At 36.4% G+C, this 72089-nt stretch overlaps 2 protein-coding genes across 2 annotated transcripts; both read left to right on the forward strand.

Annotated features, from left to right (window-relative positions):
• The first annotated feature begins 9313 nt into the window (after positions 1-9313).
• LOC121264102 ((3S,6E)-nerolidol synthase 1-like) lies at positions 9314-12384 on the forward strand. Its single transcript, XM_041167157.1, has 7 exons — positions 9314-9552; positions 9645-9930; positions 10055-10430; positions 10529-10747; positions 10919-11057; positions 11153-11401; positions 12094-12384. The coding sequence occupies exons 1-7, from the start codon at positions 9403-9405 to the stop codon at positions 12382-12384; spliced, it is 1710 nt and encodes a 569-aa protein (XP_041023091.1). The 5' UTR covers positions 9314-9402.
• Positions 12385-32270: 19886 nt separating this feature from the next.
• On the forward strand, positions 32271-33002 carry LOC121265753. Its single transcript, XM_041169428.1, has 2 exons — positions 32271-32509; positions 32663-33002. Exons 1-2 carry the CDS (start codon positions 32271-32273, stop codon positions 33000-33002), a joined length of 579 nt encoding a protein of 192 aa, XP_041025362.1.
• The last annotated feature ends 39087 nt before the right edge of the window (positions 33003-72089 follow it).

Below are 72089 nucleotides of genomic sequence, written 5' to 3' on the forward strand. Positions count from 1 at the left end.
TTATAAATAAATACATATTTTTTAAAATAATCTCATCTTATTTCAATTCATATATATTAATACTATTCACACATAATTAAAAAAATTTCAATTCAATTCATCTCAATTATAGCTCAACTAAAAAAAAAAAAAAAAAAAAAACAAGATAATAATCTAAGCATTTATAATGATGTATACAAAAATTTAAATATAAATTGATTGACAAGCTTTCATGCTTTTAATCTCAATTATTTGTGTAAAACTCTTCTTAAATAACATAAATGTAAAATCACGGACATGGTAGTATTTTGTGCAGTCACAAATTTAATAGAAAATATTCCTGTCACCCTTAATTTTTTCTATTTAACTCAATAAAGTAAAGAACTCCATATTATATCTTTCAAATTCTCCAATATCTTTGTCGTGGATTTAAATTGAATAGGTTTGAATTGAACAATTTGTTAGGGGCATGACCAAAATTAATACTAGTTTAGAATATTTAGACTGTATTTAAATGTTGAGTTGAATTCAATTTTTTATGAATAGTAACAAGTTGAGTAGTGGAAGGAGTTATGCGAGGCTCATCTAAACTGAGTTTAAAATGTGTTTGGATGTTAAGATGAGTTTGATACTTTTTATTAGAAGTTGAAAAAGGTTGTGGATCCTATATATAAAGATGTGTTAAGTTGAAAAATATTATAGATTTCATATATAAGGAAGTTTTGAGTTGAAATGAATTTAATAATTTAAAAATTAAATGTTTAGATGTTAGACTTAGTTTAAAATCAGACTGAACTCAACTTAATCTTACAACTAAACACAACCTTAGTAACAGATCATATGTTTACCAAATATTAATTATAACAACATTACTATTCATTAATCAGTACTGTTACTAATTAATACTATCAAATTAGAAAGTTCGGAAATATAAAATACTTTTGAAACTACTTTTCAACTGTTGCTATATTTCAACTACCACAAACTTCAACAAAACACTTTTATTTAGATTTTCCTAACGACTTTCTCAAACTTCAATAAAAATGTGAAATATGTTTTTGAACATTCTCAGAAGAATGTCGTCGTGATTCACCAGATCAGAAGCTATTACGTTCAATGAGAGATCACGATTATAACTTGTCAAATAAAATGAAAGAAATAAAGAGGACTTTAGTATAATAATTGGCCATCGGTCATTTTTGTCGGCCAAAACAGTAAAATTTTTTATCTCGTTTGTTTTTAGAGATAAAATAAGATGAGTTAAAATTAAAATTAAAAAAATAAAATAAAATATTATTAAAATATATTTTTTTAATATTATTTTTATTTTGAGATTTAAAAAAATTAAATTATTTATTTTATTTTATATGAGAATTTAAAAAAATTATAATTATAAGATGAGAACCAGAAATACACTGAATTTCAAAGCAACTTTTTGTTGTTTTTATGGAGACTATTAACATCTCCTCAATGGAACGATGGAACATTAATTCAATACTGTTCATGATGAAACATTCCAATTAGGAGACGTAAGGAATACAACGAGGGTCATGCACGCACGCACCGCACGCATGATTTGAAGCATAGACACGACGTTAGTTAGAAACAAATTAAGTTCGTACTAGCTATAACGAATAAGCTGTGGGTGGTATGCAAAAGTAAACCCAACGAGTGGAAGGATTCCTAAGAGTTTTATTCAAATTCAATATCCCACATATTTATATAGTTAATGCTAGTTCAAATATATTTCTTAATTAATAAGTTATAATGAGATATAAATACATCTAAATTTCATAATAACTAGAAATCTATTTAAGCACTGAGAGGATTATGGGCTTTCTATCTATAACATAATTGTGCCTCTAACTATGAGAGATACTTGAAAGTAAAGTTGTTAGAGTAATCTTTCTCTTATAAAATATTTTATTCAACATAATTTTAGAAATATTCATTTATCCATAATAAAATACTTACAAAAAGACCTTAAGCACAAGCATAAGTAAACAACATTAGAAATAGAAATAAAGGTCATGTTTACCGCCGTGGTAGGGTTGTGCATATCTACGGATAATCAAGCAGAACGTAAATCATTGTTTTGTCACCAAAGTGATGCACTCAAAACAAAAGCCATGTTTACCACTGCGACAAAGTTATTCAATCTACAAATATCGATCTAAGTACAAAATAAACTACTAAATTAACAAAGCGATTGCACTCATAAATCAGAGGGCACAAAGCGATTGTACTCTTTTAAATGAGTGGCTCCAAGCACAAGAAAAGGAAAATCCAACATTCTTTTAATTGGAACATTTTGTAGCATTAAAACCACTTAGAAATCGTTTATTCTATACCTATTATATAAAGCCACATGATGGTTGAATTTCATGTTAGCCTTACTAGCAACATGATGGTTCTAAAGACTTGAGTTGCTGGAACCTATTTCAAAGGCGTACGAAACACAATGTTAACAATGGCGCCGTCTGGGGGATTCTTGTAAATCTTACGTATACTTTGTATGCCTACAACAACCCATTCCAGGCAACTCAGAAGCCCATCAATAGTGCTGATGAATGTGGAAATTCAACGACGAGAGAACCAAACCCCTGGGATTGGAGGGAACGCCTCGAAAGAAAGGTGGGAGCACACCTAGGAATGGGATGCCTCCGAATGGCGGGGTGAGCGCGGTGTGCGATGATTTCACCTTACCACCACCTACCACCTGTGCACTAGCCAAAGGCGAAGTCTGAGAAGAGTAGAGGCTCAAAAAGGTGGAACCAAACAAGCCATTCGAATTCATTCCCCTAAAATTGGACTAACAAGAAGCCATGACAAGGATTGGCAGCGAAATGACATAGGAGGCACTGAGCGCCATGCAACAACTCCTCGTCGAGCACTAGGACATATTTGCTTGGAGCCACAAGGACATGCTCAGAATAGCCCTCGAGATCATACAACACAATCTTAGCATAGACCCAAAGGCCAAAGGAGTGAGGCAGAAACGCTGATTGTCAGTGCAGAAAAGAATGTTGCCATAGTTGAGGAAGTGGACTGTTTGTTAGCCGTTGGATTCATCTGAAAAGCCGACTACCCGAAATGGTTGTCCAACGTGGTGCTCGTAAAAAAACGAATGCCAAATTGAGAATGTGCGTCAACTTCATCAAACTCAACAAAGTCTGCCTGAAAGACAACTTCCCACTTCTTTGCATCGATCTGATCGTCGACTCCGCGATAGGACACTGTATGCTCAGCTTCATGGATGCCTACTCAAGGTATAACTCAATTCACATGAACCCCTAGGACGTGGAGAAGACTTCCTTCATCACCGACTGAGGCTTGTATTATTACACGACAATATCTTTTGGGCTAAAGAACGTGGGCGCCACATACCTGCAGCTGGTCAAGTGCATGTTCAAAAATCAAGTAGGAAGAAACATGGAGCGGTAACTGCGGTAACTTTAAATTAAATTAATAGTCACTTCTTTAATCATTAAGTAAAAATAAATAAATTAAAAAAATTAAAATATTCGAGCGGTAACTTTAAGCGATAACATTGAGAGGGTTAAGTAGCATTTAAAAAAAAATAAAAAAACATTTGGTGCATGTGCTATCCACGTATGCTGATGCTAATGCTTATGACATCAATAGGCTTAGTGAACCACAAGAGAATATAGCGGGGTACACCACAACCTTGGTGGCGCAACCCTCAGAATCAATTGCCCCCTCAGTAGGAGGAGGCACCACTAATTCCACCGTCCGAGTAACCCTATAAGCCTCCTTTAACAACTCTAGTTTAGCGAAAGTCACCTCCGAACGCCATGAGAAACTGGCAAATTCCTTCGGAAGGATGCCACCCTAACCATCGGTGACACGAGCAGTGTTGGAAGGACCAGTCAATCCAAAAGGACGAGAAGATTTCTTGAGAGCCATTGGTAATCAAAGGTAAAGAGGAAGAGCTAGAGGGAATGATGCAAATAGTGGTGTTTGCAAGCTGAAAAAGAACACAGAATACCTAATAGAAGAAGAAATGAGCAAAGTAACCTATCGCTGAGAGAGGAAAGGGCTTTATATAGGCAAGATTGATGGTTGATATCCTGAGACAATAGGAACTCACGCGCCCCACTGGGTACTAGAGTCCCACGATCGCTGCGATTCTAACGGAGCATATCCAATGATGCAACATGAGAAATAATAACCGCCTGATGTAAAGTAATGACAAAGGGATTGAAGGGGTGTCATTTAATGCAAAGCTGAACTGTCAAAATACAACCATGCACGCTGGAGGCGAACCGTTGCAAGATATAGAATAAAGACAAAAAGGTCACTCGGACATAACTGGGGAGCAAGAGTGCAACGGTGACCACCAATAAGTCCCCCCCGGAAAGAATAGGTTGCATAGTCTCAAGTGCAAAAGCTAATTAATCAGGGGAGCAAATGCAAAATTCCCCTCGGACACAATCTGTTCCCCGCCCCCCCCCCCCCCCCCCAAAAAAAAAAAAAACTCCTAGTATAAACATGCGGCTGATGGGAATTGGTGTGGTAACTGTAAGGAAGTTTTTCCACCTCACAAGTCCACTGGACCTTGTCCCAATACCTGGCCCTAAGGCCTAAGCTTACCCATGAAGCGAGGCGCCTACAAGGAAAAATAAATAGGTGGCTGATGGGACGTACGAGCTTGACATATTTAGGCGAGACTCTAATCTTGGGGACTTGAACGGGGTAGAACAGAAAAGATGGGGAACCATTAATCCTCTAACATGGGAACATCAACGGTCCACCGAAGACCTAAAAAATCAGGGAACCACGCTATATTAATGGCACTACTACCCGGGCTACATGCCACATTAATGAGGCCGTCACAGAGCCACGCCGCTTTAAAGGACTCTAACAAAAGGAATAATACGAAGGACTTGGACACCATGGGGGCAGACACAATTTGTCCCCCCTTGACTCCTAGTATAAATAGCAACTCTCAAGTATGAGAAACACTTTCTGATTCCTAAACTCTCTTATTTATTTACAAATTTCTAAGATACTTTACTGACTTTGGAATCAGAGACTCCTCAGGCCTAATGCCACCCTCTCATAGTTGCCTTCTTCTATATTTTCGCAGCCCAATTCTGAAGATCTGAGTTGCTGGAACCCGACCCAAAAGCGTACGAAGCACTACGTTAACAATTTTGATATTTTATTTAAACTAGTTTGACTATTAAGAAGTACAGTAATTAAAATGCTATTAATGTTTTATAACTCATAAAAAATATCAAACAAAACTTTTTAGATGAAATTATTTTGATCAGCACTCTATTGATCAATCATATGGTTATTTAATTATGATGAAACCATTCCTTCGGACGTAACATACTGTTGAACGAATATCATACCGTCCGAATAGTATATCATGTGAACATAAATTTTTAGAATACAATTATGCTCAACGTCAGAACAAGTCGTTTGAGGAAGTCGTTGATTTTTCCTTTCAAACGGATTTGTAATTCTTTGTGTTTATACTTTTATATATATAAAGAGATTAAACATAAATTTAAGGACTAGCAAGTTTTAATAATAATATGATACATATTCAAATGGTATTATTAAGCATGCTTTCATCATGTATTAATAACCTATGTTGTTCTAATTTTCTTTCGTAAAAAAGTTTTCGTCTTAAAAAACATAAATACTCTGAAGTTATATACTCACGACCATAGTACTATTATATTTTTAGTATATGTGTTTGATTAATGTATGAAAAACTTTATGTTTTTAGTACTATTATATTTTCTTAATTATAAGAAATAAAAAATCATTGATCAAACATAATTTGAAAATTAAATACTATTTCAATTAAATACTGTTCCAAATCCATTGGATTCAACTTAGATCGTTCTAAAACTAATTAGAATTGGTTTGAATTGAACGATTAAAATAATGCATGAAAATGGGTCAAGTTCTTCATCAACTAATTAAATTGAATTGGTTTGAATTCAACAAGTTGTTAGGGCCATGACATAATAGGGCTTGTTTGGGAAGTGAGATGATCTCATCATATCTCAAAACATCTTATAATTTCTTTCTCAAACATCAATCAAATTATAAACACAAACACTTTCATTTCAAATTTTCAACTTTTTCATCTCATCATTACTTAATCAATACAATTTTTTCAAACTTCCAAACAAAACACAAAAAATAATACTACTTTTTCAAATTTTAAAATAAAAATAATATTAAAAAATTATATTATAACATGAATATTTTAAGTTTATAATATTTAAAATTTTCTCTATCATTTTCCAAAACCTAATAAAATATCTTAATTTAAACTAATTCATTATTATTCACAAAATTCTTATATCATCTCACTTTCTCAAACGAATGAATCCTAGTACCTAGGGCTGGGCAAAATTCTGGAATTTCCGACTTCGCTCAACATCTGCTCCGATTCCGACTCCGACGGAGTCGGAGTGGTCGGATTTTGGAGTCGGAGTTCGGAGTAGCTCCGAACTCCGTCTCGGAGTCGGAGTCGGAAATTTTTGTGTTCACTCAAATTTTTATTATCAATTTTTTTTTTATTTATTGATTGCAACTTTCTATCTTCATTTCAGGCATGACCAATGGAATAAAAAGCATTTGAGTGAAATCCGTGTTTAATTTTTATGTAGTTATATTTCAAGGCTGAGTTATATTGTTATTACGTTATAAATGAGACTGTTATAACTTATGGCTACATCATACATGTTATTTACTTTTTAAACTATTTATGTAGTTATATTTCTGTAGTTATATCCCGAGCAAAGACGTGGGATAAGTACTCTTTATTCTATAATTTCTATTAGTACTTATCCATCCTCTCTCAAACGTTTATAATTTATTATCCAACTAAAATTAATCGAATTATACAAATCCGTACCATCATTCTTCTCTATATATACATACATCATCTAAGCTTACCTTAGCATATGGAGGATACTTGTGGTCTAAAAGTACAACTAGTGATGTGAACAGATTTGAAGGGATAAATTAAGCCCATCAAAAGCCTTGAAAAAGCAAGTGTTGCATCAACAACAAGCCTCCATACTCTAGTGTTGAGGGAAAAATTAGTTGATTGGCATATTCTTGTAAAAATCTGTGTAAAATTGTGTTGTAACAAGTGTTGAAGTAGTGTAATATGAAAAAGATTGAAGTGTGCTCAACATAGCTCAACTGGCGCTCGATCAGCGCTCAAGCGAAACCCATGCAGAGAGGTTCGCTCGATATGTGCTCGACTCAACGCTCGAGCGGAACCCATACAGAGTGGTTCGCTAGATGTGTGCTCGACTCAGCGCTCGAGCGGAACTCATACAGAGTGATTCGCTCGATGTGCGCTCGATGTGGCGCTCGAGCAAAATCCATCCAGAGAGGTTCGCTCGATGTACGCTCGACGTGGAGCTCGAGCAGAACCAAAAAAAAAAAAAATGTTGCTCACTATTTGAAACGAAATTGAACAACAAAATTTAAATAAAAAAAAAGAACAGAAAACAACAACTAGAAATTTATTTCCAAACGGAGTTCAAAAATTTAATTCGAAGGTCAGAGCTCCGACCACAGTTCGGAGTTCCGATCGGATGTCGAAGCTCCGACCACCGTACGGAGTTCCTATTAAAGATCGGAGCTCCTACATTCTATTGGAACTCCGAACTGTGGTTGGAGCTCCGACCTCCGATCAGAGTCGGAGTCGGAGTTACAATTTGACTCCGACTTTTGTTGGAGTCGGAGGTCGGAGCCCACCCCTGCTAGTACGTATTGGGCTTTTTCCTCTTTTGATTTATTCCGTACATGATTTTTTTACATCCTTGAACACTTTAATGAAAAAAAAAATTTATAACATCATTAAAAAATATTTCCTTAATCACTAAATAAAAATATAAAAATAATTGAATTGAGAACCACGTACTGATCAATGGCATTCATCGGAACGCGTGGCATTATTCTAATAATAAATAGAGGAGAATTAGCTATATTTTTGTTACATGTTAATTTTATCGATCGAGATTTTTAACGTTTATTACGTATAGCTAGACGTACTGATCATTGGAACGATGCAACATTAATATAGGTCCACTTAATTCATTGGTTCAAGTAGTGAATAAAAACATTACAATTCCTGCCACTCAATTAGGAGGAGGGCCGTTAGGAATAAAACGTGGGTCACGTGCGCGCACTCATCCCTCTCCACCTTGCTGTTGTACGTATGATCTAATTTCAAAGTCGTTATACACATGGTTTCCGGGTCAGGAATTATTGATGGATCAGAAATCAGAGGCCACAAAGCAATTGTACTATTCTTTTAAATTAGTGGCTGTAAGCACAAGGAAAGGAACATTTTCATACCATTAAAACCACATGATTGTTGAATTTCATGCATATATGTCATCCTCAGTACTGACTCCAAATTAGTCTTTTATGAGTCAAATAAAGCTAGGAATCATTACAAGAAAAACAGATTTTTGTGATTAATTAATTGTAATTAAAAGACTATTCACAACCAATTTCGTCGCAAATAAGCAGTTTTCTTGTAGTGAATTAATGATCGATTAAAAAACTATCCACGTATGGTTATGCAATAGTATGCATTATTCTCTGTGAAAAATGCATTGGACTAATTTTATATGTAATATTCGAACATTATACATATGGTCGGCCAGGAATTATTGACCATGCATCTCATGCGTAAAACTCCAAAACTCAATCATTCCAATCAGAATGCTCCAAAGATATCTATATATATATATATATATACACTATCACATTTGCAAAATAAAGGTATATTATTGATTAAGTTGTGGATAAGAAAAAAGGAACAAAAAAACACATTTGAAGTACTAGATCGATCAACTCGTCTATAGGCCATCACCAAAAAATTAAATGCTATATATTACATCAATCAATCTTAGTACTCATATGTTTATTTATTGTGTTAATCATGTGACTTGAGTTATAAAACTAACTCGGATTGTATATATAAACTTGTATAAATTTAAATAAGTTCATCTCAGCTGAAGAGTACGGAAGGGGAAAGGTGCATGAATGGGGACAGAATACACATGACCAACATTCAAAATCATCAAAAAATTTTAGGGTAGTACTTAAGGAAGAAATACCTGACGGAACCAAGACTGGATGGTCCCTCCAGCTTGCGTTTGCATGTTGTACGTATCTTCCAACGTTTTACACATGGTTTCAGACCAGGAACCCTGAACGAAAATTCTTAGGTCATTACGTTAAAATATATGCTGTTTACATTTTGATGATGACATCATCATTTATGGCGCGCGTGCTATAAATTGGATCAAACATTAGTTCCAGCTTGCACCAACTGCCAACTTGGTAAATTCAAGAAACAATATCTTTGATTGATCGCTTGCTGATATTACTCATTAATTCTCCATGGCATTGTCGACTAGCAACACGAAACCCTTTAGCCTGACCTCTTTATCCAGTTACAACAGGCAGTACTGGAGCATTGCCCAAGATCCCGCATTGGCTTCTTCCTTCTTGCAAAATGCAGAAAACTATAGAAATAAAGATGATAACACAGTAATTAGTACTTCTGTTTCACATTTTTTTGTTTATAATTTAGAACCTTATGTTTATTCCAAGTTCTAAACTTGATTCTCTTTCGTTTGCAGAGTTGTTTTGGTGTCCAACATGCAAACAAATATTTGGAAGTATGCAGGAACGTACTGAGGAATGTCGTAGCAGAAGAAGAGGAAAATCCCTTTGAAGGTTTAAGTATGATTGATACACTACAACGCCTGAACATTGATTACCACTTCCAGGAAGAGATTGAAGCAATTTTACGGAGGCAATATGTAAGATACATTACTCATGGCGAGTACGGTCATCGTGATGAGCTTCACGTGGTTGCACTGCGCTTTCGACTATTGAGACAGCAAGGTTACTATGTGTCTCCCGGTAAGTATTCGTGCTTTATTGCATCGGATCGAGCTCTGATCACAGTTTTATGGGTTTCTTCTGTATATATAAGAATGGAAGACATCATGTGGTACTGATCATGCATATATTTTTTTTGGACCAGATGTATTTAACAAATTCAAGGACGAGGGGGGGAAGTTTAACAAAGAACTGAGTGAAGACATTGGAGGACTGATGGCTTTATATGAAGCTTCACAGCTGAAAATAGAAGGCGAAGACGTACTTGATGAAGCTGGAAACATTTGTGAGCAGCTTCTGAATGCATGGGAGAAAGATCGTGATAACATCAATCATGCCAGAGTTGTTGGAAATACGTTGGGACATCCTTATCACAAAAGCTTGGCAAGTTTCATGGCTAAAGAGTTTTTTGATAATTCCCAAGGCTCAAGTGGATGGTTGAATGATTTTCTTCAACTAGCAAAAATGGATTTCAATATCACCCAATCTATACACCAAAAGGAAATTGCTCAAATTTCGAAGTAGGTTTTATATGTGTGTGTGTGTGTGTGTTCAGTTATTATACCATTACATCTGTTAATGTCATAGCCTCCCTCTAATGTTAATCTTTGCATCTTAGATGGTGGGGGGATCTTGGTTTGGCTAATGAGCTAAAGTTTGCAAGGAACCAACCATTAAAATGGTACATTTGTTCCATGGTCTGTCTCGTAGATCCAGACTTGTCGGACGAAAGGGTTGAGCTCACAAAACCCATTTCTCTTATCTACATCATAGACGACATTTTTGATGTCCATGGGACGCTTGAGGAGCTCACTCTTTTTACAGAAGCCATCAACAAGTATGCATCTGTTTCACAGAAGAGTTATTTGTGTGACACATTAGTTTCTTTTATCAATTAACAACTTAAATGACAATCACTTGAAAATGAAGAAGAACATTACTTTTTACAGAACTAATGTTCCCTTTCCTTATAACCATTATTCATTGCATAATAAATTGTTGCACACAGATGGGATTTTGGTGCCCTCGATCAGTTACCCGAATACATGAAGATATGTTTCAAGGCTCTCTATGACATCACCGAGGAAATTAGCCAAAAGATATATCAAAAGCATGGCTCGAACCCACTAGACTCTCTAAGAAAAACGGTAAATGTCCATGAATCATGACAGTACTTGCTAATTCCAACATATTCCTTCTCTACACTCACATATTCCTTCTGATCTATATATAATCTTTGCAGTGGGCGAGTTTGTGCAATGCTTTTCTAGTTGAGGCACAATGGTTTGCTTTAGGGCAATCACCAAAGTCAAAAGACTATTTGGAGAACGCAATTATAAGCTCAGGAGTGCACGTGGTACTAGTTCACACTTTCTTTCTTTTGGGTCAACGAATAACTGAGGAAACTGAAGATCTTGTTGAGAACATGCCAGGCATTATATCTTCTCCAGCCACGATTCTTCGGCTTTGGGATGACCTGGGAAGTGCCATGGTACATATATTTACTACATGGATTTTACCCTTTTGAATACTCACGTTTTGGTTTAAAATAAACCGACCTATCATTCGCATCATATAGAAAATCCTTGATCATTTTCATCAAGATATATAGCAATGGAGGACATTATTATGATCTACCTAATCATCCAAAAATAAACCAGCTAGCTAGGTGAGGTTTTTGGGTAATGAACATCTTTTAGACTGATTGCAACAAACGGATGAGGTATGTTTATATATATACACACACACACACATATATATTTATGTATACATACATACATACATACATATATGTATATATATGTACCCATAAATCGGCTATTAGATATTTAGAATGATGGAATGTGCAGGAGGTGGGGTACTATTGTCGGTAACCTTTTTACCGGCCGGCAAGTGGTGTAGGGACTCCAATATTCATTGCTGCAGGTTTTAGAGGAGAGAAAGAGAGAGGGCTCCGGATGGGTGGGATCCATCGGTTCCGATTCCTTTATCTCTTTCTCTCTCAAAGGTCAATGCGTAAAATTGGTGGCTAGTGGTTGTGATATATATCCATGCCCATAGTTTTTAAGCAATAGAAATCAAGCTTTATTATCGAGATTAATGAAGGAAAAATATAAATGGTGAAAAAGAAATAAGGAATATACAACTCGCATGTGCATAATTATATGGTTCATGCAATTGTAGGATGAGAGTCAAGATGGCCGTGATGGATCATACATAGAGTACTACATGAAGGAACACCAAGATTGTTCATTCAAAGAGGCACGGGAGAAGGTTGTGAATATGATTTCAGATGCATGGAAACGCCTAAACAAAGAGTGCCTCTCTCCAAATCCATTTCCGGCAACATTCACTAAGGCATCTCTTAATATTGCAAGAATGGTTCCGTTGCTGTATAATTATGATGAAAATCATGGCCTTCCAAGCCTGGAGGAGCATGTGAAATCGGTGCTTTATGAAAGTGTGTCTATGTAGGGCTGCCTTTCAAAAATCCGAGCTCGATCTTGCACGCAATGTATAAAGCTATATATATATATATATATATATATATATATGTTTTGGACTCTAATGCAAGCTTGTGTGGACCGTATATGAAAATTAATAGTGCGCTTGATAGTCAAAAAGATTTTCTCTAATTGATCGACAACTTCGAATACTTTCTGGGGCTCAAAAGCCAACCTAGTAAGGAAAACTTATCTTTGATGCACTTATAACGTCTCTCCATCGGAATAAGCCAACAAAAGCACTTGGTTCATGCATGTGCTATCCACTCTATCCAATGGAGATCATCACGATTATCAATTTTTCAAAAAAAATGAAAGAAATAAAGAGGACTTTAGCATAATTGGCCGTCGGTAATTTTTGTCGGCCAAAACAGTAAATTCACGTACACTTATAAATGGGGAGTAGATCAGCACCGGAAAAACACTCAATTTCAAAGCATGTTTTCGATCGTTGTTTTTAGGGAGATTATTAATGTCTCCTCAATGGAACGATGGAACATTAATTCTATACAGTTCATGATGAAACAATATTCCAATTAGCAGACATAAGGAATAAAACGTGACATGATTTGAAGCATAGACATGACGTTAATTAGAAACAAATTAAGTTCGTACTAGCTATAAAGGATAAGCTGTGGACCTGTGGTTGGTATGCAAAACCAACGAGTGGAAGGGTTCCTAAGCGTTTTATTAAAATTCAATATCCCACATATTCTTATAATTAATGGAAAATGATAATCTCACCGTTGGTTCTTACTATTGAAATTTTTTATTTTATTTTTTAATTTTTCTTTTTACTTAATGATTAAGAAAATATTTTTTAATAATACTGTAACTTTTTTTAAATATATAAAAGTGTGAAAAAAGAAATGCAAAAAAATAACAAAAAAATAAAACACCAATTATGCGTAACGATAGCCCCAGTGGTAGCTAGGAGTGATGGACGTAGCACCATCCATAGTTAATACTAGTTCAAAAATATTTCTTAATTAATGAGTTATAGTGAGACACAAATGTATCTAGATTTTATGATAATCAGAAGTCTATTTAAGCACTGAGAGGATTATAGGTTCTCACCTACAATATAATTGTTCCTCTAGCTATCGGGAGACACTTTGAGGTAAAGTTGTTAGAGTGATCTTCTCTTATAGTCAGGTCAGATTCTTCATAAAATTGTAATAGAGGGATCATGTCCGTTTTCTAACTGTTATTATTTAATATCATGGATAAAAAAATAAAAAAATTTCGATATTATTATTTCATGTTAAAATATTTAACATGTGATATCAGAGCGACAGATTGTAGACATTCTATGATCTCGATAAATTACAATACAAATTTTGATGTTTTAATTTTATATAACCTCGCATGCTTTCCCAATTTATATTATTTGTTTCAAAGAAACATATTATAGTTCAAAAGAAAACTGAGAGAGAGTTTATGCTATCAGAGAACTTCATGTCATTGTTTCGGTTTTATGTGTTGATTCATGTGTGATAGTTTGGTATAAGCGAGAAGAGTAGGAGATCAAGAACCAATGCAACATCCCAAAATTACGCTTGGGATTTGATTGGGATTTGACGGAACATGCAACACAATGTTACTTGCCCCTGTTCATGACAAATAAAAATGCAATGCACCTAACATGTAACTAACAATATGCAATATTCACAACGGATGATATATTAGTATTATAGTATATATTATATATTAGTTTTAATATATTACTATTATTTATTTACTATATAGTATTACTTATACTCTATATTAGTTTTTTTTTTTTTTTTTTTTTTTTTTTTTTTTTTTTTATAACAATCAACATCTTCATCGAGATAAACACGATTACAAACATTTATCAAACCATAAGGCTTGAGAAAGAAAATATGAAATACAATCTCACCACATTTCAAGATCATCAACTCTTCAAGCATTTCGAGCAAGCTCATGAGCTGCTCTATTACCCTCTCTATACACATGTTTAAAAATAACACTCTCAAAACAACTACATAATCTTTTAACTTCAGCAAACAGATTACCAAGCATTGAGTTCTGCATATCATCTATCTGCAACGATTGGACCAGCAGTAGACAGTCAGATTCTACTTCAATTTGTGTAATACCCATGGTGGAACTCAGCTGCAATCCTTTGAACACCGCTAACAGTTTGATAAATTTTGGTTCTGCAACCTCGGATTCATGTTTAGAAGCTGTCATCACCACATTCCCTGATGCATCCCTTAAAATAACACCTATACCTGCCTTTTGTAAGTTGGGAAACATTGCACCATTAGTATTTAACTTTAAAACTCCTTGAGGAGGAGGCTTCCAGCTAAACTGATTCTGCATCTGCATCCTGAAACTGACCGCAATCTCTTTAAAACTATGCAATAAACCCAATGAATGATTAGTAACATGGTGCGGGCTCAATCTAATATTTTCAAACTCCAGCTTATTTCTTCGATTCCAGAACCCCCAAGCTAGACAGAAAAATGTCGCCAAACTAGTAGAATCTATTCCCTCCACAAATTGTTGCACCAGATTAGTCACATTAAGAGGCATAAGATTTATGAAAGAAGGAAAAAACTGCAACCATAAATCCCAAAGCTAAGTACAACTGAAAACTGCATGGATGAAGTCCTCAACTGGATGCTGACAGAAACTACAAGGAGCTTCTGTAATCACCCTTTTTTTGACCAGCTATCCTTAGAAGGTAAACTGTCTTTACACATTCGCCAAGCAAAGACTTTGATCTTGTTTGGGGCTTTCATCCTTCACAAAGCTTTCCATAGTCTCTGTTGCAGCCCCCTCGAAGATGACTCTGCTATATTGGAACCCATTTGTGCCATAATAAACTTGTAACAACTTTTCACTAGAAACTGTCCACTCCTTTCCTAACCCCAAACCAATTTATCAGTTGTGCCCTCAGGGAAAATCAAAATTTTGTTTATATCAGTCAACACCATTGGATTGAAGAGAGTTCTAATTCTTGGAAGATCCCATCCCCTTGTTTCCTTATCAATAATAGCAGCCACAATAGTCTCTCTATCTTGCACTTGTAACCTAACTTCTTGAGCCAAAGTCGTATGCCCTGGGAGCCATTGATCTATCCATAACAGGGCAGTCTTTCCATTTCCAATCCGCCATCTACATCCCTCCCACAACCATTTCTTTGCTTCCCAAATATCTCGCTAACTATAAGATGGGCAATTACCCAAGCTAGACTCCAAAAAATCTGTCTTAGAAAAATATCTAGCCTTCATAATTTTGTATAACACTGACTCCTTATTATGAATTAACCTCCAACCTTGTTTTGAAAGAAGAGCAATGTTAAAAATTCTAAGCTTCTTAAATCTCATACCTCCTCTACACTTCCCTTCACACATATTGTTCCAACTGATCCAGTGAATTCTTCTTTCCTTTTGTTTTTGCCCCCACCAAAATCTAGCCATTAAACCTTCCAACTCTGCACAGAAACATGTAGGTAGAAGGAAACAACTCATGGAATAGGTTGGAATAGATAAGGCAACAACTTTTAGTAAAATCTCCTTACCCCCTTGAGACAACAGTTTTTCCTTCCAACTTTACAAATTCTGCCAAACCTGTTGTTTAATAGATTGAAAGGCCCTTGTTTTTTATCTACCCACAATTGGAGGCAAACCAAGATATTTCTCATACTGCTATATTTCACCATTACCCCATAGCAACCGAATCTCTTCCCTTTTCTCCCTACCCACATTACTGGAAAAAACTATGGATGTTTTTTCCTTATTAATTTTCTGCCCCAACACACTCTCATAAACTGATAGGACAGCTTGAACTCTCATATTCTCCTCTACTTCAGCCTTACAAAAGATAACACTATCATCGGCGAAAAGAAAATGATTAATGTTGGGAGCACCCTTACAAATTTTAATCCCAGAAATGTCCCTCCTTATACCCACTGCACTCAACAATGAAGTGAGCCCTTCGGTACAGAGAAGAAAAAGATAAGGGGACAAAGGATCCCCTTGTCTCAACTCTCTACTAGGGAGAATTGGTCCCTTTGGCTCCCTATTAACCAAAATAGAGAAAGTGACCGTTTGAACACAAAGCATCACCAAAGAAACAAATTCCACCTGAAATCCCATCAATTCCATCACATTTTTAATAAAACTCCACTCAACTCTATCGTAGGCCTTACTCATATCCAGTTTCAATGACATAAACCCTTGTTTTCCCTTTTTTTGTGCTTTAAAAAATGAACTAACTCACAAGCAATAAGCACATTATTAGTAATTAAACGAATGGGCACAAAAACACTTTGACTTTCCCCAACAATACTACGCAAAACAGATTTCAACCTATTGGAGATAACTTTTGAGATCAGTCTATAGACCATATTACAAAGACTAATGGGCCTATAATCAGAAACCACAACAGGATTTTTCTTCTTTGGGATGAGTGTGATAAAAGTATGATTAAGGGATCGAGGAAAAACACCTGAATTCAGAGCTTGTAAAACAGCTTCAAGGACAGAATCACCCACCACATGCCAATATTTTTGAAAAAACGCTGGGGATATTCCATCTGGACCAGGGGCTTTTGATGGGTTCATTTCAGACAAGGCACTTAGAACTTCAGCTTCAGTATACCTTTGACTCAGCCCTCGTTCATAGCTGGAGTAACTCTATCAGCAAGAGACTCTAGAAAAGCAAAATCTCATCTTGGATTTGAACTTGTGAAAATATTCTCAAAATATTGTAAGAGAACCCTATCTCTCTGCTCACCATACTGCCAAACCCTTTCCCCACCCTGAATTTTTGCCAATCTATTTTTCCTCCTCCTCTGAGATGCCTTCATGTGAAAATAGTTGGGATTTTTGTCACCATCTTTTAACCACAAAGCCTTTGACCTTTGACCTTTTCCTCCACATCACCTCATCCCTTTCCATCCATTTCTGCACCTCCTCTCTAACCCTCTCATGGTCTTCCTTTTGTTCACCTACTGGATCCGAAGCATGCAACAATTCCATGTTTTGTCTTGCCAAACGTAACTGCTATTGAACATTGCCAAAGCAATTTTTATTCCAACTATGCAACTGACTACCACACTTCCTAATCTTGTCCATTAGCTCGACCATACAACTCCCCTCACTCCCTCCCCACCAAGTGGACTTGATAATATCTTCACAAGCCTACTCTCCTATCCACATCTCTTCAAATCTGAACTGTCTTCTACCCTTTATAACACCCCCTTCCTCTTCAGTATTGACCCAAATAGGATTATGATCGGAATAAGCTTCCACTCCATGTGTAACCGAAACATTGGAATACTTATTCCCCGAAGAAACATTCGACAATGCCCTGTCCAATCTCTCACTAACATAATGAGACCCACCCCTCCTATTACTCCATGTATATTTTTTCCCCCTGAACCCCATATCCCTTAATGCACAATCATTCACTACATTCTGAAAAGTAGAAATTTGCCAATTCGGCCGTGGCCGCCCCCCTTCCCATTTTTCATGATGATGCAGGAGTTCATTAAAATCACCAATTACTAACCAAGTTTCACCATTTTGCCTACCAACAGTTCGTAACAAGTCCCAAGTTTTATAACGTTGAGCAACTTCAAGAAATCCATAAATTCCAATGAAAAACCAGGACTTGATTCCAGAATCATTATCAATCAGTGCATCAATGTGACATTGAGAATAAGTAACAATTGACAATTTAACATCCCGACCCCACAACAAAGCAAGCCCTCCCTTCCGACCTCGACAATCCACCACCAAGCAATTTGCAAACCCTAATTTAAACTTAGATACCTCAAATTCATGAGCCTTCAGATGAGTTTCCTGTAAGAATAGGACTTTGGGAGCTTCCCTCTTCACCAGATTGCAGAGGATTTGAATGCCTCATGGATCCCAAGCCCACGGACATTCCAGCTTTCCACCGCCAATATAGTTTTTGCCCTCTGAGTTGCCTCCGTTGCATTTCCATCCGCTGGCGTCGCACGCTTAACAGACCTACCATCTCCTTCATCCTCTCTGGTTAAGACCTTTCTTTTAATAGAAAGAGAAGGCCGTTGAGATGCAGCAATCGTATTAATATCACTCGAAGAAAGGGTAGGGTAGAAAGAAACCACAGTCGTTTCCATTTTCTACTAGTAAACCCATCTGGTCCTTCCTTAGTCCCAGAACCCATCTTAACCTTATTACCGACCTGAACTGGCCCATCCAAAAGAAGCCCATCCTCATCTGAGGCCTTAGGGAATCCAATATTCGAAAACTGTATTCCCGCTTGATTCACTTCTCCCCCAATTATGGGAAGCTCCTCCGCAACGGTCCTTGATATCTCGCTTCTTGCAGCAACGTTCCTAGATTTCGCGAATCCTTCCATAGGCGTCACCAAAACACATTCCGTGGAAGTTGCGAAACTGTCAGGCTCAGTAATCTCTATCCCCTTATATTTTGCCGAAACACCAGGAGCCGTTACACCAACATTTCCAGCCACCTCCAGTCCTCCTTCACGGCCCTCTCATGGAATATCCCTTTGGCTTCCTCATTGACTATCTCGCCTTTCCTATGAACGACCCTCTCGAAAAATAACACCATAATTGAAAGCCCTGAACCACGCTCCATAAGGAAAGGAGTCCACCTTTTCATCCTGCCCTGCATGTTGTCGCAACCCACAGTCCTTATCCCCATGTCCCAAGCAACCACACAAGTAATAGAAATTGGGTAGTCATAAGGGAAACGGACCCAGCAAGATTCACCATTTCCCATTGAGAACTCAACACCCCTAAGCAAAGGTTTCAGCACATCAAGTGTGATCCTTACTCGTAGAAAGTCCCCCCACACCACCTCCCCTATTTCCAGCCTTCTCTATTTTCTTACCAATACGGCTCCCTACACATGCATTACGAGCCCTCAATGGGAGATCATGGATTAGTACCCAGAAAGTAGCTTCCTGAATCTTAATCTGGTACACCTGCTTACTCCCATCCACTTCCTGTACCAACACTAATTGCTTATCAAAGGACCAAGGGCTCTCTCTCAATACCCTCTCCTTATCACGCAAATCCTTAAACTCTGCAAGAAACAGGTTTGCATTGAGATCACGAAAACACACTCCCCGAACTGGACACCATGCTCTCTTCATGGTCACCTTAAACACTTCACGATTGAAATGTTTTTCCGAAAAAAGAGTTAGGATCAAACCCTTTCCTTGGCATAGAGAAAGGTCTTCCAACTCACTAGATTCCTCCACCACTTCTTCCTCCTCTTGTTCAGTCAAAGATAACCTTTGATATAAACCCCCTAAATTATTCGCCATGCTGCCACCAACAACAAGAAAACTTCCAAGAAAATGCCAAAAAAAAAAAAAAAAAAAAAAAGGAACCAAAATACAAGGACTGCACCAGACAGAGAAAACCCTCTACTCGGACCTCACGGCTCAGAGAGGAAACACCAATGAGAGATAGCGATTTGCAATAAGATTGTGATTTGAAACCTTATTATTATGAGATTAACTCTATATTAGTTATATTAGTATTAATATGTCTACAATATAATATTAGTCACATACTATACATAGTATAGTATATAATACAATATCTAGTAATATAGTATATAGTATAGTATATATTAGTATAGAATATATTACTATATTATATTTGAAATGAGTTAAAAAAATGCATTATGCAGCTTATGGGGCACTAACGTTAGAATGCCTTTATACCACGTTTGAACTGCCAATTGAACAAAAAATTGTTCAAACAAAGGAATTTAGCATTCGAACGCTGCATAAATGTGCTCAAATGTATCTACACTATAAGAGGAGCCTAGTTCTCGATCAATCGAACGAATTTGCGGAAGTGTTTAAAACTAAAAAAACCGATCAAATGCATGTCGTATCACCGCTACTGTTGACCATTAGTACAACTATTCAAAAGGTACATTTTTTCCTCCATTTAAATGTATTTTTTTGGTTATTTTCATTTAGTTTTGAAACTATAGATTTAGTATTCTAGGGCTAGGAAACACAAGGTCGGGATGCTTCTATACACATTTCGGCCTTGTATGTGTATTATTTATGGAAGAAAGGAAATGAATCAGTGGATTCCTTTCGTTTCAATCACCACTGAGTCAACTCAACCATTGCTGAACTTGATCCAGATTCCGTTTGAACATGGTTTAAGCTCAAGGGTTAGAATCTCAAATGGTTAGGATTGTGATACCCCGTATTTTGGTGTATTTTTAATTAAAGAATTATTTTAATTAATTTAAATATCGGTTCTCTTGTTTTAAATTTATTGAATTTCTCGTTGGATTTATTTTATAATTTTAAAGTTGTGAAATTTATTTTGATGTGCTTTCTTAATATTAATTATTGTTTGCATTTAAATTGTTCTTTGCTTTAATGAATAATTTTATTGTTGGATTTTAATTATTTTATTTTATTAGTCTTGAGTTGTAGTGATTTTATTTATTTTTATTGTGCCTTTTTCTTTTATTAGACTCTTCTATTTTTGGACTGGGCCTGTTTGAGTGTGTTTTTTTTTTCTTTCTTTTGGCCCCAACCCATTCGGTCCCTAGCCCACTAAATCCTCCCAAATGGCATTGTTTGGTCCAACCCTTAGGGCTTCCTCTTCTCTTTTTTTCTTCTCCTTCTTTCTCCTACTCGCCGTTTCTTCTCCATTTCCTTTCCGTTTCAGTTTTCACCCCCTTTCCCTTTCCTTCTCTTTCTTTCTTTTCCTTCTTCCTTCTTTCCCTCCTCTTTCTTCTTCCAGCCCTGCACCTCCCAGGCTCTCTCCCTCAGATCACGTTCTCTCTCTCTCTCCTTCTCTCTTTTCTCTCTCTCTCTCTCTCTCTCTCTCTCTCTCAGATTTGTGCTCTCTCTTAGTGCGCCATCGTCAAGACAGCCCCCCTCTCTCGCCCAGCTCTGCAGCAACCTCTTTCCCTCACGGTGAGCCTCTGTCTCACCTCTTTCTCTTCTGGTTTCCATTTCTTTTTTGTTGTGTTTTATGTTTTCCTAGAAACAAGTTGAAACTTTGCACTCTTTGAAAATATTAACGTATAGTTTTAAACATTATGGTCTTGATATTCTTGGTAATTATGAAAATGCCATTAGGCCTTTGGTCTTTGATTTTTTTGTAAAACACCACAAACTTTTTTTAAGCGTTTTTACTTGTTGCCCCTTTAGTATGATATTTTCAGATATACTATTACGTGGATTTAGTTTAATGGGTTTACATTTTAATGGGCTTGGTTTAATTGGTTGTGTTTTAATGAATGGACTTGCTCTTTATTATACATAAAAAATGATTATATTGTTAATTTTAACTATTTAGTTTTTAATTGAACTCGTTTTTTAAGTTGGCCTTATTTTATGGGATTTTAAGTAGCCATAGTATTCTATTAATCTATAATACGTTGTCAATACTTTAGTATTTTAAAAACATTGGTATTCATTTATCATAATATTTATTCAATTATTCTCTTTAATACGGATTCGTTTAAGTGGATATTGATGAATTTAGAAAGTGATGATATTTAGAACTAAGATAAATTTTAAGTTTTTGAGGAATTAAAATAAGTACTTCAAGTGTAATATGAGATTTATTTAAGTTATATGAATTTTTATAGGTGATGATTGACAATTGTTTAATACTGTTGTAGAGAATTTTTGAATAAGCTAAGAAACCTAGGTAAGCGGGGTTCCTATGCTAGACTTTGCATAAAAACCAAATGGACTGAGGTCAATTTTGAAAGTGTGCATGTTGTGTTATAAAAAGAAATGTTAAGGGATCTCAGTTATTTGTTCTGCATTACTCATGAGATTCTGTATAAGAATAAAATATTTTCTGGCATGATTGGTGCAGACATGAACTTATTTTTGGCATTCTATTATTGAACTCAGAAAAATATGAGGGAATATGAAAATTGATAATTTTTGCATGTGACGTAAATATATTCTGAACCTGTTTGGAAAATATAAAATGATTCGAACTAGTTCAATACTCTGTTTTGAAATGATTTGACATCTGAAAAACCTTTGGCATGACGTTCTGATTCTGTTCTGACTCTGATTATGATTCTGATTCTAACTTTGATTATGATTATGATTCTGTTTTGCTCTGATTTGTGGCCTTGTCATGCAATACAATAGTGACTTCTAACCCTATCACGGGATACAATAGTGACCTTTGGTCTATCACAGAATACAATAGTGACCTCTGGCACTATCACGGGTTATAACAGTGACCTATGACCCTGTCACAAGATATAATAGTGGTTTCTGTTCTGAGTGTAATCGCTTTGATATTCATGGTGATTTATATTCTACTTGGCTTTCTGCAGAGTGCACAACCATACCATGAGAGTTAAACATGGAATTTTGTCTGATATGATATTTCAGTTATGTTCTGCCAATGAAATTTTGAATAAGAATGTTTTTCAAAAGTTTTGCTCTTATATTTTGGTAACATGTTTCGATTTTGCATTTTTTTTTATTTTGCAATCTGAGAGAAAATATTTTGTTCAGCATTTCAAAATCTGATAAATGCTCATGTTTACATACTAGTATATGTTCTCTACTTACTGAGTTATTGATAACTCATCTCATTATCTCCAATATTTTCAGATGATTTTGGATATTTCAGTTGAGAATCAAGACAATGAAGCATTGGGTGAGATGACTTAAGAATAGTGGATTAGGAATAAAAAGTTTTGATGAGTTTTGGCGATTTTTGTTAAGAAGTTTCATTGTGTTCTCATGATGTGGCATTTTGAATGATTGATTATATCGAGGAAATTAGTTTGAATCAAATTTTTTTTCTAATATTGGGAATTTAGAGTGTATAATTATATTGTTGAAATGTGAGTTTAAATGACATGTAGAGAAGTTATTTTTTTTAGATTACTGTATCGAGGATTTGATATATGAGTTTGTTGTTAATTAAATTTGAAGTGTTTACGTTTGATTTGAAACTTTTAGAAGTAAATTAGCAGTGTTAGAGTTGATTATCAGGTAACATGAGTTAACTCTCTGGACCCTCGAGATCGGGACGTTATAAGGATATTGTTTGACCATCTATTAAGATGGCGTTCGAACATAAAAATGACATTCGAAGGCATTCGATCACACTCGAACGTATTACTGACAAGTTTTAATTTAATGGTTGGGAAACCGTTTGAATACTTTTGTTTCCATTCGAACGCTTTTAACATTGTGCGAACGATTAATTTAAATTGCATTGTGGCGTTCAACGCCTTGTAATTCGATCGAACGCTTAGGAGTAAAATACTTTTAAATAATTTTAGTCATTATATAATTTTGTCAGTGTTTTATATTTGATATTTTATAACTAATTTTCTTATTTAAATTTCAGGTTAAAAATGTCTTCTATGGGAAGGAAGCGTAGCAAATCAAGGAAAACTTCCTCTAGTACTAGTGGTGATACATTACAGGCCGAACGGTGTTATTGGAGCTTTGGGTGAAGATTTTTGACTTTCAAGATCTTTTATGGGAGGGCGTTCCTTGGGTTTGTCTTCGTGGAGTGCTGTTTGACACCGATTCTAGACCATTGGGATGAAGTGTCCCACCTCTTGTCATACATTGACATCGTCACTGAGTTTTATATTGTGCTCGATGGCTCCGATCGAGATGTTGATTATGCATATACTATAACTATACGGGGAGCAACATTTATATTTTCAAAAAACAAACTTGTTGATTTCATTGGCATCCAACGTTTGCAGACTGCATATCCGAATGTGGTGCCTAAGGATTCTACAGCTGATGGAGAGACCGTTGAGCACGAGGGCTCTAATAGAGATGAGATCGATAGCCTCGTAGATCATGAGGTTAGACACTTTGTTGTTGGTCCAGATGCTTCTCTCTATGACAAGATGAATAGCATCAAACCAACCGATTTATTTTCTTTCTTCGAGATCATGAACTTGATTGTCGCCAACAATATTAATCATCAGCAGCACAAGACAGAGGTTGGCATTAATCGGAAGAAGTTTTATGGTACGCGTCGCTCGTATGGTGCCTATCAACCTAGTGGACTATATATTCAGTAGGATTCGATCAGAGGCTTCCTACATTACAATAGATATTTGATCTTCATCACACAATTTCTGCTACACGCTAGGGTCTTGCCAAATATTGTCAAGCGTGTCCGGGAGCCGATTGGACTGATCAACTCCTCCACCCTATCAAGGGGCACGATGCACTCGAGACTTCATCATCGTGCTCCTAGGGATGAGCCTGTCAATACTCAAGCTGGAGATGCACACCCGACAGATCATGGAGTATCGGTTATTGAAACATCCACACAATCTGAGGCATCACACATTGTTACTGATCAGATTGCTGATATAGTGCATGCAAAGATCCACACACAGACTTCAAAGATGGTCACTGCAGTGCGTACGGAAATCCGAACTGCCTTCTCCAACTTATGTACAGAGATTGATCTCATGTCTGAGACTCAGGTCATGATCTGTACTTGACTGACACAGCTAGAGACACACCTAGCTTCAGTCGAAGATGTGTGTAAAGAGTTAGGATCTTAGTATTTTGTATTTTTAATTTATATTTTCTTTTATTTTTAGTATGGACAATATTTGATGTTTGGTAAATTTAATTAATTATGAAATAAATCTTTTTTTATAAATTAATTGTTGATTTCTATTATATATTCTTTAATTAAAATTAATGTTAGCGTTTGTACCATTCGAATGAAAAATAACCGCTCGAGTGTTGTTATCCACGTTCGAACATTGATGATATACATGTTTGAGAAGAAAATCAATTTCTCACACTTAACCCGTTAGTTTCTTTACCATGTTCGAACTATTATTTATTAGGAATGAAATTTATCATCCAACAACATGTTTCAATCTTTTTTTGGAATGAACTCTGAATTTCAATTCTATATCTCATTTTTTGAAACGATTTTTATTTCATCTCAAAAACTAAATTTTGTTGTAATGAGTACAAAAATTGACCAGAGAACGGAGAAGCTATTACGTCCAATGGAGATTACAATTATCAATTTTGAAAGAAAATGAAGGAGATAAAGAGGACTTTAGTATAATTGGCCGTCGGTCATTTTTGTCGGCCAAAAGTACACTACATTCACGTGACTTAGAAATGGGGAGTAGAGTACCGGAAATACACTCAATTTCAAAGCTGCTTTTTTATTTTTTTGTTTTTATCGAGATTAGGAGACATGAGGAATAAAACGTGGGTCATACATGCATGCCCGCACCGGTGCATGATTTGAAGCATTGACACGACGTTAATTAGAAACAAATTAAGTTCTTCCTAGCTACCATGAATGAGCGGTATTATTCTCACTTGCAGGTGACTGTTCATGTTCATTATGTTCCCTAATACAAGTTATACTTTTTTTTAAAAATATTTTTTAAAAAATAAAAAAAATATATAAATACACTAATAATTCCTTCCTTAACCGTTAAAGAGAAACGAAATTTAAAAAAAAATTAAATGTATGAGAAGTTAAAATGAGGAGACAAATTGAGGAGGTGTAGTAGTGTTCTTCTAATTATAAATACAGATACTATAATGAGCGGTGCTACTATGCCGCCTGGGCATGCCCACTTTGTGATGCCTAGTGTAATTTTGTAACACCCCGTCCTTGTGGTGGAAATTTTTAGAAAATGAGATGGGAATTACATATCTTTTTAAAACTTTTTATTTCCATATCCAGGGTGCAAGACTATGTAATAATATAAAATGTGCTTTGAGAATAAAAGAGGTTTATAACGGAAAACATCAAACTTAAAATAAAAAGATCTCTCATACATTTAAAACTCTCATGTCTAGACTTATGTACTCTTCCGCTTAGGCCATGTCCGTCCTGACACGTTCTGCTTATTTAGTTCTTAAGGGTGAGGGCATACATAAAAACTAAAATGAGTCAAATAATCAGTAAGTATTATTTCATACAGTAAAAATATATTAATATAGGTTTTCATTCACACATTCATAACTTTATACATACCTTACATACATAAGATATACATTCATTTTGAAAACATCACTAGGCAGGATTTTTCTTAAAAATGGGTTTTCTATTCATAAAACAATTCTCCCACCACGTGCCTTCATTTTTTAAAGAACTCAATGCATGCATACATTCTTTCTTATCACTTTCCTTTGGCCGATGCATACTGTTACGCCCTGTGTGTTAGGGTTAGCAGTCTTCCTTTGGATCTGGATTCTGCCGCTGGCCACAAGTTGGAAATTTCTTTCAGTCAAGGGGTGGGACTGGGTGCACTACCAGTACTATTTACCCGGCATTGCAATTGGCCCAGTCCTTTGGTACCATCATCCATTCAATCATGACCATTACATATTTTCATACATTAAAACATTCATTCATTTCAGTCATTTCCTTTTCATTCATTCCTTTCAGTCATTTCTGTTCAATCTTTTTAGTCAACAGTTCATTTATGGAAAAACTTCATTTAAAAGCATGAGCTTATTAAACATTATCTTTTAAGACATCATTTAAAATATCAGTTCATGGCATCCTTCAAGCACCAGTTCATAGGGACATTTAAAATACTTTCTTCGCATCATTTAAAGCTTCGCTTAAAGCATAAGACATAAGATTCACTTCTCATTTCATTACAATACATACAATAAATACTACGTATAGTCATCCATTCAAATGCATACACTTAATACTTGGGTTGCATAAAAAGGGGCTACCAAGAAGGGCCATTACATACATATACCGTTGAATACTTATACTTAGCATACTTTCGTAAAACTTTGTTCATGTCATTTCGTAAAGCATCATATAAGGAAAACCATTTCGTTTTCATTTCATATCATTTCAGAAAACTCTAGAAGAGTATGAACATAATACTTACATGAACTCCATGTTATTCTCATATCATGCAATCCATTCAAGTGCGTGTCAAATGGCAACCTGCATGCATACACGTAATCTTAGCGTCATTCTCTATCTAGTGCATAAGCAACTAAACTTAAAAAACATAAACTACACTTCACTTAGACTTTTCCTCACTGAGACACACTCTCCTTCTATCTCTGTCTTCTATACTTTCCTTTAACACGTTTCCTCTTTATGTGACATTCTTAAGGTCACCTTTTTCAAACTCAACGTTCTACTTCGAGGTCTTATCTTTTGAAGTGAACCTCCATGATGCACCTTAGGGTTAAGATACTAAGACCTTCATCTTATTCTTCTTATTAATCTCATCCCGATGCATGACTCAGACCGACTAAGTCACTCATCCCAATCCTAGACGATACATACGTCACTTCCTACATTCGAGCTTACGCTTCCTCATCGTCATCATCATCCTCATCCATGCATATCACTCTACTCTAAGCTAACTTTGAGACTCAACATCGTATACCTATGCTTAAGACAGATTACCCATTACATATGGTAAATCCATCCGGCGCACATGTCTCACCAGATTACACATGTACCCTACCTTCTCATCACTAAAGATCAACATATAATATATTGATCACCTACTTGTATAAACAAGCATTATAGTCCGATACCAAGCTTTTCTTACTCAGTTGGCCAAACTCTTCCTACTTGCCGTCCCATTACAAGTTCATCCCAACACTTGGCACAACAAGACTCCATTCACAACTACACCATACGTCACGTCATATAGCTCGAGACTACTCCTAAGCTACACCATGACCTTGTCACGTCACCTGGCATCCCGTTACATCACTTCTACGCCAACTCCTAACGCATCATGAGTACAGTTGCTCATATACTCCTGTCACATTGTGACATCCTGTCACGTTCTCGCTACATCATTCTTACACTAAATCATCACTCATCACAAGCATGACTTCTCACTTAGCCATGTCACTTCGTGACATTCCTCCATCATGCTCTCACTACGTCACTGTTACTCCACTTGGTCACTCCACACTTACTCCCAGTCATAACTCAACTACACGGTGACACGTGTAATCTCGGACTACAGGCTACATCACAACTACTTTGGGACACTGTTTCATAGTTCCTGACACTCCACACTTCTCAACTACGCAACCATCCAACCCTTTGTGACACGTCATCCAGTGTATCATGACTTCACCACACAGAAAGCTCGCCACATGTACTCCCATCACATCATACTATGCCACACAAAGTACACTCCATGTCTACTCCCTTCAATCCATGCTATGCCACATATCACCAGTACACATCCCTTTAACATGTGATATCAGAGCGACATGTTGTAGATATTCTATGATCTCGATAAATTATAATACAAATTTTGATGTTTTAATTTTACATCGTAAACTCATGTGTTTTTCCCAATTTATATTATTTTGTTTCAAAGAAAAATATTACAGTTCAAAAGAAAACAAAGAGACCAGATATCTTGTAATTGGTCTTGACTTAGTAGAGCTGAAGAGAGAGTTTATGCTATACAAGAGAACTTCATGTCATTGTTTCGGTTTTATGTGTTGATTCATGTGTGTATAGTTTGCTATAAGAGATAGGAGTACAGAGATCTAGAACCAATGTGACGTCTCAAAATTCCATTTGGGATTTGATAGAAGATGCAATACAAGGTTACCTAGCCCCGTTCATGACATGCAACACAAGGTTACCTGCCTCTGTTCATGTAGATAAAGATGTAATGCACCTAGCATGTAGCTAACAATATGCAATATTCGCAACGGATGGTTTTTTTCATTGAGCATTACTATATAACATAAGTAATGTATCCCAAAAACATAAATATACTTTATGACATTCACAATATAACTAGTATTGTCCAACATGTTTGTAACATAATTAGTATTATAGTATTTGACCAACATGTTTGTAACCTAATTAGTATTGGAGACAGAGCTCGCTAAGTACATGCAAAACTATGGTAATTATAAGGCTAATCCATTGAGTAGTTTATGCAACTCGGTCAAGGATGTCATAATACTATCGTGGAAATGGATCATCGAAGTGATGTGCTCTGCATAGTGTCATAGCTATCTAGTTGACTGCCTTCAATCGATCATCTATCGCATCTCCTGATTCTGGCACATGCTCTACCATTCTGAGGGAAATGGTTATTAGGACTACTCCGGAGAAATTTGGACAAATTTCACCAAGTTAATAGGAAACTTAAGATATAGATTACGAATTCAAGCTTAGTAGTAAATGCATGAATGCATAATCATAATTATAAATAAGTATGACGTGACTTGACATATAATATAGCATGAACTGACATGACTTAAATAGAGCATGGACTGAACTTGAAACTCAACATTACGTATGATAGATAAACATTACGTGACAAAATATAATATATAACAGATAAATACTATGTGATAGAATATATCGTGCAATAGATAAATATTTCCTGATAGAATATCAAGTGTAACAGATAAATATGTAGTGACATGAGATATATGATAACATAGGTACATAAACAATAGTTCACTTACCAATCACACATACATAGTAATCTTATATTAAGCATGAAACACGAGAAATAGTAAGTATGGATTCTAAATGTTAGAAAGTTTAGCACTAATAACTTAGAAACTTGAAAAATGTTATCTTAAAACATTTTATCCTATACATGTGGAAAAATGACTATTTTACCCCTAACTTAAGAATTTCGTATCCTAACTCCAAAAATTACCCAAATTTATATTCCTTTTGTAAATTGTATCCTAAACTCAAATATCTAATTAGAAAAATTTAAAACCAATCACAACTATGAAAACCCCATAAGGCCGAAACACTCTAAAGGCCATATCTCTTGATTTTGTTGCAATTTTATCCAACTACAAAATTTATGCTCAAACCAAAATATTGCATCAAAGATCCTTATAAACTAAGCTTAAAAATATGCTTAAAACATAAAAAAAAAAAATCTACTTCACAAAACATAAAAGTTTTTAAGCAAAAGATTCAAGCTTTTAAGAAAAACAAAACCAAAAACGCTCTGCTAGGGCTTGTCTTGTGGTCACTAAGTATGGTTGCCGTCGGGGGATTCCACGACCCCTTGATGTCGGTGGGGAGGGCTAGGACTTTTTCAGAGCTGGTTTCGAAGTCTCCTCAGGCCATCCCTGATGTAATTGTTTCGTTGCAGTCGAAAATGTTAGACGAAGAAGTTTAAGCACAGTTTTTGAAGGAGGAACTGGAAAAATCTGCTGAGCCATTTAGGTTTTCCATTGTTCTAAAGTTTATTAGACAAAGACCATTGATGGATAGAATTTATGTGTTTATTCATTAGCGTTGGGGCTTTTCTAACCAGCCAATGGTGTCTGCGATGATGAGGCCTCAAAATGTTTTCGTTCGATTCTCGACTGAGTAGGATTTCCTTAAGGCTGTCTCTAGAGAGAGCTATGATGTGGATGGTGTTGCTTATCATTTATTCCAATGGACGACGGAGTTTACTCAGGAATCGGAGCCGACTTTACTCCCGGTATGGTTAATGTTTTCTGGTCTGCCACCAAATTATTATCACGAGGCCTTTCTTAAGAGTATAACAACGTAGATTGGAATGTATTTGAGAAGAGATAATGCAACAAGATGTGCTACGAGGACTAATGGTGCTAGGGTTTGTGTCTTGATGAATATTGCTCAGGAGCCAATTAAGTCCTTTTGGATTGGCACGCCTAAGAATCCGAAGAGTATTTGTCAGGGGGTTGTTTATGAGACCTTGCCTGCCTTTTGTTTACACTGTAAGGTGCAAGGGCATAATCTAATTACTTGCAAAGCATCACAGCAGGTGGTGAAGGATAAGAAAAAGAAAGCGAGGGTTAAGCCGGATAGTGCTTGGGTTGCAAAATAATCTGATCCGCCAGTAAACAATGAGTTGGCCAGGGATGGCAGAATGGATGGAAAGCCAAACAATGAGTTGATCAGAGGGAGGAGACGACAGTGTTAGGAGTTGAAACAAAGGCTGTCGACGTGCTAGCAATGCACGTAGTGCAGGGTGAGAATAATGCAATGTTTTTGAGTACGTTCGTGGATAGAATTTTGTTGCATGGGGAGACTAATGGGGCCCAGAATAAAGGAATGTTGGAGGTTTCCAAGTTTGTTTGTGCACAGTTAGTGAACAGTGGTGCATTTTTGGTGCTACCTTTAGGGGCTAGCGTGGGGGATGGTACGGAGGATGTGGAGGTATCTGAGCAACCTATTATTGAAGAGGGAGAGTTGGTGGAGGTTGGTCTGCAGGCAGCAGTCTTTGCAGGGGAAAAGGAAAATGTGTTTGTGTCGGATGATAAGGGGGTGCTTCCTCATCTAGGGAAGGAGAAGGATGGTCATTCAGACACAGAGATAACAATTAAGGAAGGGCACAGAGGAAGGTCACTAGAAGTTCATCCCGGGCTCCTAGCAAGCCCTCCCACTTGAATTTATGATTAATACGATCTTGTTCTAGAATGCTCGAGGGCTTGGTTCCTCGAAAAAAAGACTTTGATCGTTATTGAAGTTTCATAAACCAAAGATGTTAGTTTTGGCAGAGCCGTTTCGTGAGGATAATCAATTGTCACGCTAGCAACAGTTACTAGGTTTTGATGGTTGTTTTTCTAATGGTGCTCAAGCAGGCAAGTTATGGGTGTTCTGGGCTGCGAAGATACAGGTTGATGTGCTGGGGGTCTCTAATCAGTAGGTCACTTTGTTATTAAATTCTTCTAGGGCAATGTCTTTTGTTTATGCAAAGTGTAGGTACTTGGAGAGACAGAATCTTTGGGCTGAGCTTCTTCAGTTCAGTTCTTTGAGTTCACCATGAGTTGTAATCGGTGATTCAATGTGATTCGTGAAGATGATGCGAGGCGACGAGGCTGTCCTAGGTTGCCGTGTGCAATGGAGGATTTTTGTAACTTCATAGATGCTGGGGGTCTGATGGAGATTTCTTTCAGGGGAAATAAGTTCTCATGGTGCAATGGCCAGAGCGAGATGGTGCGCAGTTGGGCTAGATTGGACAGAGCACTCTGTAACTTGTGCTGTCTAGAGCTATTTCCCTCGGTTTCTCTTAAGTGCTTGGATCGTCAGTCATCTGATCATGCTCCAATGCTCCTTGGCTTGGTGGATCCTGTTTTGCAGTATGGCCCGAGCTCTTTCAAGTTCCAATAGATGTGGATTTTGCATGAAGATTTTTGGAGGTGCGTGTGTTCTGTTTGGCAGGAGAGTACAGGAGGTTCGGGACTCTGGAAGATTGCTTCAAAATTAAAATGACTTAAAGTAGTGCTATGTAGTTGGAACAGTGATGTTTTTGGATGGACGGGGGCACATATTAAACGTTTGGAGGCACGTGTTGAGGAAGGGGAAGTAAGTCTTCAGGAAGGGTTTTCTGAGGATGTTGAAAATGATGTTTTGGCATCTAGACTTGAGCTCTCTATTTGGCAAAAAGGGGAGGAACTTCGCATTGCACAGCAAGTTAAAAATGTTTGGATTGATCATGGTGAGATTAATTCTTCATTTTTCAAAGCAATGCAAGTTAGGAGGGCGAGAATGGTAACAAAAATGCAGTTGAGTGATGGACGTGTTTTATCTTCTCCGGAAGAAATACATGATGCAGCAGTGGTACATTTTTAGCAATTCCTTCAAGCAGAGGTGACGGGAGAGGAGAATCACCTTATGTGTTGCGTTCCTTCTGAGAAAGAGATCAAGGATGCTTTGTTTTCTATCCCAATGGCTAGTAGTCCAGGTCCCGATGGTTTCGGATCTGGTTTTTTTCAGCATTGCTAGTCTTTGGTGAAGGCTGACTTGATGGAGGCAGTATGGGATTTTTTAGGGGCTCACCTCTGCCCAGGTTTTATACTTCTTCCTTTATTGTCCTAATTCCTAAAGTTTTAAATCCAACATCCTTTGATAAATTTAGACCGATTAGCCTTCGTTCCATTGTCTACAAAATTTGCTCAAAAATTTTGGTAGCCCAATTGAATTCAGTTTTGAGTCATATTGTTTCATTGAAGCAAGGTGCTTTCCTTCCCGGATGAAGTATTTTTTATAACGTCAACCTCACTCAATAGCCCATTAATGATTTAAACAAGTCAGCTAGAGGGGGAAATATTATGGTGAAAATTGACATAGCCAAGGCTTATGACACTATTGATTGGAACTTTTTATTTCATGTGTTGAAAGGGTTTGGTTTTTCGGTTTAAGTTTGTAACCTCTTGTCACAGTGTGTTACTACTCCTTGGCACTCTGTCATCATGAATGGGACGGCTAAATATTTCTTTAAAGGTGGTAGGGGACTTCGATAAGGGGATCCCTTTTCACCTTATTTATTCATTCTTGTGGAGGAAATTTTTTCTCGACTTTTAAAACAAAAGTTTGAGGACGGCAAGATTGGTTTCTATACTCATCTGCGCAGAAGCTCTTTCATAACACATCTTCTTTACGCGGATGATATGGTGATATTTGCGAATGGGAGCAAGAAGTCGGTTAAGGAGATTAAGTACACTCTTAGTCTTTATGATCAGTGGTCAGGACAACGGGTGAGCAAGGGGAAGTCATCAATTTTTTTCTCTAAAAACATTTCAGCCCCTCGGCGTCATGAACTACTGTTGCTTACTGGATTTTCTGAAGGTAACTTTCCAGTTAAATATTTAGGGTTGCCAATTATTTCTGGGAGGGTGAAGGGGATTTATTTGGAAGAGTTAGTTCAATGTATACGCCAGAAAATAGAAGGATGGAAGGTCAAGCTTTTGTCGTCTGGTGCTCGACTAATTCTTTTAAAACATGTTATTGCAAGTATGTATGTTCATTTGTTGGTTGTTTTGCATGTTCCGAAAGCAGTTTTATTATCTTTGCATAGGCTGTTTAGTTCTTTCTTTTGGGGATCAGCGAATGGCAAATCAAAAAGGAAATGGATAAAGTGGGACATCCTTTGCAAGCCGATAGATGAGGGGGGAGTAGGATTGAGGAATCTTTTTGATGGTCAAATTGCTTTACACATTAAATTTGCTTGGAAATTGTTGACTTCTAATTCTTTGTGGACAAGTTTTTTCCAATCCAAGTATGCTCAAAATCAGCACATTTCGATGGTAAATCCATCTACGGGCACTCGGTTCTGGAAGATGGTCATGGGGGTAGTTCCTGTCGTGCTTCAGCACTCTAGATGGCTTGTGAAAGATGGCAATGTCTCATTTTGGAGGGACAAATGGTTGGAGTCGGGTCCTATATGTGCTCAACAGAGCATTGTAAACCACCAGAATTTGATGGTTAAGCATTGCATGGTGAACAACAGCTGGGATGTGGATATGCTAGTACAACTCATGGGTCAAGAGTTAACATACAACATTGTCTCGAAGATTAGCGGTATAAGAGAAGGGTTTGATATTCTGGTTTGGTTGGGCAATTTGGATGGAGGTTTCACATCCAAGAGTGCGTGGAATATTGTTCGAGTTATAGCTTTAAAAATGCAGTGGAGTGGGTATGGCATGTTACGTTGCCAAGGAAGTTCTCGATGATAATGTGGAAAGCCTGGGATCATAGTCTTAGCATAGATGAATGAGTTAGACGAATTGGCATTCCGTTGGTCTCCAAGTGTGAATGTTGTGAGGAGGGTGCTTTTGAAGATTTAAACCATGTGCTTTATGAGGGGAGAACAACAGCAACTATTTGGAAGTTTTGCTCGAGTCTAGTGGGAATTCCATATGTTGCAAATTGAACAAGGAAAGAAACGGTGGAGGAGTGGTTTAGATGCACCAAAAGGTCATCGCAAGTGGCAAACTTAGTCAGTTTAATTCCCAGTATCATCACATGGAGTTTGTGGGTCTGGAGGTGTACGGCAAGGATGGAAGGCAGAAGTCAGTCCATTACAGCATTATGGCGTTTTGTGAAGCATTGGATGAGTTGGGTTGGAGTGAAATTAAAAGCAGTTTCTCGGTTGGAAAGCAAGGATATTGAGATATTGTAGGTGCTGAAGTTGCCGTTCAACATTAAACAAGAGAAGCTAATAGCAGTGTTGTGGATTAAACTGTGTGCAGGATGGTTAAAACTAAACATTGATGGAAGTAGTTTACAAAATCCAGGAGATCTGGGTGTGGGTGGAGTGCTGCGGGATGAACAAGGAAGGTTGAAGTTTGCATTTGCTGCTAGCATAGGTAGTGGAACCAATAATCAAGCTGAATTGATGGCTCTTTTAATGGGTGTAAAAAATTGTAAGGCCATGGGTTTTAACAATGTCATTTTAGAAATGGACTCGCTGGTGGTGGTAAATTGGTTAAGCGAAGGCAAGTGTAGTTTATGGTATTTGGAGGATTTTTGGGATGAGTTGAGTCAGCGGTTAATGTTGATGAATTTTCAAATACAGCATGTCTATAGGGAAGGTAATATGGCAACGGATTACCTTGCTAGACTGGGAAGCAATGGCTGTAATAGAGTATGATTGACACAGGATGAGCTCCCTTGTTTGCTTAAATGGGTTCTTAGAATGGATCGCACGGGTTTACCTTACTTAAGAAAAGTCATATGATGTTTGGCTGCAATAGAGTTTGGATTAGGTTCTTCAGTAGTAGTGTTACACAGCTTATGGGTTTCTTCGGCGTTGGGCGTTTCTTTCGTCATATGATGTTTCTTGCATTTGAGTTTTTTGTAGAAGGTTTTCTTGGCCAAAAGTGAGAATTTTAATAATAAGGAGACCTGATCTCCAGTTTGTTTAAAAATAAATAAATAAATAAATAAAAACCTTAAATCTCAAGGTTTTCACTCTTTCCAAAATATCTCCAAGAACTCTAAAAGTTTAAAAACTTTCTTCTAACATGTTCATAACATACTCCTAAGAACTAACATACTTTGAATCAACACATAAAAGTAACCAAAAGTCACAAAATCTCACTTGAAGCAACCATCTCCAACATTGAAAAAATCAGAATTTTTTTCTCAACTTTGATTTGATCAAACACTTGATCTGAGACATACCTTGATAAAAACCTCAAACCAACAACATCATATGGCTTAAAATATGTCCTAAAGTATATCTGAGCATTAAACTTAAAATCAAATGGCTAAAAATAAGCCAAAACATGGATCTAGCCGAAATCATCAAACTTTTGACCAAATCGAGTATTCTCTTGCATAAAAATCAAATTTTCACAAATCAACACCTAAAATCTTTAAAACAACATCCTTACATGTATATCAAAGGCTTAGGATCATAAAATAAAAATATCAAAGTCATTGGAGTAATTTTAAACCACAAGAGGTCCAAGATTTCATAAAACAAAAACTGTTTTACTCTTTCCAGTTTTTAACTTTCTAGATCTAAGAAAATATTTTATCAGAAGCATATAACATGAAAAAAATCCTTAACAAACATTAATATAAACATGTTAAATACACTCCATAAAAATTTTGGACCAAGATCTGTCCATTAACTTGGTCAAAAACTCCAACATAACAAGCATTGTCTAGTTTATCGCCTAGAGCGGCTTTTGCACAGTTAAAACAACTTTATACCAATCAAATGGCACTAAAACTCAACAAGAAAGGTACCAAATATAGAGGGTGATGGTTTGCACAACTCTTACACAATCTAAAGGGTGAAGGGAGGGCTTTAGTGACACTTGAGTGATGGTGTTTTTGACCAAACCAAAGGGCAAAAATAGTGGGTAACAGTGAGTGGTTTTTAGTCAAGGAAGCTTCCATGTGAAGGTGGTGGTGAGGTGGCATTTGGCCTTCACATCATGCACTACTTTGGGGCTGCCTTGGGCAGTGGGTGGGAGGAGACTTCCCCAACAAACTTTGCTAAGTTGGTCCAAATTCGTGGGCCTTAAAAAGTGGGCTTCAATTTGGCGTTGAAAAGGGGTTTGATTAGGGTTTGAGATGCTATGAAGCCCAAATCTAATTTTTCTTGGCCCAATATAAATTCTAAGGTTTAAAGGGTTGAATAATGATTTCATAACATGAATTTGATCAGTTAATAGCATGTGGAAGTGATTTAATCAAGTGGTTAAATACTAAGCTAAAAACTGAATCCATTTAGGGTTTTGGCAACAAGTTTGGGGTTTAGGGAAACCATTTCAGATTTTAGTTTCAACCAAGCTTTTGGGATTTCAATTCGATTCAAATTATTTGGGGTTTCTCTAGGGTTGAAACCCTATTTAGCTTGGCACAATTTGTATGATTGGACAGAATAGTGTTTTGCTTGGGTGACATGATCTCACATCTTAATTTCCTTCACATTTCTATCTCATGGTTCCTCTTGATGCCAAGTGTCTAATACAATTTACCAAATGTGGCTAAGATCTTGCCTAGTGTCCAAATAAAACTTTTTTAACCTAATTTGGACCTTCCACACTGTGATTTTGAAAACACTGCACTTTGTGCTGCTGTCGAGGTAACTATTCACTCCGCAAAAAATGAAAATAAACTTTGCACTATAGATCCTAAATAGACATACTAACCTCATGGTGCAAAGTTTTTATTCAAAACAACTCTGAAGTGTCTCGAAATAATCAAAACGCGTTTTCGAACATATCTTTCATCCGAAAATTGAAAATGGATTTATTGCACCATAAAATTCTAAATATTCCTCTGAGTCTAATAGCGTAGACCATGTCTCATTCTAAAACTTTCAACTATCTAAAATAAAGTTCTAACTCCCGAAAGGCCTAGCCTAACTCGAACAAATTTAACAAAAAAATAAGGGAGAAAAGCTCACAGGCCTTGTGTAGTGGGCTCAAATTTTGGCCCAGCCCAACATTTCAATAAAAACAAAAGGAAATGATGTAGGTTGTAGGCCAACACAATGGCCCAGCCTAGCCCCAAAAAAAAAAAAAAAACACTACTCTAATACTTAACTGGGTCGCGCACTTGGTTGATTGACTGAATCCGATTCTAAGTTAGATCTGGCCAAAATATTTTAATATTATTTTTATATTATCTTTCCAGAAAAGATCATAAAAAGAATTTAATTCTTTCTTTTTATTTCTCTCTTAAAGCATGTCCTTTATTATTCAATAAAGCTACGAATTATTTGGACTTGAATTATGCATGGCTATTAGTTATAAAATTCTTAATTATTATTTTTTTTATGAGTTTTATTTTATGTTAGGCCATATAAATATAATTATTTGAACCTGAATTATGGCTATTAGTTATAAAATTATTAATTATTGTTTCCTATGAATATTATTGTGTGGTAAGCCATATAAATGTACAAGTTATTTGGACTTGAATTATGGCTATTTTTTATAAAATTCTTATTTATTTTTTACTATGAATTTTACTATATGGTAAGCCATATAAATGTACCAGTTATTTGGACTTGAATTTTGGTTATTTGTTATAAAATTCTTAATTATTGTTTCTTATGAATTTCATTGTATAATTGGACATATATAAATATAAATATAAATGTTTATTTTAAATGAGGGGTGAATAATTTGTACCAAAATCAGGAAAGAGGTTGGTTGCCCAAAGGTACAAAGCCTTACTTGATTTTGGATGAAAAATAATTAACTGAATAATATCATGGGTAATAATGAACAATGATTGGATCTGTGATATAATTAGTGTTGTGGAGGGCACAATTTGTATACCAAAGTTTACTTCCAAATGGAATTCTGGTGATACAACTAGGTCATTTACATAATTTAAGGATAGAATAAACAATTTGTATGCCCGAGCTTACTCCCAAAGGAGGATTCTGGCAATATAGCTAGTTAATGCATAAAATTTAAAATTGGTGGGAGCAGCTTGTATGTCAGAGTTTACTCCCAAATGAGAATTTTGATGATACAACTTGTTCATTCATATAATTTAAAATTTAAGGGAACACTTTGTATGTCAGAGTTTAATCCCAAAAGAGAATTCTGGTGATACAACTAGTTCATCTAGAGAATTTATTAGTACAATCCCAAAGGAGGGGTCTCGATGAAACTACTAGTCTATCCATAATGGTTTAAATTCTCCGTAATGGTTTAAATTAAGAATTTAAAATTGGAGGAAAGATTATGTGTTGGGGTTCACTTCCAAATTAGGGATCTCGAGAACACTATTACTTCGTCGATAATGATTTAAATTCTGATAATGTTTATGGTTGTCGAACTCAAAGCATTAATGTGATCAAAATGATTTTCTTGCAGAAAGTATACTCTTATCATTAAAAGGTTTTCTGTACAGAATTACTCTTGTTTAGATAAATATGTGCATGTCAAATTTACACTCAAAGTTTTTTTTATAAAAGGGATCACATTTCATTCATAACAAAGGACATACAAATTTGACTTAAAAAAGTCAGTTACATACGTTAATAGCTCTCCAGCACACTTCCGTGGCTGACATGGTTTAGTCCAGACGACAGATCCCTAACGACCTAGGTCTAAAGGATCCGTCTTGCACAACTCTGTCCCCGACAAAGAAATATTAACCAAATCACAAAACCCATACTCCGACTACGCGGAGTAGGGTGCACCAACCCCATACATTGCCTAAGCGGAAAGGGGACATCATACCATTCGGACCAAGGTCGGAAGGGGCAACATTTTTAGATTTTTTATTTTTTCAAAAAAGAAAAACAGGACACGAAAATAAAATACAATGGAAAAACACTATAATAGCAGAAAAAGCAATGCTCCACGCGGTTGAGGTGGCGTGTGCAGTACACGCGCCACCTTGGGAGAAACCGACGACCGAACTTGGAGGTTTCGGACTCATAGACCCCAATGGCGCTGCGCATGACGACGACAGAGGGCGTCCTGGCGTCGCGAGAGAGCCACTCACCGAACGTCTCTGAGATCTTTTGGTCACGTGTGCGAGCTACTCGCCGTTCCAATTGGTGCCGCCTTCGGAAGTCTTGAAGATCGGTGACTGGGCAATGCCATGGAGAGGTGTGTGCTGATCTATAGTCGTCGGACATCTAAGATCTGCGACTCTCCCTTATTTAGCCTACAAAACACAACAAAACACAAAAACGTGGAGCACTACACAGAGGGGACGGTGGGGGAGGGAAGGAGGGGAAGGGGCCGAAGCTCCCACCCCCTCGAGACAGGTCTGTAATGAGGGTTTAGAGGGAGATATGGGTTCAAGAGAAATTAATTTTATCCATCTTAGGTGCAACATCAATTATTATTGAAAATAGTAGTAAGGGTAAGAAAAGTACAATGTTTAAAAAGATGAAATTAATTATTATATATCAAACCTTGGATATTAGGAATGGAAATGACATAATCTTATTTTTGTACGAAAAAGGTTTATTTCAAAGGTATTATTATTTCATCAAAGTAATGAAATATGAACGAATTGGTAGTAAGGTTGTTAGATTGGTACAAATTTCTTTTGCTAATTTGTATTGAAAAAAATTGTATCATTTGGGAAATGGACAAAATGATGGTCATGAAAATGTAAGAATTGTGTCAATCAATTTTGAAAGAAACAAGAACACGTGAAGGTTTAGGTATCCTAAGCATAAGACTTGATTCGAAGGGAAGGATAAACATTTTTTTTTTTTTGTATAAGTTTCGAATTCGATCCAATATATGGTTGTACTTATATTTTTTAGATTAATCTCAAGTGCAAATGTTCATCTTTATTTTGTCTATATAAGTTTCAAATCAAACTCTATAAATGTTGATACTTATTTTAGCGGTTGAACTCAAGTATAGATATTCATGTTTTAACTTATTTCAAAATTCCATTTATATTGGTTCCATTTTTCATTCCAATAAAATTTTTATTCATCATGCCTTCATAATGGTTTTGTTAAAAGTTTTCAACACTTATAGACATGTATTAGAACCGTAGAAAACATGATTTATCAAAAACTTTTATAATTTATGGTGAAACATAAAAAAAAAAAAAAAAAAAAAAAAAAAAAAAAAAAAAAAAAAAACTTTATTTGTGGCATAAGATTTTGGAGAATATATCTAAGAAAAGGTTGTAAAGGTTAGTAAATAAAAAATTTTCCGTATTTAGATTTTTTAATATCAAGATGAGTGTTGATTTGTATAATAGGAAAGCAAATCGAACATATCAATAAAAGATGACACAAGGAATATGGAGTTTCTTTAGACAATGGATATAGACACATATAGACCTTTTTCTCTATAATGTTTGATAGATAGAAGTATTTCATGAATCTCATAGATGATTTTCATAATATGGATGTATCTATCTGCTATATAAGAAGTCTCAAGTCATTGGTAATTTTTGAAGTACTTCTTATGGGGAGGAAATACAGCAAGGTTGAATGGTGAAAATCGTCGAATTGGATTGAAGTAGTGAGTGTTATGAAAAGTATTATGAGTCCGGCCATAACCCTGGCCTATTTTCTCAACTTCTTAGGTTGCTATGCTTCTAATCATGATCTTAGTATTAAGGAAATTGAAATGTCAAATTCTCTAAGGTTGGCAAAATTAGTGGGAGCAAAGAAACTATATATGTGATTCTCGAGAAATTGCATGCTTGTATCTTCGAAAGGGCTTGTAGTTCATTTTTCTAATCATTTCAAGGATAACATGGAATGACAAGCAAATAATCATCCACCTTATAAGAGAGATAGCACTGACAAGAATTGTTGGATAATAGATCACTACAAGAAATTTGATTTTTAGGGACGAATTAAATTTCGTCCATGATAGTAGTTATTTGAGACGAAATTTAAATTTCATCCCAAAACATGGAAGCGATTTTTTATCAATCCGAACTAAGAAGTATATGTTCGAACTATAGTTTCTGGAATGAAACATAACATCCCAAAAGTGAAACATGTTCGAACAAAAGTTAATCAATACGAGCGGTAATGGATTTTACATTCAAACATTGTGATAAGTGTTCAAACAATATTTGTGTGGTGGGGGAGGGTTGCACCTAGTTCAAGCATGTCACACCCGAGTCCTACTAGGAAAATTTATGTTATTAATTTATTTAAATTAAATTCTTTCTATGTATTTCAATATATATGGGTCTTTATTAATGTGGTTTTAAATGAGATTTGGAAAAAGAAGGAGAAGAAGGGTATTCTTATATTTTACATTGTGTATTATTAAGTTAGAGTAATTCTTATTGCAGTCCACGGGCGCGGACTGCTTTCCAGGCCTAAATGAAACACTCTCGTTTCATTTATTGATGAAACGGAGTGTTTGACGTAGAGAACCAAGCCCTTCCTTCCTCAGTGAAGATGAAATGGAGCATTTCACAGAGCATTCCAAAGCATCCTTCTTTGGTGAAATCCAGAGCAGTGCGAAGGAACTTGCCCTCACCCTCGCCATCGGCCCGTTACCGTCGCCGTCGCTTGTGCAACTCCATCGACCCATTGACGTCGTCTTCCCCTTCCTCAAGAGACGACCCAGTCTGCCCATGCGTGCTTGTATCTCTCTCTCTCTCTCTCTCTCTCTCTCTCTCTCTATCTCCCTGTCCATAAGCTGTAATGTGTAGATTTGTGTAATCAATTTTCTCTTTTCTTTTATTGTAATGGCCCTTGGTCATTGGGATGTGAGAAGATGTAAGATTTAACGATGAGAAGCCAATGTTTTCTTTTTAAATATTCAAGAACTTGGGTTCAAGTAATTGATTAATTTTTATTTAAGGCTACATGTATCAACATAAAGAGTGATAATGCAAATGTGATTGAACTTGAGTTTGAAGAACAAATAATTCTTTCTGTTATTTTCTTGAAACAATTGTGCACCTTCTTGAAAGGATTTTTAAACACAAAATAAAGAGTGATAACGCATATGTGATTGAATGGGATATTCATATTCTCAGTGTCTGCTAATTTTCTATATGTATGCTAGTATAATGTATGAAATTTATGGTGCTCAGAATATGGCTAGAGTTGTCATTCGTATGTGAACTAATAATTTCCTATAGGGCTTGCATCCTTCTAGATGGGAAATACATGTGTGATAAAGTTAATATTTAGATGTAGATTTAATTTCTAGCTCTGCACTGGACTTCTCTCTCTCGTGGTCTCATGATTGTAGTAAGATTTTCTCACCTGGACTAGACTGCAAGTCACGTATTTAACTACTTTTCTTGGATTTATCATAAGTATAGAACTCACATTTTCTAAGGCAAAAGTATACGTGTAATCACTAACTGTTAACATATTTTTAGATATCATTTAGTTTTATGTTATCACTTGCCAAGTACTATTGTAGTGATTGTTCTCATACTATATGTGTCTTCATTTACCTTCCAGTCCATTTTGATTTTGATCTTAAGTCAACAATGATCTTATACAGAGTCATTGCATTCTTTATATCTTATGACTGTTGTCTTTTCTAGATCCTATTGTTACTATGCGACTTTATGTCAACTTGTGCTATGAATTTTTAGCTTGTTAAATATATTTTTTTCCAATTATTTAGTAGGGATGGTTGGTTTACATCTTTTCAATAACATATAGAAGCCATTTCTTGGAATCAGGGAAGAAATTTGCTCTAGATTGGACAATTATTTAGAAAGTATTAACCACAGATTGCCAGATATTCAGAATGATTTAGAAGATGGTGTTGTTGAAGGTATTGGATGGCAAGGATCTAGTGCTTATGAAGAACAGATTTCAGAGAATGAAGAAATTATTTATAGGATAGATGACACTGATCAAAGCTTGAATGGAAACTCGCAAGAAAGCACTTTTAGTGAGTCCAATGAGTCAAGAGAACATAGTGATATGCAAGAATCTGATATAGAAATTAACGAACAATCTAATCCAGTTATTGTGGAAAGTTTGACTCATGGGTTGTCTGATCATGAACATCAATTACCCTACATTTTGCAATAAAATGAAGTTCAAGAGACAGTAATGAAGAAAAAGTTGAATGAGAAAGAGAAACTCGCCTCCAAAAGAGAGAGAAAGAACTCCAAACTGTTGTTGGGAGGACATCCAAGATAATCGGGATGAGCTTTTTGGTGTACCAAACTATGTAATGTTGTTGGATAGGTTATAATAGATTTAGACCATTTATCAATATTATAATATTCAAGAACAACGTAGTTGGATTATTATGTTAATATATTGCAATATTGTCATGTTTTCAATACTCAGAATATCAATTCCCTATTGTCATGCTGATTTGTACGCACTATTTATCGACAAGGAAATTATATTTTTCAAATAATAAATTTATTTCCAAGTATTCCTCTCATGTTGTTTCCCCCATGCATTTGAAATTTTAAAAAAGTGAGTTTTCCATGATAGCATTGCCAACAATACATCGAGTTAAATAATACAATGATATTAGAAGTCAAAATGTAGTCTTCAACGTCTTCTCGTCTCTTAACCATCAAAATGCAGTAGTCCACAGCGTCTTCTCATCAATCCTCAAGAGGGCCATGACGTTGAAAGTTCACCTACAAGTAGTATGAAACATTGTGTAAAACTCATGCAAAACTTCTCATTAATTGTTTAACATATTAATAAAAGGGAAAATTAACAACATTTACCTGAGAAATAATGTTTTGTTGTGTACCAGGCACTTGCAAGACAACACTTTGTTGTGTGCTAGATGGTATTACCGAATCTATTGGGTTTAATATATCTTTAGAACGTGCACTTGCCTACATTTGAATACATAAACAAATTAAATAACTTAATTAAAAATATTTGCATATATTAAACTCACATTATTTAAATCTTCCCACATTATTCCCCTGTCGCTTCCCACCGTCCTTTTTGGTTTTGGTTTGTAACTTCTTTATTGTAGATTATTTCCTATTCGATGGGGGCCTCCATTTTCCTCTAACAACTCGAGGACTTAGCACTTTCTTCAAACTTCCAGTTTCGACATCAATGGAAGTATGAGTACTTGCAATTGTGGCATAGGGTATTGATTTAGTGTAAATTTCATTCATTGCCTGTAACTTATGTGTCATGTCTATAGAATTATCTTCACTTTCAGCTACATTTGTAGTTACTTGGTAGCATAGTTTTATCAAACTATAGTACCTACTAGCCACTAGTTTACCTATCAACTCATTGTAATTGTTTCGCATCAAAGCATATCTACGTTTAATGTCCTTCCTCCACCTATCCATAATGTACTTTTCTGGCAACTCTCGAATATCGCATGCAGGGAAAATTGAAGGAATGTGCCTACTTACAATTCTCTCATCTCAAATAATCCACACATGCACTTCATCTCGCACTTATCTTCATTGAAGTATACCTGCACAGTTGATCATTTGATGCATCTTTCAACTTGTCTCTGATCATTTACTTGATATTTTGTAATTGCCCCTTCCATTTTTATAAGAACACAACGAGAATAGATAATCCTCATTACTTCTGCATGTACTTCCTTAAATTTAGAGTTCGTGTACACTTCTTGAAATTTCTTCTCCATAGGTAAATGAGATATACGTGGGACTGTGCAATTGAATGAGTGAAAGTCCGCTGCCATTTCGTTCTCTACTTTCTTCCTCAATACATTGTCAAATTGATCGACGAATTCTTTTAATGTAGTCTATGAATATGCAAATCCATCAAAAAAGACATTCTTGCTCTCACTCCTCTGAGTTGTGCTCATCCCAACCCAGAAGGTATCTTTCAAGTATACGTGAACCCAAAGCATTCACTCACTATAAAGACTTTGAAGCCATGCATTCTCGTGCAAATTGTAACTATCAAGAAACACCTCCCAAGAGGTCTCAAACTCTTCAGAAGTCTAAGAATCCTAAACACTTTTCCGCAATGCACTCTTCAAACCACGCTTATATTTAGCATATGACCCTAACTTCTCTAGCAGTTTTCGCATTATGTGCCACAAACAGTATCAGTGTTGGGTGTGTGGAAAAATTATTGCAATTACATTTTTCACGACCCTATCTTTCTCAGTGATGATAGCTTTCGGCGCTCTCCCATCCATACATTTCAACCAAGTCTCAAATAATCAAACAAATGTTTCAGTATTTTCACTTGATATCAAACCTACTCCCAAAAGTATTGATTGTCCATGGTAGTTAACACCAACAAACGGGGCGAATGGCATGCCATATCTATTTGTTAGGTATGTTGTATCAAAGATCACAATATCTCCAAAATACTCATATGCTGCTTTGCTATGTGCATCAGCCCAAAAGACATTTTGCAGTCGTCCATCATCCTCAAAATCCATCAATGAGTACAACGCGTCATTCTTATACTGCATTCTCTCAAAATAACCACGAAGTGCATCAGTACCTCATTTGCCAAGCCTTGTCAATAATTTTGTGCATTTTCCTCAATGAATGAAAGTTTTTCAAATCCACTAGCCTAGACAACCAAGGCGTTAAAACTTTTGGACATGTCGATGCATGCCTTGTCATTGATATCTAATTGCCTCTTTATGGAATCATCAATAGCTCGATTACATCTAAAAAACCTTATCTTTTGTGGACTTAGTCCATGGTTTGTATGCATTCTGTACAGTAGTTATGTGAAAGACATCACCAACCAAGTGTGCATTAATTTTTGCCTTACAATCGGTCTTCATTGTCGAGCATGGTTTAGAAAGGTTGGTAATTTGGTTCCTTACTTTATCACCACACGCACAACTAAGTGTTACATATTTAACACTCCCATCAGCTTTCTTTCTACTTATTTGGATCATTGTGCCAAATCCAGTATGTCTCCCATATTGTTTATAGTAGTTAATGAGTTCTTGCTCAGTTTTAAAAAACATCACAACTGTTGGCTCTGAAACCCCATCATCATCATCATCATTCTCAAGCGTTGGCTCTAAAACCCCATCATCATCATCATTCCCCAACATTGGCTCTAAAACCCCATGATCATCAATTACTTCCTCATCATCTCTTATATTTGGGGTATCCATATAATTACTACTTTCAGGAAAAAAAAAAAAAAAAAAAAAGGAAAAAAGGCAGTCACCTACTATATGTGATTTCTTTCCCTTTCTTCATAAAACACCATCTTGATATATTTACGCATCACATGAAATCAAAAAAATTAAATAAGTTAGCACCGGCTATGTAAACAAACAAACATCAAGAACAATCTAAACATGTTTCAAACTACAAACAAACAATAAAGAGCATTATTTCAAAGCCCCCTTGTTTTTGTATTAAATAATATTAATATCAAAACCATTAAATCATACACAGGTACACCTTGAATATACGATGCCCCACACACGTGATCATGATGCTTCATGCAAAATAGAGTTGGTGGCCCAGATGCACGACAGTTTGCGGATAAAGAAAAACCAAATTAAACATGCACGACAGTTCACACAAAATTAAATTGCTGGAAAATAAAGAAAAACAACCTAAGCTTTGTAAATGGCAGTAGGACCCAGATGCCCGGCAGTTTGCAGATGCCCAGATGCACGGCACAAAGAGGGAGAGGGAAATCGAATGAGTTCAAATTTCTCACTTATTTTTTATTTAGAAATAAAGGTATTTTGGTCAATTTCAAGATAAAAATGGGAGCCTTTTTGTCTATTCCTATATTTAGACTGCAAAGGAGTACTATTACGTGGATTGAACGTAGTACTGCCCATTACATTAATCTCTTTTAATATTATCCCTAGGTTTGGTAGGTAGGAAATATCTCATCCTACACTTCATCCCCACCTTCAATTGCAAATAGCACAAGAAAGAAAAAAAAATAAAAAACCCTAGCCTAAATCTCCTCAAGGAGAAGGATAAACATAGGCAAGCTTTTGATTTCTGGTTTCCCTCTTTGAAAATCTGGTTCCATACCAAATGGCAACCTAGGGTTGCTCTGAAACTTTTTGTTGTGTTTCCAGCCAAGAGCCCTATTCCATTCCTTCAGATTTCACTTCCATTTCCTTATTTTGATGCTTAAATTCACACCTTGGGAAGAAGAAGAAGAAGTCAGGTAACACCCCTAGTTCCCAAAATTACATATGGTTGGATCTACGCTGAGTAAACCATAGCCCTTTTGGTTTTCTGAATTTTCTACTGCTAGCTGATTGTGTAGTGGCTTCTAAATTCGATTTCTCACTTAGTTCCTCTAATACTTGTTTTAGTTGGGTGTGTAACCGAGTAGAGGAAAGGTTGATAGAGTCAAAACCGTGCAACCATAGTTTGAGGAGTTGAGATGGAATTTTCTTTTATTTCAGTTATGTATTTTGGAAAAAAAAAAATATTTTGTTATAGCCATTCCTTGCTTTTTAATTCTATGTAGTTGGGATTGTGATTGAATGGAGGGAGTTTAAAATGCAATAATGCTCTAAGGCTGCCGGCTGTCCATGTAGTGCATAATGACCTGCTATATGTTCTGTTTTGGGGTTTAAACCAGTCCATTTCATCCCCTTTGTTCATTTGCATCTTTTGCTCGACCAAAGCTAATTGTTTCTATGATGAACTACGGAAAATGAGGGATAAACCAGCCATCTAGTAAGCCTTGACCCTTCACCGATTTTGGATCCACCAAGTTACCAAAAAGCTTCCAAAATGCCTTTTTAATGAAAATTCCAAATTTGTGATATTCCCCTGTTCTCTTTCATTCCTAAATAAATTCCTACCATTTGTACATTGTTAACCCATGATCCCCATCTATCTTTCATATAGAAGACTCAATAGCCCTTACTGGACTGCAAGCATGCTATTAGTCAGGATAGTGAATTTCCTTATAATGCTTGAAATGAAGAGTTTTAATGTTTTGGTTTAGTGCCTTGTGTGGTGGGAAGTTAAATGGGTTGAGATTGTGTGACGCCCCCACTCCCACGTACAAAAAACACCTGAATCGTGACGTCAGAATAATGACAACACGGTCACACATTCCAACGATAGTGCCAAGTACATGTACATGCAACAGTGTACAATAAACAACGCAGCAGATAAATTTAACAACTCAACTAAGTACCAGAATTTTAATACAAATATTCAAAATAAATTACCTTTAAAAGTTATACAGTCATCCCAAATTGTATTACAAAGGCAAATACATAATAATTGATAAAACGAATCTCGATATACGAGAGCAATCCCAGATCACTCCTCCAACGGAGCCAAGCTCAAGGCTTGTCATCCACAACTGCATCAAAATCTGCGATACCATAAAATGGTACCACAGGTAAGTATAAACCAAACAACTCTCGGGATAAAAACATATTGATGCAACCAACATGCATGCATATGATGAAATATGCATCAAATCCAAAATATCATTTTCCCTGAAAATAGATATTTTTCAACACACGTCAAAATCTCATTTTGGCCCAAAGATAATAGTCCGTCATTTTTCCAGAAAATGACCCAAATCAATAAAACATCATTTTTCCAGAAAATGAATCACATAAAATCATTTTATTCAACACACGCTATTTTCCTAGAAAACAGCCCATTAATCCATTAACCAATGCACCCCCGATCTCCCTAGGGATCATCCACACGTCCTGGCTTCGTAGCGATGCTCAGTTGCGCGGCCAGCGTGTTCGTGGCCAAGCACCCACTACCCAACGAGCGATGCCCAGTTTCGTGCCCAGCGCGTTCGTGGCCAAACATCCTCTAGCCCCCGCCAGCAGAGGGGCCATGGAGTCGGCACGAGACCATCTCGTCAGATCCCGTTGTCACCCAGCGACAACCCAGGGGACGTCACTCAGTATATTCCGCTCCCGAGTGACTAGAGGAGCTCCACCGAGATAATGCCCCATCTCGGCTTAGGTCGTGATACACATGCACACAAAATCCTTTAGCACATGAAAACCCAGTTTTCATGAAACACATGAACATGAATGCATGTACACGAAAATCCAGTTTTCTTTACAAACATGATCATGCATGCAATATGCCATGTACATGAAAAACACCATACCAACAACCAACATTTCACAATACCAATCAAACACACAACTCCGTCCACAATCCATCCGACCACTGAACTCCTTGGACTCAGTTCGGCATGTCCAACCAGATCACAATAATATGAGTTAGTGCAAAAATATATTTAAATCACGATAGTTCTTTGAAAAAATACTTACAGTGCTATAATATAATTTTTGAAGGATCCCGGAGGTGTAAGAAGTGGTAGCTCAGCAACGTAACAGTGTAAAATGCACTGTGGTCGTGGGTCTCAAATACCCATTTTTGAATGGGGACAAACCAAGACCCGAAATTGATAGGGTAGAGCTTAGAGATGTTGGTGAAACTAGTGGTGGTGGTGGTTTGCCGTGGGTGGAGGCGTAGAGGGTGGTTGAAGTGCAAAAATACCCAAAACGGAAATGGAGTTGGATGTACTTCACGGGTGACGGATCGGAGCTGGGGATGGGTGCTTTGGGTTGCTAGGAGGTCGATGATGAAGTGATGAAGAGTTGGTGGCCGAAGGTGGCGCGACGGCGGCGCTGGAGCTCAAGATGTGCTGCGGCTTTGAGGAGTTTGTGGTGGCTAACGGCGGTGCGAGGGAGGCTGAAACTGGAGGGGGTGGTCGCCGGAGGGAGGGGAAGCTGGAGGGGTGGGCGGTGCCGACCACGGCAGCGTGGCGGCGGCTAGGCTGGGAGAAGAGAGAAACGGGCGGGGGGAGAGAGAGAGGAGAGAAAAGAAAAGAAAAAGAAAAGAAAAGGGAAAAAGAAAAATGGAGGGAAAGAAATGAGATCCAATCCCCACATCTTGGGTCACAAAAAATGATCCAACGAAAATGATTTTAAAACAACATCTCAATTAAAATAATTTAACGTATGATAAAATGAAAATAAAATATTTAAATTCAACAATCAATTAATTTAAAATAAAGAGAGATTTAAATGCATAACAGTAATTAATATTAAGGAAACATATCAAATTTAATTTTTCACAAACTAAAAATCGTAAAAATAAACCCACTAAAAATCCGATAAACTTAAAATAAGAGAATAAATTTTTGAATAAATAAAAATAATTCTTCAGTAAAAATATACTAAAATACGGGGTGTTAAACTTCATCTTTATGAAAGAAAATGCATGTGCATTGGACTAAGAAATATGATGAAAATGCTATGAATGGAAAGAAAGGAAAGAAAGAGGAATGTAAGTTTTATGCATGAAAATACTTAGCCAGCAACTAAATGATTATGGTACCAAAGGTGAGAGGCAGATTGCAATGCCGGATCAGTCTCATTGGTAGTGCACCTAGTGGCGCAGTTCTGACTGAGGGATTTCCTAACCCATGGCTACAGGCAGGTCTAAAAGACCGCTAACCCGAACACACAAGGCGTAATAGTGTGTACCGGCCAAAGAAAAGTGAAAACTAAATTTGAATCCTTATGTAAATATTTTATGTTTATTTAAATCTTTTAAGCTTGTGTTATCCTTCAAAAGAAAAGAATAATCGAGGTATGTTCTTTTAACTGTTTAGTGTACTACTTACTGAGTCTTAGACTCACCTTTGTTTAATGTTTTAAACGTCCTAGAAAATGTTGAAGAAGAAATTGTGGAGCAAGACATCGCTAGGGAGGGAGAGCCAGACGTCTAGCCTACCCTTAGCCTGTGTTGGGTCTTTATTTTGATGTTGGGATTATTTTGGTTGGTTTGTAAAACTATTACGACATGTAATTTGAAACAAAGTATTTTTTGAACCGGGTAGATGATTGTAGTTTTAACTTGCAATTAAGGGGACCATCCCATGTTTTTTTATAAACAGGTTATTTCGGCGTTCACGTTTCTCGTCGCCAGGGTTTTCCTTCTGGCTCTCAACCAGCTAGGTCTATAAATAGGTTTAGCCCTCCTGCATGAAAAGCATAGTCGCAGCCCAAAGTCAAAATACACTCACGCACATAGAGCACCCTTTCACAAACCTCCTCCCCTCAAACCCGCAACACACGTCCAGGAAAACAACCTCCACCACCTCCCCTCAGTTTGTCCAGCAGACCACCCAAGACCTCCTCCATGACGACCATCGAAAGCCATGGCCACAGCCCCACGTTTAGTCCTACAACACGGCTACCCCGATGCACCACTTGTCCGCACTAACGTTCACCATGCAACACCCCTAGTTCACATCTCCTCCCTTAGCCACAACACCACACAGCACCACCCAAATCTGCTAGTCCACCATAAGCTGCAGACAACTCCATACGGTTAAGCCCTTGTTTCAAGCAACAGAAAATAGAGAAAACTGTAGCCCCTCCATGGCAACCTCGTTGCCAAACCACGTCGACGCCACTTCAAGGGACGTTGGAGTTCCACCCACAGTGCTAGAAACCACCGACCAGCTCAACCCAGTGGCACCCACTCCATCCCGATAAGCCCACAACCGTTCTCGTCCTCATCTTTCTCTCGGTTGTTTTCGGCTTGCTAGAACTCTCCCTCTCTAACTCTTGCTCCCTCTCTCTGCGTCGCACTAGCCTGCCAAGAGGAACCCACTCACGCCGCCTTGACTCCCAACCACCTGGGCCACCATGCCGTGCAGCTCCTCCCCTCGGTGAGTTTCGTCCCTTGTAAATGCACGCCTCTCTCCCACTCTCCCGATACCCTTTGTTTCTCTACAAATTATAAGTTGTGTTTTAGGTTTCAATAGGTGTTAATTGATACAATTACAAAAATACCCATGTTTATTTAGGATTTACGGTTGGGTATATTTTAAGGCAGATTTTAGGAAATATAGATTATTTTTAGTATTTTTAGAAATTTATGCAAATTACGTGTTTATTTTTATAGGTGATCGATTACGTTCCGAAAATAGTGGATTAGCGCTGCAAAGTAAGTAGCATGATCATACCCTTACACGTATGTACGGTAAACGACATGTCTTTGATAAAAATATTATGCATGTACGCCCTCCATTGGAAGCCCCTTCTTACGTACCCAAGTCATGATAAAATTATGGAAAACCATAATTTTGCATTAAATTATTTATGAAAATTCATGACTTTATAAAATGAGTTTTGCATCAAAAGATTTATGAAAAGACATGATTGTATGTGAGAGTTATGCATTAAAATAAATTATGAAAAGCCATGCATGATTTTATATGAAGATTTATGCATCAAATATTTATAAAAAATCATGATTTTATGTGAGGAAACATGTATCACAGAAATTTATGAAATAATGCGATTTCATTTGAAATCTATGATATGATATGACAAGATATGACAAGTATGCATGCGATTTATTTTGAAATCTATGGTATGACAAGTATGCAAGTATGATTATGATGAAGTATGAATGATAAAATATGTAATGACCTATATTATGATATGAAGACGGTACCTATGTTATGGGTATATTGTATTGCTAGGTTGTGCATGCTGGTAGTGCACCCAATATATTTTCCTTATATATGGATTCCACAACCCGCGGCCACGGGCAGAATCAGAATCTATTTAGATTCGCTAACCCTAACTCACGGGGGTCAATAATGGGTACCGACATATGATAAGTGAAAGATAAGTTCATGTTCATGTTATTTATGTATGTATTTATGAATATGCACGTTTTCAAGAAACTTTATATTTATTATGTTTACTGTATGATGTGTTGCTTATGGAGTATTCGACTCATTTTTGTATATTTTATCTTTTTAAGCCATCCCAGGTGATGACATTTATGAGGATGAGATTGCAGGACAGAACTTGACCCCGAGAGGCGAGGCAGAGACCTAGACAGATTATGCTATGATTATTTTTATGGTTTAAGGTTTAAATAAGTTATTTTGATAAGCACATGAGACTTTCATATTTTTTTAAAATAAGTGATTCCGCAAACTCTATTTTGGATTTTAAGTATTTATTAAAGTTTGTTTCATTTATGGAAACTTTCGCATCTGGCGTGTTGTTAAAAAGAAAAGTTTTTAAGTTCAAGTTTAGTAGTAGCACATTGGCTCCTTGAAAATCATAAAATGTCTTTTTGGGAAGCGGGGTGTTACATGATAAATGTCCCTTTTCTATAAACTGTTTTTCTATTAGGAAAAAAAAAGGGGGTAAAAAGTAGCAACTCGTCCCACTCTAGGGCGAGGTTGTTACCGGTTTGGTATCAGAGCAAAAGGTTAAGGAGTTCTGTAGACTTTTAGGGGTAAACTAAACTGATGTCTCTCCCCCTAGAGTATGTCGAGCTCCGCAGCAGGTTCAAAATGGTATTTTCTTATTATGTATCATAATTTTCATTAAAATGATTGCAAGCCATGCATTTTATGCCATATGGATCTATTGCTAATGCCGCTGTCATGCACGTTCCAACATGACACCCCTCGTCAATAATAAGCAAAACAAATGTCGAGGGCAACCCCCTATCCACCATAAAGAGAACCAACAAGAGACCCCATAAGACACGAGGGGTCTTATTAATTTGGCTACACGTTTGATAGAGGCCTTCACAAGTGGCCAAACTGAGGCTAAGAGGTAGACTCAGTAGTCAACTCCCTTTGTTTGATTTTGTAGACAACACCCTCTGGTGTTCAACAGTAAGGGTAGCGAAGTTTACGCCAATAACTAGGTTGAGCGACTGGAAAATATTTTCCATGTAGTTGCATGCACGAAACAAGAGAAGGTTGAATTTGTTGCTTACAATTTATGTGATGTGGCAAATGGGTGGTGGAAGGCCACTCGTGGGCTGATTCAGCAGGAGTTGGGTGAGGCGACCTCGATTCCATGGATGACATTTAAAGAAGCCTTTAATAATAGGTTCTTCCCCGCATCAATCCAAGAAACCAAGGCCTGAAAATTTGCTGACTTGAAGTAGGGCCCCACGACAGCGAGGCAGTATGCCTCCAAATTTATAGAACTATCAAGATTCGCTCCTTACTTGATCCCCACTAAGTCATTAAAGGTTGAGAAGTTTAAGCGGGGATTGAATCCGAGAATCATGGATTCTTTACTGGCACTGAAAATTAGAAACTTCTCCAACCTTGAAGATCGAGCAGTGATTCTTAAGGAGAATTTGTGGTTCAGATCAGAGGAGTTTAATTAGAGAAAGAGGCAGTTTCAGTCCTTAGACCAAAAAAAAATGCAAGAAGCCCATGTAAAACAACGCACCAAGGCCAATCCAGACCCAGGGACCTCCTCAATGCAGCGCGACAGCACCTCGTTCAGCATGCCAAAGCTATGGCAAGCTTCATTCTGGGAAGTGTTTGATGAGGATTGGGACTAGCACTTGTTACAACTGTGGTAAGGTGGGTCACATGGCGTGAGAGTGTCCCACACTAGTTGTTCCTCTTAACCAAGTGCCGAACCTAGGACAGAAGAAGCTGGAACTGATTTGAGTCTTTCTTCTCACCATAGATGATGCTGATGCGTGCAACGACGTGGTGGCAGGTATCCTTCCCCTGTTCTCACATCGTGCATTAGTGTTGTTTGATTCTGGTGCTATGCACTCTTTTATATCTCGTGGTTATGCTTGTTTGAGTGAGAAACCCCCGAACCTTTGGAGTATGCGATGTCCGTCTCTACACTGCTTGGAGAATGTGTGAATTGTAAATCGGTGCTTAAGGGTATTGTGATTGAGATACAAGGTCGACATCTTTTTGCGGATTTAGTAGTGTTTGATATGGCAGAATTTGATGTGATACTGGATATGGACTGGTTATCGTGATATCATGCTTACATTGAGTGTTTTAAGAAAGAAACGGTCTTTAGACCTCCAAGCGAAGCATAATTTCATTTCAGTGTAGTGTGCAAGAGCCCTACGTCTAAAGTGATTTCTGCCAAGAAGGCCACTACGATGTTCAAGAAGGGTTGCATGGGTTTTCAGGCTAGCTTGGTGATGCCACAACCAAATGAGCTGAAGTTACAAGACATTGCGATGGTGAAGGAGTTCCCAGATGTATTTCCAGATGATCTACCCAGCTCGCCTCCAGATAGAGAGATTGAATTTTCTATAGATCTCATTTCGGGTACGGCGCCTATCTTTAAAGCACCATATCAGATGGCACCTATAGAACTCAAGGATCAGTTGCAAGAGTTGCTAGATAAGGGTTTTATTCACCCAAGTGTTTTTCCATGGGGTGCACCAGTTCTTTTTGTAAAAAAAAAGGATGGTTCGTTCCAGCTTTTTATTGATTATCGAGAACTAAATAGGGTGACAATTAAGAATAGGTACCCTTTGCTGCAGATTGATGATTTGTTTGATCAACTACGGGGAGCTCAAGTGTTCTCCAAAATCGATCTTAGCTTGGGTACCATTAGCTTAAGATTAAAGTAGAGGATCTTCCGAAGATTGCTTTCAGAACGAGGTATGGGCACTATGAATTTTTAGTGATGTCTTTCGGGTTGACTAATGCCCCAGCGGCTTTCATGGACATGATGAACCGTGTATTCCAGGAATACTTTGATCAATCCATGATCTCATTTATCGATGACATCCTCATTTATTCGAGAAGCCCGAAAGAGTATGCGAGGCATTTGGAAGTTGTCTTACAGATTTTGAGAGAGAAGAGGTTATATGCCAAACCAAAGAAATGTGAGTTTTGGCTACAAGAAATTATTTTCCTTAGACACGTAGTGTTGAAGGATGGGATTTTTATGGACCCAGCGAAAGTCAAGGCGATAGTGGAACGGCCTAGACCTATGATTGTTAAAGAGATCAGAAGCTTCCTTGGACTTGTGGGGTATTACAAGAGATTTGCCGAGGGATTGTCCTGCATTGCATTTCCTATGACTAAACTGACCAAGAAGAATGAGAAGATTGTGTGGAAGTAGAATGTTAAAGGAGTTTCCAGGAGCTGAAGGAGAGGCTCGTGACAACACCTGTTCTTACTATACCTATGGGTACTAGGGGATTTGTAATATACAATGATGCTTCACACAAGGGTCTTGGATGTGTTCTTATGTAGCATGGGAAAGTCGTAGCATATGCATTGCACCAACTTAAAGAGTATGAGTGAAGCTACCGAACTCATGATTTGGAACTGGCTGCATTTTTTTTTTTTTTTTTGCTTTAAAAATTTGGTGGCATTATCTTTATAGGGAACGCTGTGTGATTTATTCCAACCACAAGAGTCTCAAGTATTTCTTCACTACGAAGGAGTTGAACATGAGACAGCGTATATGGTTAGTGTTGTTGAAATACTATGACTGCAGTATCAACTACCACCACGACAAGGCTAATGTGGTTGCAGATGCCCTCAATAGAAAATATTCTTTGGGCACTCTTGCAAGCGTGTATGCCCCTCATAAATATATCTTATTGGATATGGACAAGCTTGGAGTTGAGATGGTGGGAGATGTGCAAGAAAGATTGAGTAGCTTAGTGCTTGGCTCGACAATATTGCACCAGATTAAGGTTGCTCAAGTCGAGGATACTAGTCTTTAGAAAATTAGGAAGGAGGTGTAGGAAGGGAATAAGGGTTCTGGGTTCTGGGCTTGTGATTTAAAGGAGTTTCAAATGAAAGTGTGTAGAGTATTTTTTCCACCTGAGGGGGATATATATACATGGTAGGGGCAATCCCTTGATAAGCTGATCGTGGTGGTGCCGCTCCATACCCAAGTCGTGTCCTCTACTAACTCCCTATCATGCGACTGGCCGTCCATGCCTGATTGTGGCGACTGCTAATAGCCCTGGGTCCTTGTCATGGCGTGTCCGCCTCCGTCCTTCTTCATTAAATGCGGCATGGCCTCGGCTAGGCATGCCCACCTTCCAGATCTATCCAGCCGTCGACGCCCAAGGGCCAGGGATGTCCCTAACCCTGTACGTGCAAATTGTCGGCCAATAGAAGTGTCAAGCATTCTAACTCAGTCCCTTGCCCTGTGTGTGCTACTTTGCTGCTTCTTTATGGGCTTCTTGGGCCGACCTCGCCCTTCTTGGCCAGGCTCGGTCCAGCCCATCCTATTCTCTCATACTGATTTCATCCTACTGGGTTGTCCTTAAACCCATCAATGCCTTGTCAGCTAGGTTCGTCTGCTCTGGCCCAACACTAGGAACGACACCCCTCACAGAGACAGTCTAACAAGTGACAAGTTCATCCTCAGTGGAACTATTTGGCGATGTTCATCGAGAACAAGAAAGATTAGGGTATCTGGTTTGAGTGTGGGAGGCTAATTGATACAATCCAAATGGGAAGAAGGGGCTGGGTAAGTGTGAAATCTAGCATCATTTTATTTTTTTTATTGGGGTAAACCTAACTTTTTGTCCCAATTACGTATACATAAGCCATATATAAAAATAGTTTTATGAGGACTCTCATTGGATTATGCAAATACAAATTCAATGGGGTGTTTGGCTAATAAAGTTCCAAAATATATTATATTGGATTATGCAAATGCATAAGGGATGACTTTTTGCTATAGTAAATTAGTGTTGTGGTTCATATTTGACTTTCACTCTAGCTAAACCAAATTGAATAAAAAAATATTTTCTTAGCTCTGAACACTCCCTCTCTTCCTCATTTTTCCCTCTACCGAGCTACTCTTTTTTCCTTTCTTCCTCCCGCGTGTTCTTTCTCTCCATTTTCCTTCTACTGAAACTTCTCTTCTGCTAAGGTTTCATTTCCTTTCTTCCTCCCGCATGTTCTTGCCTTTTCTCCCGTATTTGAAGCCTTGGTATGATATCATTCCAACACTCATGTCTTTCACCCTCACTTGGTAAGATTTCCATTGCACAAAAATGAGAAAAATAAAAGAGAAAGTCTGAGATTTAGATAGATTACCATTTATATAGAACTTTAAATGAGTTTAATTAGATGTTTGTGGTTATTAGTATTAGATGGCTATTGAAAATATGATTTTTTAACCAAATATTTAATTAGAATATGATTACTAATTAACATATAATCAGTAGAATGGTAAAATACGATAAACCCAAGTAAATTTATTAAATTAAAACAAATTACATTAATATTATTTTATTATTATATAAAGAATAAATAGATAATCCAATGTGGAGGTTGGATGTGAATAAAATAGGCAAAGACAAATTCATGTCATATTAGCAAAAACTTGAGTTTGGCTTTATCTATTATAATGAGAGTGCTCTAAAGATTTAAAAACCAAGGGGCCATAGCCTTCACGTGCTCCACTGGTTTTGTCCTTCTTTTATAAATATACTAATTCTATTTTATAATAAAAGAGCCCTTGCTTTGTTCTATATAGGAAGGGGCATTTTCTTTCAATAAGGCTCGCGCGCTAGGCACTCAAGTTTTTTGGTTTTTTTTCTAAAATCGAATATTTTGAAGTTAGTAAGGACCCACCCCTTGTTTCAGTCAGAATGAGCCTCCAGGACCCGAGTTTAAACGTTGAATCTTACTTTTTAGTAGGGCTAAGCAACAAATCAAAATACAAATCCAAATTTGACTTTGCTCCATTCCGACTCAAACAAAATGGAGTCGGAGTTGGATTTTTTCTCTTCTTTTCAGTCGGAGTTCGAGTCTAAGTTGGAGTCAAAGGTGTCGTTAAACCGACTCTGACTCCAACTTTGTCCTACAATTCCAATATTGTATATATGTTATAAAAAAATATGTATTTATTTTTATATTTATCCTATATACTAGTATAGTTATATAGTTATATAGTTATATAACTATAACTTATATAATTAAATTCAATAAAATACTAATATGAGCTAATTATTATAAAATAATATGCGTATACTATAATATAAATAGACTAATGATAGTTTAGTATATATAAACATCATAGTATTACTACCATACATAATCAAGCATAGAAATAAGTTAGATACTAGTATTTAAATAAGCCTAATTTAATAAGTTAATAACACATATACTAATTTACTAAAGTATAATAATATGTAATTAGACACTAGAAAGTCTAGTATATAATTAAGTTAGAAATAAATTAAATATTAGTATAATAACATGTAATACTAATGTATAATAACATGCAATTAGACACTGTAGTATAAAAATAAATTAGACACTAGTAAAGAAATATTAACTAATAAAGCTAGTGTAAAAATAAGTTATAAATATGTTAGACACTAGTATAATATAATAATATATAATACTATACTATGATAACATGTAATTGAACACTATAGTATAAATCTAGTATAAAATAAGTTAGATATTAATATAGAAGTAAATTAGTAGTGAAGGATTTAGTTTTAATTTTTAATGTTTTGGAAAATTTGAGATTTGAAAGTCCACATTTTTTTTTTAAATGGGCTTAATATATAGCTTTCTTTTCATAGAGTGTATGGGTGTTTTTCATAAGGTGTGGAGTGTGTGGTAGTGAATAGTAACTAATGAGGAGAATTTTTCTAAACAAAATGAGATAAGATAAATTGAAATAATTTTGCTATCTAAACCGCCTAACCTTTTTGGTAGAGGAGAAGTACGAGTAACTACTTAAAGAAAAAAAAAACACACTCTGCCTTACTAAGGTGTCTTTTAAATAGTGCACTGAGATGAAATTAATTGAAATGAAAGTTGAAAGTTGAATAAAATATTATTAAAATATTATTTTTTAATATTATTATTGTTTTGAAATTTGAAAAAATTAAATTTTTTATTATATTTTATGTAATATTTTAAAAAATTTATAATAATCAGATAAGATGAGATAAAATATTTCTTACATCCAAACATGGCCTAAATATAATTGGGCATCATAAGGCGAGAAAATATTGAACTATGAACGCTAGATATTTCAACATCGAACAGACAGATGAGGACGTATCTGAAGCCCAAGATAACAATAGCAGACTACTCAATTAAAATATGGCATTGGTATTCCGAAGGAGGCCTTGAACTATGAAGACATCGGAGTTGCTATTTATTAAATTAACTAAAAATTTTTAATTATGCCCAAGAGCTCATTTTAAGGCACGAGATATAGATAATGGTTTGAGATGGTTTTGAAAGGCCAATATATTTATAGGAAGTCCAATCGAGATATATTGAATTACTTTGAATAGGCCACGAGCCCATAATTTATTTAAATGGATTAAGGAATGTTATTGGACTCAATAATTGAGATAAAGGCCATTTAATAATTATGGTGCCAGTTGGCCTATATTTAATTGGTATAGGGAGGCAAGAAAGAGGCTTAGGTAATTTATTATATAATTAATTTTATGACTTTTATTTTAATAAATTATTTTGTTAAGCATGTGAGAGTTCATGAATTTTAACAAGTGTTTTTGTAGACTATCTTTAAGTATTTTATTTTGTACACAGTGGTGCACTAGATTTCTAAAAGTGGCTTTTTTCTTAACTCTAGGGGAATGGGGTGTTAAGAATGGGATAAGGACCAAGTTCATTACAAGCAAACAAGAGAAGATGACAACAACATGAAGGGATAAATTTATCTAAATTGAGGACAAAAGCAACTGAAGAGCTTTTCGTACTATTACTTTCTACTCTTTGAAATATATTACAATGCATCATCCTTTATATAGGCATAGAAGACTTTTTGTACAAACTTTTCAAATATTTAATGATCATAAAGACATTCTTGAAAAATAAAATGACACATTGTAAGAAAAAAAAATAACAATTCGTTTGTTTTCGCAGATAAAATGAGATGAGTTGAGATAAAAGTTAAAAATTAAATAAAATATTGTTAGAATATATTTTTTTAATGTTATTTTTATTTTAAAATTAAAAAAAGTTGAATTGTTTATTTTATTTTGTATGAAAATTTGAAAAAGTTGCAATGATTAAATTAGATGAGTTGAAAAGTTTCCTGAAAACAAACGAGCCCTCATGTAAGTTTCTTATCCTTCCTTTACGAAGCCTTCTTGTTGTTAAACGTACACTTTTTCTTCAACAATACAATTGAGGAAGGAAGATTTGATGTAAAGTTAGTATATCTTCCATCTATAATAAATAGCAAGTGAGATCAACAATCTCACATTATCAAGCCTTACGGCTGGTGCAAAAACTTTTTCATAGTTGACGCCAGACTTCTATTTGTAGCCTTTAGCTACATGTCCCGCCTTGTAGTTCAACTCCACCTTCTGTAGTCATGAGCTTGATCTTGTACACCCACTCATAGCAAATAGCCTTTTGGTTTGGTGGGAGTGTTGTCAACTTTCATGTTTCATTCCTTTGGACAGCATGGATCCCTTCCACAATCGTTGATCAACAACAATCTTCTTTTACAGCCTCTTGGAAGGTAAGAAGCTCATCATCAGCATATATACATAAAATATTAGTCTCTCATTCTTTTGTCTGCTCATAGATCATTTCTCTGAGATTTCTCATCTTAACTCTACATTGATTTGTGGAGGATATATCACTGCTATCTCCTATATAGGGTGGAGGGTTTCTTTGTGATGTAGACAATGTGGCAAGCTGCAAAGGTGGTGGATACTTGGTGGAACTTCGGTTGAGATTGCCCTTTTGCAATCTCTTCATCTTTCCAACACCATGCTCATTCTTCATTGAAAATAACGTCTCTACTAGAATAATAACCCATGCACCACGCTTGATAAAAAAGAGAAGCTTAAGGCCATTGAGATATAGGTGGCCAAAGTGAATATGCCACTTCCATTGCTCATTTTGTTGTAAGATATAACTGAACCATTTGCTTGTTAATTGTCATTGTGCCAACAATCCGAGGTATAGTGTCCATACTTTTTATAGTTTTAACATTGGATGTTCTTGGTGTTTCCAAGACCATGTGTGGATCTTCTAGTTCTTCAGTTGCCTTTTTATCTCCAACCTCTGTTCTATGTTCCAGTTGACTTGGTCAGCTTATTCGTGACTTCCACACCCCTGCCTCTACCATGACCTTGGTTGGGGTTGGATTTCCCTCGATCATTTATAGTTACTTTTTGCTTCAATGCTTGTTCTAACACAATAGAATTAGCACTATTTTGCATCATTTGCTTATGTACTAGAAAAAGAACCCTCAAACTCAATGGCAAGCTTCTCTAAGTCTTTAGACTCTTCGATAGCTACAACTACATGCTCAAATTTAGGAGGGTGGGATCAAAGGACCTTTTTGATGACTTTAATGTCATCGATATTCTCATTGTTTCTTTTAAAACAATTCACGATCACCAATAACTGTGAGAAATAATCGGACACCATTTCACCTTCCTTCATGTGAAGAGCCTCAAACTTGCCTTGTAATGTTTGAAGGTGAATCCGTCTCACCCATTCATCTCCTTTGAAAATGGAAGCTAGAATCTCCCATGCTTGTTCACTTATTATTGCTTCAACAACTTTTTCGAAGATAGCCCCAACGAACCCTTGATAGAGTATGAATAATGCTTTTTTATCCTTCTTTCTTTACACTTTAAGAGTCTTTCTCTCATGTTCAGTGTATGCGGCTTCTTGCTCCTCCTTGGTCTACATAAATTCATTAATAATAATCTCCCACAAATTTTGAAACTGAAACAGATAGGAGTGAAAAAGTGATCGGTCAGTTAGGTTCTAGCCCAAAACCATAACCAAACCGACTAGCCAATTTATTGGCCCAAACCGACTGAAAGAAGGGCAGAGAACTAGCCAGTTTGATGTTAGCTAGTCTACAATCGATTCTTCAGTTTGGGCCTCTAGAAGTCTAACTTTTGGGCCTTTCTTTTGTCTATGCCTAGAGTATTTTGGGGCCCAATTAAAGTCCAAATTTGATGTAGTGATATTTTAAAGGCCGTTTTTAATATTTTAAGTTCCATTTTAATTTTTTGAACTCGATCTTTAATGTGAAGTTAATAAAATAAATAAATTACAAATAGTAAATACATACTAGATAGTTAAACCCCCACCCACCATATTAAATAACAAGACTTGCTAGATTTCTAATTCACAATACAAACCAAGTTGCCAAGTCCCAAATTCAATCAAAAATAAAAATAAAAAATCTCCTAGGCATTATACAAATATTACTACATAAAAGTTTCACAACTACAAAATTATAAGATAAATAAATACTTTTGTCTTCACTATTGATGCTTTAATCCTCATGAATGGTTGTGACATTTGATTGTACACCTAAATCTATATAGAAACATAGATAAGAAGAAAACATTAAATATTAGTGAATATATATGATGAAAAATATTAAAAATAAATTTTAAAATCGAATGAATATCATAACATTACCCAATTCCATCATGAAGCTCTCAATATTATCCATAGACTTTCGAATACCAGTAGGTGCCAACGAATGTTTCAACCAATTTTGAGCACAAATAGGGCTTGGACAATTTTCGGAGCCAAAGAACTCTGAAAAAGATTAAACACACAACCTCCTATATTAAATGCTGACTTGAATGCAACAATAGAAATAGGTATGACCAACAAGTCTCGTGTAATCCTTGCAAATATAGTATAGTTAGTCTTATTAAGTTTCTACCAAATCAACAATACAAAATAGGGGTACGAGCCTCACAACAATCTAATAAATATTGATCCACCTCTGTTTTGGTAGCAGTAGATTCAAAGGTAAAGAATATCTCACTCGCCATACCATCCTTATCTCAGCATCACAACTACCATCATCTATAGTTGTAGAGATCAGCAAGGGCTCATGTGTAACACCCAGCCCAAGCCCCGAACTAGGCCAAGGAGAAGCCCGGCCCACCTAAAGAAACGACGTCGTTTTGGTTTGTAGTTTTTTCCCTTGACCTTATTTTCTCTCATTCCCCGTTACTTCTCTCCCCTGCACCAACGCCCTTCTCCTTCCCTTTTTTTGGTTACGCATGTTCCCTTATTTCACTCTCTCAGTGTGCCTCATTTCTCTCAACAGTTGCTCTCTCCCCCCCCTCTTTCTCTCTCCAGTTCGACTTCCATTGTCGTAGCACGTCCTTGGATTCTCTTTCTCTCCCTTATCTCCGTCCAATTTCAGCTATTATACACTGTTACCCAATACCAAGCCAATAAGTCTTCCTCTCCAACTAATCTCTGTCTAGTTTTCTCGGTTAGTTCTCCCCTCACTGGCTCTCTCTCTCTCTCTCTCTCACATACTTTCCCTCTTCCCAATGATCAATCATTTTGCTGCACACTTCCCGTTGACGCCGATGTTCATGATTTTCCCCTTGCCGATGTTGGTAAGTCTCTATTTTCTTAGTTTGTATCTCGTTTCTCTCTCTCTCTCTCTCTCTTGTTTTACTCTGTCTCACGTGCTCTCTCTCTTTCTTGCTTTCATTTTACCACATACGCTCTCTCTCCCTAAGATTTAGGCCGTGATTTATTAAGGCTACCGAAGTCCACATATGCCAGGCGCTAAGGTATTTTCTTTTTTCCACTTCATCCAATTTTAGTCTTTTCCATCGTGTGATATCCCCATTTTGAAACTCAAATTGTAATGTTGTTACTAGGTCACAGGGCATTACATTCATTCCTAAGCAGCATTGTCTCACTCACGAAACCTAAACGGCCACTACTATGAGATTCAATAAGGTACCTATGAGCTTCAGCCTCATAACCATCGTTTATGTTTGTGACTTGTGCATTGGTGTTTGTTGAGAATTTACGGTGCATCTATTTGCATGTTAGAATTGATAAATTATGTGAATTCATAGTGGGTTGGTGTGTGTAACACCCCGCCTAAAAAGCTCCTTGGGCCTTGACCTTAGTAACCTTAATCCTAGTTAATTAAGAGTTGAGTTATTCTAGAATAAGAATAATTTTGGATACTTGAGTTGGCAAAAAAGCCGTAGACTTTAGGTTTAGAAGAATTATTAGAAAATTCTAGTCCAATATTGATTTTTAAGGAAAATGAAATTTTGTAGCTTGATATTATTTGGAGAATTTTTAGTGCTTATTTAATTTTGAGGATCAATGCCAAGAGGCCCATAATGGAATAACACATGGTATATTGGATGGTTGCAACATTAATGGGCTAAGCAATTTGTGTTAAATATTTGACAATATTGGAGATGGCCCAAAAAGTGGTTTACTGCCCAAGCTTTTTGGGTATAAAGGCTTATGAGAGACATTAAGGCATTAGACCTGACTTGATGGATACTACGTCCAACTTGGTGGACATAAGACTTTAGGGCCCCGAGATGCACTAAGGATGTGATGGGCTAAGATTAAGATGTTAAAAAGTATTAGGCCCAACTTGAGAAATATAAAATTTTAAACCTTTATTGGAAGACTCTAGAAAATAAGGCCTTTGGGCCAAACTTGGTGTAGATTTGACCCATGGTCCAATTAGGCCAAATCAAATCTTTTCAAGCCCATCTTAATGGATCTTGAGGTATCTTTTTGACCCGAAAAGATTTGGTAATAAGGCCCCTCTTATTCAAGCCCAAGAGCCCTTAAGCCATGAACTCACACACACTTGGCCTTTTAAGCCCACTTGGCCCAAAGACATGTTTGAGTTTATTTCACTATTTAACTTGAAAGCTCAATACACCATACCCAAATCATACCCTTAGTACCCAAATGAAGTTTTGAAAATTGGCTAAGCCCATTAACTATCATACTTGAGGTTAATGCACTTTAAGCCATTCTTTGAAACTTAATTGAGTTTAATATTTTTCTAAACTTTTTAATTTAAATTTTATTGAATTAATACTTCCTTAAATCATAATTAGATCCTGTTAATACTCTAGCTAAACCATCCCACATGTGATTAAGAAAAATGACATATCAAACACAAACCATGCTTCAATCGGATTCGTACATTGCCCTTTGTAATGTTTGTACTGTTTTGTTCTTGGGTTCAACATTTTTGTGATTTGTACTCAAGGGTAATATGGTTCTTAAATACCTTTTGAGACCCTTCTAAATCAAGTTTGAGTTTTGGACAAAATTATTTGCACAAACCAGTCCAAAGAACCAAATCGGGTGCACCTTGGTTTAGTTGGAGTTGTAGCTTTTTGGATTGAATTTGAACAACCATCTGCCAAGGGTTGCACCACCACCCACGCCACCTCCTTCATCACCTAATCCCCAGGGGCCCCATGACCATCATGAGAGTTTTAACTCAGATTTTTCCACTCAAACTATCCAAAACCGAAACTCAACAAAAATCTGTCAAATTGAAGTTATGTGAACTCGCCGGTTGCAAGGGAGGATTGCATGACCTTTTTCTCAACCAAACCATGACCCGCAACCTGACTACCACTGTAGGACCATTGTAGCCACTGTAGGACCATTGTAGCCACTGTAGGACCATTGTAGCCACAATAGGGAGGAAATCATGGTGGTTTCATGTCATTATTCCCCTTGCTCAAGAGGACACAAACTAATGATGACAATCTGAAAATTTCAGCAAACACTTCCATTGCATCACTTATTTCGGGCTGCACCTTCTTGATTACTTGGCAGCTAACTCTCCACTTTCTACCACCAGAAAAAGTCTTCAAGAAGTGACCTTGCTCCTGCACAAATCCACCATGATGATGATTTAAAAGGATAAGTCAAGACAATGAGCCAAACTGTCCAAAGAAACTCACTTTGAACCCTTTAGCCCCATGAATGGTTTTGTGCATTTTTTTTCTTCTATTTTCTCTACACCACGACTTGACCAACCCCATATGAGTAATGTAGCAACTATAAAAGTGAAGTCATGGTGGTTTAGTGATGGGCACCAAGATAGACCTAGTCTTAAAGATTCATTGCAAGTTCCAGATGGGTCAATTATAAGGTCAAGAGCCAAGAAGATCAAGGAGGCAATGTAAGGATTGGCACAATCCATTTGGGATGAAGTTAGCAAGACTCCAACACTCAAGATGGACTTGAAGGATGAAGATCAAGTTTTGATTCATTTGATAAGGTATAGAAGATGGCAACAATATGACTTAAAGGCTTTGGGCACTTCAAGACTTTCAACTTGTTTGAATCATTTAAATGACTTATTTTATTAGTTTAAAATAATTGAGTTTATTATGGGAAGGACTTAAGGGGGGCCTATGCAAGGGCATGTTGGAAAAGTTATTATTTTATTGAACTAGGGTTAGGGTTTTACAGTAGCCGAGATACTATAACGCCATATTGTAGCCGTGATGCCGTTCATCAGGGGCATTTTTAGGAAAAGTGGCTTTATTTTGGTTAGGGTTTAATTAGGTTTTGCTTTAAATACTCTTTGTTGCTTTATTTTAAGAAGTTTATGAAATTTGATGAATTTATTCATTGTGAGTTGAGTTTATCTCCTCTTGTTCTTAATTGAACTTTTAAACTTATCAAAGGTAAATCACAACATTTGTGGCGTTGCTCCTTGTAACCTGGGTTCTTGGGACGGGTTCTTCAACGGGTCTAGATTTTAATATAATCTAGGTTCTTGAAACGAGTTCTTTTCGGGTCTAGATTCTCCATCCATTGACTTGATTTTGACTTTCTAAGGTGAGTTTTCAAATTGACTATGGATTCAAGGGATTTCATTCCCACGGATTCATATAATTTAGGGCACTATTTTGACCTGCACAAGATGACACAAGTGATGGAGTGCAAATCTGGAAAGTTCATATTCATACACCATCTTCCATCAATCCCCTTGGACCAAGGCCAATGTCCCCTCTCCTTTGGCTGCCTATAAAAGGCCCCTTCACCCCCTTATTTTCTCCATACCTCAACTCCAAGCTTCCTCTTGAGCCTTAAAGAGCGCTTCTCACTTTTAGAAATCAAAAGAGTGAAACCGAGTGAGTTCTTGAGTGTTCTTGTGTAACGCTGTCTTGAGTGTTTGGAAGGCCACGAAATTTCTAAGTTTTCTTACTTTTGATCTTAGTTAGCATGTCAAGTCTTGTTTCCATATGTTGGTATGAAATTTGGTTGAGTTTTAGGAAGGTTATCGTGCCTAGTTCAAAGTCGGGTCAATTAAGAGGTGGTTTGAATAGTTAAATGATTTTAAGTAGGAATTTAGCTACGGCATGTCTTAAGCATGATTTGATATAATTTATTATTGTCTTAATATGATTATGTAAGGTTTACATTATGGTTAGAAGCATGTCATGGTAGGGTTTGAATCTATATTGTTTTGATTATCAACTATGAATCGGTTTTGCATGAAATAGAGATTAAGGATATCTTAGCCATGATTAATTGTTGGGATGAACTCTATTATCCAATAATTAGCCTTCATTATGTCATTAAAGTTGTTAGTGATCATTTGTGATTAAAGAAAATCTCATATGCATGCATTCATAAGGATCAATAGTTAAAACATATTTACGCATCAACTAGAGTGCATGCTGTGGGTTGAGGCTGTCTGGACAAGTTTTATTTTGATTTTTGAAAATCCATGGGCATAGGTGGTTTTAGAATGCCAAAAATATGAAGTCATGAATTTTGGTTAAATTTAGATTCCGTTTGCAATTAATGAAAATTTAGGGCCTTAACGGTAATTTTTGAAAATCTAAGGGTATTTTGGTAAATACTCATTTTTTTAGCCTTTTTTTAACCTAAACCATAGAAGTATTAATTCTAACTTAGTATGCACTTGATTTTAGCTGCTACGACATTTTTTCGATTACTCAGGAAGTTTGTAAGTTAGCTTCTAACTTACACATTGATAGATTATTTATGATTTATTGATAAATGCCTCATTCATGCTTCAATGATCACATTGAATATAAAATATCATATTATACGATACATTGAGTATATATTTACAGGACAAGTAATATTCCTACCATTTTAGCATATTGCATCTACAAATATCATTTCACATAAAAGGCTTGCTATATATGCGCACGTCATGGAACACATTTTTAACTTAGCTTGAAAATCATTTTTGTCACAATCCCAAATACTAGGATGGAGAATTATCCTAGTGGAATTCATTTGTCCACAATAGAGTGTTTAAGAATGGAGTAGTAACCCCTAGGTTAACAAAGAACAGTCAATTGGTTTCAAATGAGTTCTATTTAAAGAACGTTGGAGCGAAGTCAATATGTTATGACACTTAATACTGGTGGGTGAACATGTTATAATGTTATATTATATTATCAATGTATTGAGAATGATGTCTGCAGACAAAGACGTAGTGCCAACATGAGTTGTGTTACGGTCACCGGCAGGTACTCATGGTGCATATGTAGAACTATGTTGCTACCATATGTATGTTAATGATGGCTTTAATAACGATTAAATGTTATGATTTTTTAAAGCAGTGAGGTATGAAATGTTCTCTCTCGAAATGCCATTTTTTTTGGAAATGAGAAAGTGAAAATGTTCTCTGAAAGTGAAAGTGCATCAAGGTTTTTTCTAAAAATATTGAGAATCTGGATGGGAGACACATGCACATTTTTCATGCATTTCTTGCAATTCATATTTATCATTTTTTCTGCATAATTTATCTCTGTGCAAGTTGGTTGTTTAACTTACTGAAATTTCAATTAAATCTCACTCCTTGTGGGACCACTATCATCCCCAAAAAATGATAGAAATTGTGACAGGACTAGTAGAGAATGAACATGATGGATCACTAGATGCAGATGGTTGAAGAGGAGTCGGACTTTGAACGAAGACTGAATATAATTTTGATGCCCATAAGTATTGACTCTTCCTACTTCAAAGCGTATGAAATAGTTGATCTAACCATAGAACGTGGATTAAGTATTTTGTATTAAGGAAATGCTACCCTTAAGTTTGAACTTATGATGGTTATTAATGCATTGTGATGTTTTAGTTATTCTAGCATGAGTTATGTTTTCACCCTTCTATCTACTGTGATTATTGCATACTGCTAGTTACATACTACGATGCATTGCATATTAACTATCACAAACAAGGGTATATAACCTTGTGTTACATATCCTAACGTCCTAAGTCTTTGTTTCATCCCAAGTGGAGGTTGGAGGTGTTATAGTGTGTAGAAGTTCTCTTGGTTGTAATGTTATAGATTGAAGAAGGAGTGGACTTGGAATATGAAATATGTTTGATATGTCAATTTGTGGGCTATTTGGCTATTGGACATGTAGAGAATAAGTTTGTTTGAATTGAAAGTTTGGGTTGTTTGCATGACATGTATGTGGTGGTTGATTAAGTGAATTTGAGGAGGTTGGGCTATAATATTGGTGTATTGAGTGTTGGAGGTTGAGTTGTGTGATTGTATTTGGTGTTCTAAGATTCCTAATACTATTATGATTGTTATTTGGAAGGCATGTAACAATCTTTTACCTACAACTTGGAATCTTTATAAAAGGAAGGTGTTGGACGACTCCAGCTGCCTTGTATGTTATTTGGAAGCTGAAACTATTGAGCAAATTTTATGAGAGTGTTCTTCTACACAGGATGTGTGAGGTTCTTGCTGTATGGCTCTTCAAAAATTCACTTTGCAGCATTTGATTTTTCAACAGTTATGCAAGTACTTTCAACAAAGATTATCTGAGGCAGATATGGCTTTAATGATGTGTACAGCTCGTAGTTCATGGTTTAGAAAAAATTTCCTTGTTGTTAGAAAATCTTCATCCTCTGTTTTAACTAGCTCAAATGAAGGCACATCTTAGCAAATGGAGCTATCATTTTAAATGAATATGTAACCGTTTTAAACGATTGTCCTCAATCTATATACTCTTATGTATCTGCTGATGTTAGTGTTTGAGTAATGAAAATCTTATGTTGTTTTTAAAAATACAAAGACTCTAAAATCTAAATCCTAATCCACTCATGTTTCCATAATTCACATCACAACAACATTACAACAACATATCCAATGAACAAAATTCTTATTTTTAAACTTTCTCATCTAAAAAGTTACAGCAAACCAGACATATATATCATGAAAGTGAGAAATGGGCTCTTGGTTCTTGTTCACCCCTAATCCTAACGATTCAAAAATTTACTCCAAAGTCTCGAAATGTCAATACATATATAGATAAGTAAGTTAAATGCTAAACAATAGGAAAAATACAGATTAATAGAAACTAAATGTTTAATATTAAGAAATTACAGATCATAGGGACGATGATGATGGGACAATTACAAAGACGCAAGGAGCAAGCAAAGGGACTGCCAGGATGTAATCTCTAGGCTATCAGTGGAATGCTGGACTAGAG

This window comes from Juglans microcarpa x Juglans regia, chromosome 5D, assembly GCF_004785595.1.
Source record: "Juglans microcarpa x Juglans regia isolate MS1-56 chromosome 5D, Jm3101_v1.0, whole genome shotgun sequence".
Classification (NCBI taxonomy): domain Eukaryota; kingdom Viridiplantae; phylum Streptophyta; class Magnoliopsida; order Fagales; family Juglandaceae; genus Juglans; species Juglans microcarpa x Juglans regia.

Excerpts from the sequence above, each read along its gene's own strand:
- LOC121264102 (XM_041167157.1), top strand. The coding sequence starts at position 9,403 with ATGGCATTGTCGACTAGCAACACGAAACCCTTTAGCCTGACCTCTTTA. Across the intron at positions 9,553-9,644 it reads GAAATAAAGATGATAACACA|AGTTGTTTTGGTGTCCAACA; the intron begins GTAATTAGTACT and ends TTTCGTTTGCAG. Across the intron at positions 9,931-10,054 it reads AGGTTACTATGTGTCTCCCG|ATGTATTTAACAAATTCAAG; the intron begins GTAAGTATTCGT and ends TTTTTGGACCAG.
- LOC121265753 (XM_041169428.1), top strand. The coding sequence starts at position 32,271 with ATGGAGGATTTTTGTAACTTCATAGATGCTGGGGGTCTGATGGAGATT. Across the intron at positions 32,510-32,662 it reads TTGGTGGATCCTGTTTTGCA|TTGGAACAGTGATGTTTTTG; the intron begins GTATGGCCCGAG and ends AGTGCTATGTAG.